General features: G+C 43.6%; 4 protein-coding genes across 4 annotated transcripts; 2 read left to right on the top strand and 2 right to left on the bottom strand.

The window, feature by feature from the left end:
* Window positions 1–7420: 7420 nt before the first annotated feature.
* On the top strand, window positions 7421–13605 carry nrsn1l (neurensin 1-like). Its single transcript, XM_068575953.1, has 4 exons — window positions 7421–7481; window positions 9928–10001; window positions 10183–10344; window positions 11817–13605. The coding sequence occupies exons 2-4, from the start codon at window positions 9942–9944 to the stop codon at window positions 12216–12218; spliced, it is 624 nt and encodes a 207-aa protein (XP_068432054.1). The 5' UTR covers window positions 7421–7481; window positions 9928–9941; the 3' UTR covers window positions 12219–13605.
* Window positions 13606–28099: 14494 nt separating this feature from the next.
* Window positions 28100–46508, bottom strand: lpcat1 (lysophosphatidylcholine acyltransferase 1). Its single transcript, XM_068575787.1, has 14 exons — window positions 46351–46508; window positions 39975–40114; window positions 38295–38509; window positions 36993–37105; window positions 36819–36879; window positions 34291–34349; window positions 32861–32895; window positions 32565–32619; window positions 32339–32421; window positions 32084–32209; window positions 30541–30694; window positions 29895–29993; window positions 29677–29818; window positions 28100–29218 (listed from the first exon to the last, which is right to left on the bottom strand). The coding sequence occupies exons 1-14, from the start codon at window positions 46435–46437 to the stop codon at window positions 29106–29108; spliced, it is 1482 nt and encodes a 493-aa protein (XP_068431888.1). The 5' UTR covers window positions 46438–46508; the 3' UTR covers window positions 28100–29105.
* Window positions 46509–50477: 3969 nt separating this feature from the next.
* ndufs6 (NADH:ubiquinone oxidoreductase subunit S6) lies at window positions 50478–51935 on the top strand. Its single transcript, XM_068576040.1, has 4 exons — window positions 50478–50637; window positions 50836–50889; window positions 51320–51442; window positions 51798–51935. Exons 1-4 carry the CDS (start codon window positions 50494–50496, stop codon window positions 51864–51866), a joined length of 390 nt encoding a protein of 129 aa, XP_068432141.1. The 5' UTR covers window positions 50478–50493; the 3' UTR covers window positions 51867–51935.
* A 5248-nt stretch (window positions 51936–57183) lies between these two features.
* irx4b (iroquois homeobox 4b) lies at window positions 57184–59854 on the bottom strand. The gene is made up of 6 exons (XM_068576208.1): window positions 59810–59854; window positions 59242–59430; window positions 58856–58962; window positions 58394–58550; window positions 58081–58234; window positions 57184–57971 (listed from the first exon to the last, which is right to left on the bottom strand). The coding sequence occupies exons 1-6, from the start codon at window positions 59852–59854 to the stop codon at window positions 57394–57396; spliced, it is 1230 nt and encodes a 409-aa protein (XP_068432309.1). The 3' UTR covers window positions 57184–57393.
* Between the last annotated feature and the right edge of the window lie 11348 nt (window positions 59855–71202).

Genomic DNA, 71202 nt, shown 5'->3' with positions numbered 1-71202 from the left:
ATGACTTCTTGGGGAGCGGGGAGAGGGCGGTGGAGGTGGGTGGGGGGGGTTATATGTGCCAGTTTGGAATGACATGCAGTCAGCTATCTAATTATTCCTATGATAAATGGTATTATTGATATGATAACGGTTCCTGGGACCAGCAACGTGGTGACGCTCTGCCTCCTCTGGAGCCGGTGAATCCATATTCTGAGACTTTGACGTCTCGCAATGTGACAGCAGACACTTTGAATGAAAGTTTTATATTGATGACACACTTAGCCTCGTGGAACCACTGGTGCGTTCAAGGTGTCTTTGAAGCGACCGTATGGAGGGGATTTAATGCATAAAGATGTTTTACCACTTTCAAATATTTATGGAGTTTTGTGCCGCCGCGGGAACACAAAGATGCTTCCAATCGACAAACACGACGCCTGAACTTTAATATGTTTTAGTGTGACTCGGGTTGGTGTGATTGTGGTCTTGTTGGTGCACATTTGTTGTTTTGGATATCGACCATAAATGGCCTTATGTGTCTGGATTAAATGAGTCGTATGTGTGTTCTTGTTCTATAAGAGAAACGAGTAAAAGAAACAAACTTGAGAATCTGACTGGTCTGAATTTCCTTTTCTTTTTCTAAAGGAATTCATCGGTGTCCTGGTGTTATACGCGAAGCAGCCGCCTGCGAGGCCTTTTAGCAGGTAAACACATTACAAGCTTCAAATATGAACGATATCTTCCTCCTGTGTGAAGACGAAAGAAACAAAGGACGAACAAAAAGCCCTGTGCTGCATTTCACTGACATCTAGTGTCAGATCTGGGAACTGAGATACACTGTGTCTGACCCTGTGCAGGTGTGTGTGTGTGTGTGCGTGCATGCGTGCGTGTGTGCGTGTCCCGTCCTCCTCCAGACACAGACACACACACGTTATCCACTTCCTCATACATCAGTGTAGTCGTATCGATCTGCTCGATATGACCTTGGACGATCAGACGAGTGGAAGTGCCGCGTTTGGAATGAAAGCCATCCATCCGCTCTGTCCGCTCGCCGCCGCTGTAATGACTTGAGGGAAGACGGGGGAGGCGAAGGGGGTCCGTGGAGACGGACCCCCTGAACCAGTCAGCTCTGCGGCGGCCGGCCTCCTGCCGCGGCCCCCCGACGCCCTCCAGGCGCAGTGTGTTTGCAGTGTGTTTGGGGGGAAAAGGAAGAGAAGTGGGTCAGTCCGTCTGAGACGTGCGCTGGGTGTATCCAGTCACACAGAGAGACGGACGGACAGAGCTCGAGTCCTTCGCAGGGATTACGTAAGTGGATCTGTTGCCTGGATGGCCTCGCATCTGAATATGTAATGTGGTGTATTAAAATGATAATCAGTCGAAGAGTGATGAAATAGTTCCTCTTGGGGCTGAAAGATGAAGAGAAGCCACGCTTCAGGGCGTGATGGAGGAGGGTTTTGCTTCATCCTCCAACACGTAGAATCTAACAGCATACGTAAAACACTCTTCCCTGCAGCTGGAACGCAGCTGGAACAGTTAATGACCATTTTATTCTAATTCCACATCACTTTGATGACAACGGAAATCAGTACGTAGTGTAAAAATGTCACAAATGATGTAAAGGATTGGAGGCCCGGGTCTGCTGACACTTTGGATTTGCTCTAGAATGTAGATTTAGACGTCAAAATACATGTACACGTACTCAAGGCCCGCATTCAAGTAGTTTTGCGGCACCTGAGGTACTTTATGTGAGCGCTTTATACCTCTGCTCCGTTTCAGTGGCAGAAATTGGGCCTTTAACTTAAACATACAAAATACATATGATCAGCTTCAGAAGCATTATGCAGTAAAGTAGTCGAAACTATCTCCATCTCATGTGATTTTCTGTATGATTTATGGTCAACAAATCCCATTACCCCAGACAACAATGAATACTACACGTACTCATATTGTATCTGTGGATAGTCTAGATCTTATTCTCTGTGCCTTAGCGCTCCATTCAGCCAATGTATCAGTTTACAAATCAAGAAAAAAACGTGGTATAAATTCCCTCCCATCAAAAGAAAAACATGTTTGGTATCAAATTAAACATAAAAATCAGGGCTACAATAATATATAATCTCCATGTACGACCTCTAAACACAACTCAAACAATAAATAGGATCAGCGGTGAGGGCTTAAAGAGCTTCGGCCACAGACACCAGTCTTTTTTTGCTGCCACAAAAACTCACATGAGAGCCAAATTGCTGAAAATTATCCCCAAGAAACGTTCACAGTGGCCAGCTGTTAAAAGTAATTACTGAGCCTTTTCTATCAAATTAGGCCCATTATTGCTATAAAGACCCTTAAATCGGGGCCACAAATATGTGCAATGAGTACCACAGAGAGTCAGAAGTAGAGGGAAATGAACTATTGCGTCGTTAGATTTGGTCTTCTAATTGAATTTGTTCACGATAATACAAATATAGAAAAGCCTTAGCCTTCAAAAAGAAATAAATCAGTCATAAATATATTTAGGAACATTTTGAACGTTTACTTATGCTGGGAAAGGGATATGTGCAAAATCTAAATAGGTATCCGAGAAAACAAATCAATCAGAGCGCCAGTGAAAACATTTTTCAATAGAAGTAACTGTCTCAGCATTGCGAAAGTATGGACATATTGTGACAGCTTTATTTGTGTTGCCTTATGTCTCCTCCAGACTCCCACTGTCTGGAAATCTAATTACAGCAAATACTGCACATGCACTCCGAGCAGTCTTTTCAAAAACAGATTTGTTTTTTCCTCTCCTGAAGAGCCCAAGTGAGCAGAAGCATGAAGCCCAAAATGAGAAAACATTTAAAAAGGTTTCTTTTTTTCATTTATTTCTTTCAGAAAAAAGGTCTTATAACCCATATTGAGCAATAACGAGCAGTATACGGTCACGCAGGCCCACGTCAACACACACACACACACACAGACACACACACACACACACACGTCTCTGCCTCTTCATCATAGCATGTGACACCTGACGGCCCATTAGTTCCCAAAGTGCTATTCTATTCTATGAATTCCTCTCCTTATAGAATATTTAGACTCTGTGTGTTCCCCTCCGCTTGTCAACATGGGATGCATTATTCACGTTAATGTGCCATTATCTGACGCTCTGCGTGATGTAACGCCGCCATTCCCCCGGCCCCGCACCCTCAAACGCATCCAGTGACCTTGTGAACTGTGCACCGCCATCACCCCGCCTGCAGCGCTGCAGCAGCTCCGCTTCGTATAATACACGACGCGGGAGGGGGGGGGTGAAAAATGTGCTTTACAGAAGCTTTATTGTGCAATTAAAATGTGAGCTTACTAAAAGCATAGAGACATTGAAGATAACAAAAGATAGGAGGGTTTTTTACCACATAGCCTGGATGCATCCATAACTGTGCGCCTCCAATACCTGCTTTTAAGAAAGAGATAGAGAGCCGCAGAGTGAATTTAACCAGCTTTTAATTACGCAATTATAAAGGTGTGCCTGTATTTCAGATAGGGCGATGGATCCTGACTGTGTGCTTGAGTTTCACGGAGATATGGCACAAGGGAGAAAAGACAGGGGAGTTTTTGATTTAACAAGCCTTTAGTGCAATTAAAAGATAAGTCAAAAAGCCTAACCGCATTCGAGATAGAAGGACAGAATTATGTTTGAGTTTTAATATTTCTTTTGTGAATCCATAAGGGAGGCCTCGGTTCGAGATACAGAGAAGAAAAAGGGAATTAGGTAGACTTTCAACAAGCTGGGCAAGTGTAAGCTTAAAAAATAAAATAAATGTGTTTGAGATGGCGAGAGAGAAACTGGCACCGAGTGAGTTAAATAAAAGTCGTTTTTCATTTAGGGAAATTTGTTTTCTTTGCGTTAAGAGTTAGACGAGAAGATCAGTACCACTCAGTCATATTAAGCTTAACAACAACTGGTTTTGTTACTGAAACCCAAGCAAGTGTTTTTTTCTTTGTATTCGTAATTTGACCACAAATGTGTTGCGACTGCGACGCGTTGCGTTAGAAAGTGAAGCCACGCGTCGGACAAAAGTGTCGATATGAGACGAGCCGGAACGAGAACGCGTCGCTCACACACCTGGATGGTTTATAAGTAGCTGCAGCTGCCGCTTAGCTTAGCATTGCTTAGCTTAGCATAGCTTAGCTTAGAGTAAACACTGTCAACAAAGGAAACAAAGGTGGCCCAATGTGAAAACAACAATTTGCAGACATTTACACTTCACAGTGTTTTGTTCCGATTGAACAACAACATATTGTTAATTCATGAGTTTTAAAAGTGCTGGTAGGCGTATTTGTGTTACCTTTGAACCGAGGCAGGCTGGCCGATTCCCTACGTCTGGAGCCTTTATGCTAAGCTAAGCTAACGCACAGCACGACTTTTTAAAAGTTGCTGTCACAAAGTCATTGTGGTTTTCACACTACACACATGACACACACAACACCCGCCTCACCCGCTAGGTGACCTTGATGGTGAGCGACCCCTGCCGCCCCTCACACGGTCTCTTCCGCCTCCTGCCCTCCGGTAGGAGATACCGGAGCCTCCAAGCTCGCACCACCAGGCTGTCCAACAGCTTCATCCAGCTGTCAGGAAGCTGAACTCTCTCCTCCGTCCGACGCCGTCCTCTTCAGACTCACATGTCTGAATGCTGAAAGGGAGTTACAGTCATTTATTTATCATTTATTTATAGTTTAGTCCTTCATAGTCTTAATAGTTCCTAATTTATATTTTTGTTGTCTATATGTTATACCTTGTCCTTTTAAAAAAAAAATGTTTAAACTGTTTTTTGCACTTTAGACCTCTCGCAACTCTCAGCAAGAAACTACATCAGCGTTTTTACCCCAAATAAAGGCAAACTGTTCCTTTCAGTAGCGAGAATAACAATGCTGTGCATTAAATTGTACGCCTGGGATTTTCTGTGTGAACGTCTCTATATCTCTATTAGCGCTCCACTGAACTGCCAGCTTGAAAGTGTCCTCCAGTGCATGCTGGGATAGCGGCCACTATCCCATATCCCCCCCCCCACCCCCCCCATGACAGGGATTAGACAGGTGCAGAAAATAAACAACTAAAACTGTCATCGCAGTCGTCAAACCTAAATATTGTGGCTTTGGGAGACGCTTTACCCTTTCTCTTTTTCACCAGCCAATAAATGAAAGGCTTTTCACAACTAATTAACATGATGGCTCGGATGTTCCCCCATATTGACAGTTGCTTTATAGGCTGGTGTGGGTTGATGCACAGGTTATTTTTAAGATACCAGACAAGCACAATGCATAATTTATCACACCAAAGGATAACCCTCTCCCCAGCTGGTGAATAAAGGAAGTAATAAGGGCAGCAGGCATGCCGCTGAAATGACTGATAGTGCTTTACAGCAGCTTCTAAATGGAGCGGATGAAAAAAATAATAATAATAATCTTGTTTGCGCATCATCTTGAAGGGAAGTGTAATTATCTAGCAGCCAATCAACACCTAGCACTCACTTCCTGTGTCTGACCTGGCTGGACTCGTAACCATGGAAATGCATTTTCTCTCTCTGGTAGAGCACAGCTCGGTCATTCAAAAACCTGCGTGTGTGTGTGTGTGTGTGTGTGTGTGTGTGTGTGTGTGTGTGTGTGTGTGTCTCAAGGTGAATGACAAACAAGACCAGTTTTCCATGTCTTTCTTTCAGAAGGGCACCTTGGAAACATTCTTCTTCTGCCTTTTAAGATTCACTACAGTGTGTCCAAACAAGAAGTGGCAGTGAATCACTACCCCCATGCACACACACACACACACACACACACACACACACACACATATATACATGTATGCTGCCCGGTGATGTTCTTTTCATACACGGCTCGGCTGCATATGTGAAAATGACAGTATTTGTTTTCTTTTCATTTGGGATCTGTTTTGACAGTCTGCATAAATAATGTATCTTCAGGAAACACTGAAATATTTACAGACCACATATTGGCACATACATGTTCATGTGCGAGTGCGTGCGAGTGTGCGTGCGTGAGGCTGTTGTTGTTTTTTTAAAACATCATTTTAGAGACGGACCGTACCTTGAAGTGAGCCTTTAATGAGAGGTGCCGCTTGCAGAGGCAGAGACGCCTCTTTGGTCGGCGTTCTCTCTCGGAGGCATTATCAGCCGCTGACAGCTGCTGAATGCAGCACTCAGTTGGAGTCGACTGTCCTGTCAGTCGGGCATTTGATGGACAGTTTAGAGACTCCACCGTTGCACTAAAACCACCTTACTTTACAGCGCGCGTCTCTTTGTTGGTGAGAGGTTGAAAGGACTCAACCATGAAATTCGAGCACTATTTACACATTGCTGAAATGCATTTGTGGTCATTGAGAACTTGAATAGACAGACGCAGACCTTCGAAGCGAGAAAGAAAATATAAATATATAATATGAATGATGGTGTTAATGTGATAGACATGGTGGAGGCCTCGCCACTGTTTAAATGACACACTTTCTCACCTGTGTGATGCGTTCTGTTGAAAATGTCTTTGTTTCATGCCAAGATAACCCCTGATGACATCATCTGGGTTATTATATCAGACATTTAAAAGCTCGCTCCCTTTCAGCAGAGGACATTTTCACAGGAGGAGCGTAGGAGGTGAAATCGGTGGAGTCGCCCCTTTAAACTGCCCCCCGTTCTCCTTGAAAGGCTTTCCGCAGGACTTCGCTCCCATCAAACCACGGCGAGGTCAGCCGCTGATGTCGGCCGATAAGGCTCGGCTCACGCTTGGCTTTTCCAGTTCATCCCAAAAGGTGTTGAGGTCCGTCCCAGTCAGTCAGGTTCTTTTCAAATCGAACCCAGAAAACCATTTCTTTCGAGGACATTAGGTGGGGGCTTTCTCGGGGTGAAGGTTTCAAACAGTGGGCAGTTTGGGCAGAAGACAAGGGTTCACCACGAGGTCACTGAAGAAAAGTTTGAACCAATTTAAAAGCACCTGCGGCCAAACTCCAAAAAGCCCTTTGGATTAAACAAACTTCAAAGGCGTAATATTTAGACAGGTGGAGAATGTGCCGAGGGGGGGACGTCTCAAACAGCTCAAGCAGCTAAACAGCAGAGCTCGACCTATATGTTATGAACATATAGGCTTAATCTGGCTTTCATATAGTACCGCTAAATATTCCTGTAGGCGGGTATAGTGACTCCATGGTGAGTTGGGTGGCTAATGCTTAAATCTCCTTCAGTGACAATTTATGTTTATTTTTCTTCCCGATAGTATTTAACGTTTTGCTGTGATTGTAAATGTGACACCAATCAATCTTAGAAGCCTCTAAAATAGACCATGCAGGTTGTGCTACCAGACATATGTCATATATCTGAGAGTTTCCTCAGCTTGTTTTGTTTTTTTTCTCCCTCATCCGCGCGCATGCGCAGTGTCTCCGTTCTGCTGATTCGCATCAGCGTCTGGAGACCCGCCGGTGCCGCCGGCTCATGGACGCGCAGTGAGAAGAGCGACCGGCCAACGGGGTAAGAGGACCGAGTCCGTCACCACTCGTATGAACTCGGTTTTGAGTTATATATTTTTAAAAAAAAAAGAGGGCTGTAGCTGCCTGAGAAAGAAGACCGAAATTATGAAAAAGAATTAGGAGAAAGAAGTGAGCCGCTGAGGATGAAGTGCGACGCAGAAAAGTGAGCCGTGGACCGAGGCTCCATGGCCGCGATGACTCACTGGCGATCACAGCTGGCGGTTCGTTTCTGCTCGTGCAGGTTGTTCAAATGACCACCGTCTTGATTAAGAAAAAAAAATAATACATGTTTTGTCTCGTAAGTAACCTAAACGGAAGTACATGTGAAATCTTTAGTGCGAGGCAGTGAAGAAACCTCTGTTGCATTGTCGCTTTGCTTTGCATCCCATAAGACTAATTAAATGCCAGGTTTTGCCTTTTTAAACCGGGGTCTGGATCTACATGACGTGAAGTGAACTTTGAGTCCAGCTGACGTGTTAGCAGCACCATGGACAGCGCTGTGGTTTAACACCTGGATCACTGAATCAGGAGAAGATACCTGATATAGACCTTTAGATAAGTGTGATCCTTTTGTTTTGTAATCAAGAAATATATGAATCCAACGTCTAATACAATACATAAATGGGTAGATCAAACTAATATCCAAGACCAATGAGCCTAATGCATCATAATGCATCATAAACTCAGCAGTCAGTGCTTCACATATGTATTTAAACACACTATTGCATATTCAAACAGATTTGGTGTTATACGTACTTAAATAGGTGTAATAGCACTCAACAGGTACAAGTACAAGTTCTGCTTTCAGCTGAAAGCTTATTGTTACATTATTCTATGTGATAATATTAGATTGTTAGTGCTGATGCATGTGGATAAGTCGACGTAACCTGTTATAAAGCTTGAGGTAGAGTTAGTATGTATTTTATAATTATTATATAATGTATTTTATATTAAGTTAGCTGGTTTAGTTTCATGGTTCCCAACCTGAGGGGTCGACCCGATCCAAAGGCTCTCCGAATTAATTAGAAGAATGAATCCTATAGAAAAACATGTTGTTTTTTTTGTTTTTTCTTATCTTACTTTTCTCAAATCTTTACTTTCTTTGTACAGGTTAGCATCTTTGGGTCTGTTATTTAAATAAAAGCCTCTAATAACTATTAGGGGAAATGTCTCTTTAGTGGATCTGCATGAAGACAGTTAGAAACCACAACAATGTGTTGTGTGTTACTGCAAAATCCTAATAATGAGTTTCTCTCCACCACTGGAGTCACTACGCAGAACTCAACACATTGACCTCAAAGCATAACTCAAAAATGAAGCCACATGAAGTTTTCCATTGCAATTGTGTTAGTTAAGGACTCTTCAACCTCATTTTCTTGTGAACTCACTTTAAATTGCGTTGATTTTCACCATAAATAAAAACAGAAAGGTCACGTTATTTCCTTGATTCAAACCAAATTGGTCAATACCATCAAAACATATGTTTTAATAGGTGATGGCGTCTGGCCACGAGCGTTATTCTCTTTAGAAGACATGTTGAATGCTGTTTCTAAAAGCACAAATAGCCACTACAGCGCTAATTCATGGATATTCAGTTTAATGAAAGCTTTCGTCCCTCAACCTTGGGCTATCACACACACACACACACACACACACACACACACACACACACACACACACACACACACACATATACACTGGTTCTTTTGTTAGCATAAGAAGTTCACTATCTCACATAATGTTTTCGTTTGTATCCTCACAGTTCACATTGCCGAGTAGCGCCGGCCTCGTGAACACAAATCACGCAGACTCACAAATAAGTGTGTTTAATTGGATGGAGTTTGGTAGCAGCCCGTCCTCTCTGGTTGGAGGAGGGTAAAGAAAAGCTAACATTACCTGCGCAGGATGTTCTCCTCTGGTGACCGCGGATTTCTTTTCAGAGGTTACGTTTGAAATTGCGGTCGGGTTAAACTCACTCCACGGCGCACCGGCTGAGATCAGCCATGTGGAGCCGCCAAGAGAAACCATTTGAAGGCAGAGAATGAAAGAAATCAATCAAACCGCCTCGGGAGAGCATAACAACAGAGAGGACACGTGTGCATATTTGTATGTGGAAGAACAGAGTGTGCACGCACTTGCGTCTGTGTGACTCATAGACGTGGGCGGTAATAGAGCCACCTCGGCTCCAGTGCAGCCGTCAATCGTTCACTCGCGGAGACAATAACTGGGGCGACCTCACGACACGGGCCGCGATTTATAACCAGCCTCTGAAGAGACCGAGGCTTTTATATATATATATATAGATATTTATATAGATATCAGGGGGAAATCCATATTCAGCAGATAAACAATGTTTGTGTTAGCCTATAGCTGACACCCACACATATCAAACTGCTCAGGACTCTGAATATATATGACTGAGAGCGTGTATCTGTATTTTTCACAAGGTGTTTGAGGTGCGATGGCGCTGTGCTCTGAGGCCTGTGTCTCCAGCTCAGGAGCAGAATCCTCCGGGAGCGAGGTGAGCTGAGATACCCTCCGGGGGTGATGATCTAGTTTCACTTGATTTTATTACAGCGAAATGATGATCGCCTGACGGGCAGGCGTGCAGAGGAGATCTAATATGCTTTCGCTGGCGCGCTTTATCTTGCTGCCATTTCATTTGGTCCCCCCCTCCTTTTTTGTGTGTGTGCACAAAACAGCCCTCGCAGGCGGGTTCCAGCTGTCTCCGGTTCGGGGTTCGCTCCTATCTGCACCACTTCTACGAGGAGTGCTCGTCCTCCGTGTGGGAGAGAGACCCGGAGGATCGGGGGTTCGTCCGCGGGCAGAGGTCGAGCCTGTGGTGGAACTCGGCTGTCTGGAAGGTCAGGAGCAACGAGACACGCTCCAAACAGATTGCATCACAGCATGTAAAACCCCCACAATGCACTTTCGGCTCTCAACCTCTCCGATGTCTCCCCCTTAATCAGTCCCACTTTGTTATGTCATACATAAATATAAATATCAGTTACTGATTGAGATTAAATCCGCCATTGGCGTCTGTTACATCCCATGAGAAATCATACGTGCACCCAGGAAGTGATGCATGTTCATTATCAGGTTTGTTTGAAACGTAAAACGTCCCTGGAGACCCTCGTTTAACTTAATTCCTCATTCATTGTCTTTAGTTTTGAGCTGTTCACTGATGTGGGATAGTCAGTGGGTGATGTTCTCCGTTACCCTTACACACGCTTTCAATCAAGCATACTCTTCATCTGTTTTGTGTTTTTGTAAATAATCGTCTTTTTTTTTGGCCAGCCTGCCTGTACGCCGTGCTGTGACTTTAATGAAGCTACGCTTGCTGACTGACTTGAACTCAATCCGTCGTTAGTCCCTTTCTTTGTAACTGCAGCAATCAATTACATTGATTTCATGCTGTTTGAGGCTCACCTTGATTGTAAAGGCCTTTTAGTGCACGCCCCTTTTCAACAATACGTGAAGATCCAGTTGGAGGTAGACTACCATGAACTGCTGCCCTCGTCTCTGTCGGCCTCCCTGTTGGTCGGGGGAGGGCTGCAGACAGAGACATGGAGCTTCACCAATGAAGTAACTCCAAAATAATGTCTCTGATTTACTCGTGAATATTGTGCAAACGACGCATCGTCTCTGTCTGCATGATGAAGTGCGAGCAGTGGCGTGCTGCTATTTCTAAATGTGAGGGATTGCATCTAAACCCCGAAACCATTCATGGTTTTGGATGAATAAGATTCAATTTGGATTCATCACACGCAACAAAAAACATTTTCTAACAAGAAGGGAAGAGCGCTGAGCAAATAGGGCCAAGTATTAAAAAGACAAAATACATTTTTATGGTTGGTTTTTAATTTTAGTATTTTTTTATTGTTATTATTTGTATATCTTTTCTTTATTTTAATATTTTCTTATATTTTTTTTGATTCTTTTATATTTTTGTATATATTTTTTCATAATATTTGTATTTTTTTATATTTTTTGTATTTTATATTTTGTATATATTTTTATATTATTTGTGTTTTTTGTATTTTGTCCTTCCCTCTTCATCCTTTTCTTTTCTATTGTATCCTTAAAGTGCTGGAGTTCTGTCTTGTTGAATTGTAAAATCTAAACATATCTATACCATCACTATATATATATATATATATATATATATATATATATATATATATATATATATATATATATATATATATATGGCGCCATGGAGTCACAGTTTTCACTATATATATATATATATATATATATATATATATATATATATATATATAGGCATAACAGCAGCATGCACATATCTCTACTTTTGCTCGACCCCTCCCTTCAGGTGTACCTCGCTCTGGGTCTGCTGATCCTGACTGCGGGCGTCGCCGTCCTGTCGGCCGGTTCCTCCACTCCTCACAGGATCGAGTCGTTCGGGGAGGGCGACCTGTTCTTCGTGGACGCCCAGGCCGTGAGCTTCAACCGGGGGCTGCGCCTCGGCACCGCGGCGGGGATCGGGCTCTGCTGTCTCGGGTCGGCCCTGGCGGCGATGGGGATCCTGGTTCTGATCCTCGCCAGGGTTAATTTGAAAGAGAGGCTTTTCGGAGAGAATCGGAGAGGAGGGTCTGGGTCAAAATGGAGGGGATTTAGGGATCCCGGGGATGTGGTCACTAAGCCTCCAGGTAGAGGAGAGGGGAAGAAACCCGTAACTCTGGAGAAAGTGGAAAACGTGCGGTCCTCTTCTTAAAGCAGATCCCCGCGGAGCTCCAGGGTGTAGCGGCTTTTGTTCTAAACCCGGGGCCTCCTTTACCGTGTCTTATTATCGCTGTCGAAGGAACCAATCGTCATGTTAGCATGCGAGTTGTGCAAATGGAGGTTTGTCTTGTGACCTGGATATTACAGTTAGACATAAAGATCTGGACACCAGGATTTTAAAAAAATGGGAAAATCAATTTGTTCCCATGGAATTGCCGCGTTTGCTGACCGTTAGCTGGCTCGCTAGCCTGGAGAGCTCTAGTTCCCTGTTCAATACCTTTATACGTATGTACTGTATGTGCACAACATCCCAGGGAGAGCCAACAGAACAGTCGAGAGTCTACTTTCAACACAGATATGGTTTTAAAAGCACAACTTGATCTGAATAGATCTTTTAATACATCCCAATTTAAATGTATAAATGAGCCTCCGAGACTCAAGCAGAGACCGTGTACCTCTTTGTATCACCTTGTATTACAGGACCGCCATGGAGTCGCTGTCCGTGGACTGTTTACCTCACTACAGCGAGGCGTGGCCACCTCAGCACTCAAAGAGAGCGCCATCTCTCACCTCTGGCGGCACAAAACAACCTTTTTACTTCCCACTTTGGGATTTGTCATATCGTTTTACTGCAAAACAAAGCAGGTTTTTATTTTTAAATCGTGGTATCAGCTTTCCAAATAGACAACGTGGTGAAATTGAACACACATGTGTAACGTACACACACGTTATAGGAGATTCAGAACGCTGCTCACATGCAGAAGAAGAAGGAAAACATGAATAATTCCTTTTACACAGTTTTCACATAGCTCCACTAATGCTCAACCTGTTATATTCAGTGACATGCACTCACTCACACACACACACACACACGCACACACACACACACATTCATGCTCCATTGACAATATCACCTATTTTCTCCCACTGTAATCTTGCTCTGTAATTGCCTGCAATGTGTCTCTAGGCAACAGTTGGGCTCCAAGTGCTCCATTTTCCACGACGAACAAAGCCTCTTTTCTGATTGGCCGAGCGCATTTCCCTCTCTTCATTTTTTCACACCAATCAGAGTTTTTGTTTACGGGCAGACACACACACACACACACACACACAGGAGCTGAGTGGTGAAGCGTGAGGTGAGAGGTCACCTGCTGGGCTGGGTCCAAACAGCTCCAGTAATAAACCGTTCAGAGAGTTTCAAAACCTGAAAATAGAAAAAACTAGAATAATCATGATGTCCTCTTTGGTTAACTGCACTGATTCCACTTGGATGTTATTACGATGTGTCATTGTTCTGTTGTGTTATTGGTTTTGATGACGATAATTGAATGAAACGAGGATCATGTGTTGCTATTGCAAAATAAAATGGCCTAAATAAACGTGTGATCAGCAAACCAAAATGTGTAATAGTGTTTAGTTTAATTTAATCCAAATGTTTTCACCATGGAAAGAATACAAAGCCACATATTATTCTATTTTTTTCCTTTTTATGCTCATTTTAAGGATTTCTTTTTAAATTTGTATAGACATTTGCGACCATCTATAAAAAAACACCCGTAAAAAAATCACAATCAACATGAATAACAGTGATACAGTAATAGATACAGGAAGTGGCTCCTCCCCCTTTTGTCTCTGCAATACATGGTGGAAGAACTGAATAAAGAAATTAATTAAATATGGAATAAACTTAACAGAAACAAACCATCACTAAATGTAACACTGAACTAGAACGCTGATACGATAGCTAACACAAACCTGGGCTAGTGTGTATCTTCTTACAGCTCCATGAAGGAACGATGGAGGAACAAACAATGAGCAAGGATGGAGAAAGAAGTATGAAATATAGCCGTGAAACATGCGGACAAAGAGTGTGTCCTCACTCACTTTGTCACACTGGCATTCATGGCTCACTGTATACGATGACCTTTTGTATCAAAAGACTTTCTTCTGTCATATTTTACTTTTCATTTTTTGAAGCATCCCATAATATCACTATTTATGTCCCTGAGGTCTATCCTATATGATGACTTTATGTGGCATTCACTACTTTTAATGACGTGCGGCATAATATAACTTGTTAAAAGACTTTTTAAGACATATCTCTTTTGTTCCATACTACCTTTTTATTGTTTTTTATGTCCTACTATAGTGTGACCTTTTATGACTATGCTATAACTTTTATCTGCACACGCTATCAGGACGTTTTAGGACACTTGTTTTGCCTTTTTATTGTCATATATAAATAGAGAGTATGGATATTTTTCTATGATTATTTTTGAGTGAATGCTGAACACAAATGACCGAGACCAGGTTGCCTCTTATAGCCACATGGCGGTGTTCATCATGCTAATCTCATGTAAAGAGATTAGCATAATCTCACTCGTGTGCGCTTCTTTATGAACAAGATGTCTTTTATTAAGTCAACACATGTGTGAGCAAAGACCTGAGGGAGGGAAGAAAAGGACGAGGAAAAGAGAAACACAAATCTGAGAGCTGAAACAACATTTATTGAGGTAAAAACAAAGTTTTAAAGGGAATATTAGACAAATGAGGTGGCACCGATGTTTCAGACATGATGATCTGCTGCATGTGCACTATTCTGAAGAGTTTTCATCTCTTCTGCTAATCAAAAATCTTATAGCTTTAAAGACTATAGTCCACAGGATTCATTGTCTTTATGAACGTCTGGTTTCAAATCCTGTGCCAACCCATTCAGTAGATATTGATATCATATTAATATATGTTATTACATACAACAATAATGCGCTATCCCCATGACAACTGAGCAACTTCGTCCACTGATGCACACGCAGATGATAAAGGTCAAAGGTTCCTGGGAAGAAAGGAAAAAAAAGCTTGAAAACGTTGAGTTTGAAGTGAAATGTTTGTTCAATCTGCAGTACAACTTTTTGTTCTTTCCTCAGTCAGCGCAACAAAATGTTTTCTTTTTTTTTTAAAGGAAAAAAATCTTACCTGCAAGATGTTAAGCTGGAAAATAATTATGAGGAAATGTTTTTAATCATTAACGTATTTTGCCCATTTAGCCTCACTGGAAGAGAGAATTACATGTACGGTACAAAATGTGTGTGTGTGTGTGTGTGTGTGTGTGTGTGTGTGTGTGTGTGTGTGTGTGTGTGTGTGTGTGCGAGCTGTATTCATGTCTGAATGAGAACACGGCATTACTTCGGGGAGATGAGTCGCAGCTGTGAGGGTGACTCACCTCCTCTCGTCTCCCAAGTTGCGCACCAACAGGAGGGACAGCTAACGCTCGCTAATGGAGACGCCGCGCACGTACGTGCACTGACTCCAGGTCACAACTTGTCCTCAGCATCCTATTTGTTTGGCACCGAATGTGCTGTGTTTACTGGTCCTCTGATGTTCCCTCAGCTTTAATAAAATAATGCTGTGTTCTGTCTCAGACTGACACTCAACAAGATGATGATGATGATGAAATATTGATATTTTGTTGTGTTTTTAATGGCGTTTCCTGTGACCTTTGACATGCATAATTACTTTGTATTGTAAGTTATAATAATTTACTGTATATATATATATACATGTGTAAGTAATGCCGGATGTGTTTGTCTGCATGATGCTTGGAGTCTATTTTTCTTCCTGTGGCCAAACCATCAACACATCAGTGACATCACAGGGACTATACTTTCTGTCCTTGCACACTTTGAGCGCATGTTTTGCGCGGATGATTTGAGCACGTCGGGTTTATTAGCAACTGCATGTAAGTGCATAATGAGCTAGAAGAGTGGAAGAAGCGGTGGCAGCGTCTCCTGTGAAGATGGAGGCTGATACGCTCCGCTGGCTGCAGAGCTCCGAGTGTGAGTCACTCTGTTGTGGGAGAGAAGCGCACAGCCGAGGATCGAGCTGCAGTCTGCTGGGCTGATTGGCAGACCCATCCATCCCAGTGTGTGTGTGTGAGTGTGTGTGTGTGTGTGTGTGTGTGTGTGTGTGGGTGCTGTATCTCTGTGTGCCTAGGAGTCTGCTGCACTGATATGATACTGTAACATCTCGTTCGTCTGCTGTGCAAAATAGATAGGAAGCTGGAATGTCTCTCCGCCAGTGTGTCGGGTTGGAAACTCTTTGGACAGAAAAAAAACAACACAGGTCTGTTGGCAGTCACTTGAAAAAGCAAAAAATAAATAACAAATAAGCCCATATTGACTGAGATACGAGATCCTTATTAAAGTGGACAGAAAATGATGCAATATTAAACATAAAAACATAAATAAACATCATATTAGGAGCTACCAAAGCGTCTCCGTATGTAATTTCTGAATACTCTGATGAAGGTCATAGAGCCAAAATGTGTTGCCAATAGATATTTAAAGAAAACAAAAGCTTAAACGCTGTGTAAATAACAGCTGTGTTGGCTTAATTTGTTGTTTGGTGTAGCATTTCATTTCTCCTCTTCCCACAGATGGCAATGCAGATGATGTGACACCGTGACATATTTACAGCAAAGCCTCAATGAGAGTGGATGTCAGAATCAAAAAGCTACTTCTTTTTTTTTACATATAGATTTTTACAGCATTAACGAACACAATAAAATACAGTGACGTCACAGCGCATGCTGTTTCCACTAGGTGGGCTTATGATTGAAGACTTAAAATAAATTAGGCCACATTTATGACAAACAATTGTAAATGTTATCCATATTTTGCTTCCAGAGCTAACATGTGTTTTTCAGTTGCACACAGAGAAATATAACACAAAAAATAAGAGTCTGCAGCCAAGCTAGCTGAGCAAGGTGAATAAAAAACGCTTTTCTTGACTAGCAGGGATGTGAAGGTGGATGAGTGAAACACACACGGGTCCTACGCCCAGAAGACACCCGTTTGAGGGTCCCGAAGTGGTTTTATTTATTTATTAAACCCGAGAACACTAACGACGGGTGATTTTCACTGGAGAAATTGTGGTTACGTTATTTTCATTGTGTTGCTTTTGTCGTAGTTGCGTTGGTCCTCACTGACATGATCGAAGTAGGGCATTTCTTATTAGAAATGGGCGTGTGTTATCAATGGTAGGCGTGTCATATTGAAGGTGGGCGTGTATTATTGAAAGTAGGCGTGTCTTATCGAAGGTAGATGTGTCTTATTGAAGGTAGGCGTGTCTTATTGAAGGTGGGCGTGTCATATTGAAGGTAGGCGTGTCATATTGAAGGTAGGCGTGTCATATTGAAGGTAGGCGTGTCATATTGAAGGTAGGCGTGTCATATTGAAGGTAGGCGTGTCATATTGAAGGTAGGCGTGTCATATTGAAGGTAGGCGTGTCATATTGAAGGTAGGCGTGTCATATTGAAGGTAGATGTGTCTTATTGAAGGTAGGCGTGTCTTATTGAATGTGGGCGTGTCATATTGAAGGTAGGTGTGTCTTATTGAAGGTAGGTGTGTCTTATTGAAGGTGGGCGTGTCATATTGAAGGTAGGCGTGTCATATTGAAGGTAGGCGTGTCTTATTGAAGGTAGGCGTGTATTATTGAAAGTAGGCGTGTCTTATTGAAGGTAGACGTGTATTATTGAAAGTAGGCATGTCATATTGAAGGTAGGCGTGTCATATTGAAGGTAGGCTTGTCATATTAACGGTGGGCGTGTATTATTGAAAGTAGGCGTGTCTTATTGAAGGTAGACGTGTATTATTGAAAGTAGGCATGTCATATTGACGGTAGGCGTGTCATATTGACGGTAGGCGTGTCATATTGACGGTAGGCGTGTCATATTGATGGTAGGCGTGTCATATTGACGGTAGGCATGTCATATTGACAGTGGGCATGTCTTATTGAAGATGGGTCGGTCATTATTTTTTATCAGGTACAATATATCAGGTAATAAAATATAGCCGACCTTAGTGATGGTGTTCGTGTTTTAGGATTAAAGTTGAATGAAGGATGTTTTTTGTTTTTTACATACTTACGTCAAGCTCTTTGCACACGTTGATCAATCACAACTCTCCACGCTCGACACGCGACTGCAGAAATCACACGTGAAATTGTATTTCGGAAGTTCCCTGTAGCCGTGCAAGACAAATGAAGCGCAGAGTCGACTCCGCAATCACATTCTCACAAGTCAATGAGGTGGCGTTTATCACCTTTCATCACCTTTCACAATCATTCATGCTGCTGTTTCTGTTTACGCCGCCTGCGCCTCGCTGCCGTTACCTGCTCGTTTCTTATTACCATTCTTACAATGACATCTGTTGCCTTGTGAGTTTGTGCGTCTCTGGTATCGCACTGATGTGTATCTACTCACGTGTGCAACTCTCGGGGGATAATCACGTCTTCCCTCCAAATCTTGTGCATTTTCAACAATTATTTTGGGGAAGAGCCGAAGTCTAAACATTCGCATTTGTTGCAAATTAAAAGGTCTAAAAAAAAAATTAACATCAGGTGACAAACCCAAAAGAATAATTACAATTCATTGAATTTGATAAATCAAGATTTTACTTGTTTTTTATGACTTGGAAAGACATTTTTAGACAGATGTGACTATTGTGGATAACGCAAGAGCCGGACAGGGAACATAAGTCATTTGCCAGAGAGAAAAATGCCACGAGAGAAGAGACGCACAGCAGTCTCACTATCACTCTCATTTGTCATTACATGCCTCCAGGCGGAAATTAGCATTTTTCCTTTGAAAAAAAGCTAAACATGCACATCGCTCCATTACCAGTGAAGCAACAGCAGGCAATCACATTGCCAATGAACTCATCAAAATTCTGGAAAATGGTTCTGGTTGACCAATGCTGATGTCTCACACACCACGACATGAAGAGAAGTTATTTTCCTCCGCGAGCACAACTCAATCTAAGCATTTGCGACGGCCACTCGCTTTATCCGAGCAGCGCAATATACGGTCGGGCCATCACCATGAAATACTCGACTGCAGGCCGCATGTGCAGGAAGTTGGCACCGTGATGCGGTGGAAGTCACATCGGTTCGTCAATGTTTGTATCCAGCAACATTTTCCAGTTCTGCACTTGAACATTTCTGCACAACGTGTGTTATTTCATATGTATTATTGCCATATCAGCCCTCAGATGCACTCGCTGTGTATTCAAGATGACTTTCTCTACATCCAACAAACCAATCAATCTTTTCCTCAGTTGAGGCTCTGGAGAAGAAGCCAGATCTGGTGGGCAGTCGGCCTGTTTGATCAGCCTTAAAGTCTCATTGCACGAGCACATGCTCTCACAGCAGGAAATAAAATCTGCTAAGATATTTACAGCTGATGTGTCGTCCAATCAGAGCGTTTACTTGCAAATGAAGAGTGGAAGATGTCAACTATAAATGACTTAGTAAATTAACATTAAAGCTGCTTCTCGTTAGGAAACCTGACCAACGCAATGAAACCAATGTTAACTTAATTTAGAGTAAACTAATGTTGATTACTCATTAGCTTCTGTTCTGTAGCTGAAGACCGAATCATCATTGTGGTTATTTTTAAGTGGCGTTGCTACATTTGAAAGGAAATAATGTTAAATTAGATGAACATTAAATCGAATGTTTAATGAATTAGATTCTTAGGAATGAAGATGTCAGTCTACTGCTTCAGTCAGGACTTAAACATCTTTACACTTATTGGATAGATTGAAGAAAAGTTCAATTTGGATATCCATGACGGTAAGAGGTGGAATCCTTATGATTTTTAACTGATGATTGGTTGGTTCGCTTAGAAGTACTCAAAAACAACAGTTAAACAAATTGACAAATTAAATGCATACATTTTTTTTTAAATTAGGTGATTTAGTAACCTCATTAAATACACACAAAACAAATGTTTAAAATATTGTAAGAACATGTGTTTTTTTTTATTTTCAGTGAGTCGTGTTTTTTTAAATACAAATTCAGTCAATCCATTACCGTAAAAGTCGGGTTACGAGCCGCTACTACCTTGGTGGGTGTCCCTGCTAGCTCCCCGTCGTAGCCAGCTGGCGCTGCTGCTGGCTCTTCGCTAGTACTGCTGCTAGTCCTACCGCTAGCTCCCTGCTAGCTCTCCGATAGCTCCCCGACAACCACCGGAGGTAGCGGGACCAGCTCGACGCCCGACTCGGGCAGCGGGGTCGCGGACAGCAGCAGCAGCGGGGAGCTAGCGGCAGCACTAGCAGCATTGCTAGCAGCAGCGCTAGCAGCATTGCTAGCAGCAGTGCTACCTTGCTACAGCGGGGACACCCACCGAATGTAGGAGCGGATTGTAACCCGACTTTTACGGTACTTACTCTTATATGTTTGTTTCGTACAAATAGTATATTCTGTCAGCAACAAAGCTGTGAATATGTGAATGGCTTCCAGTTGTTTACCGTCGCTCTTTTTATTGTATGAGCCATCAAACACTAACGACACGCAGGACAGTTTAGGGTACTGAAAATTAAAAATTCAAAGATCTCCAATGAAAGCTTATAATTCAGTGCTATAATCTTAATATATCGTCCGTGAGTGAAGCAACAGCTCTCTGCTTCTCTGGTGGTTGTCAAAAGTCATTGATTAAAATGCAGGAAATCACTAACTGAGTGGAGAGGAAGTTGATGCGATGTACAAAAAAAAAAATTAAAACACTTTGTCACAAAATATATCGAGGAATGCATTAAACATTAGATATTAATGATATATAACAATGTCAGATGATCTGAGGTGGACTTTAATTTCAATTTTAATGACTTAATTTTAATAACCTGCAAAATTCTTCCATTTTTTATTCAACAATCTCCCTTACTGTGTTGATCTATCCTGGTTAAGTATTTATGAGCGGAAGGTGATAATAAGGCAGCTAAATTCAAGGCTGCAGGAATGCGAAGGAGAAAATTAATAAAGCGATATTGCTGGTTAGTCGCATTTTTAGACGATTATTGCGAGGGCTTAATAAGTGGAGATCTCCAGTAAATGTCGAGTTCTGTTACTCTAAACCAATTTCCGTCTTTTTTTATTAATAACATAATGTCGATAAGCAGAATTTGCGCACCACTAATTTTCCGGCTGCGAAATGTAAATCTGTGTGATGTTAAAGTAGGTAATATGTAAGATTGCTCCACTTAGTGTGACAACTGAAGGCAGCGCTGTCATCCCTGATAAGAATGATGAATGTAAAATAAGTATATTTTTTATGTGTTTATTGGGTATAACAGTTTGACAGTGTTGCTCTCTCTCCTTACAGTACATATAAAGATTATCTCTCTTCTCACAATGTCAATTTAAAGTCAGCTGACAGGAGAGCCCAAACACGGCACTCGCCTAATCAAAAGTTTGCATTGTGTAAAAGTTATTTTCCCCCTTCTCCTTTGTCTGAAACCCATCAGGAGATTTGGCACCGTCAAACAACCTCTGCATATTTGCAGTCACCATTGGTTTGTAAAGCATTAAAAATGTTAATTGGAATTTTTAAAAAGGAAAGAAAGTATCGCATTACCGTCCCACCTCCTCCAGTCACAGGCTGTCAAAATGCAATATTCCAAATTAGATTGTATTTGGATAATCTTTTGAACTGTAATAGGTTTCCAGCCAGCAGGCATATTACTATTGGCACATCATTATTAAACAAAAGTGACACAGAACCATCACTTTGCAGGCGGCGCCAGATAAACGTTCGACACCGTGCAAATAATATTAGTTCTGCTTCCAGAGTCACTGGCTTATCTCTGGGATGCTATATTGGGTTCATATCCCTGTCGGCTGGCGAGGGCCTTCTGACGGAAGTGTCTAAATTTATGAGTAGCCCATATGTGTGTGAGGCGCATGTATGAATGGGCTGCTGTGTGTGTGTACTATGTAACGTGTGTGTCGCATATTAACGCTTTTATATGTAAATGCTGTGTTTTTTTTAATGTGTGTGTGGGTGGGTAGATGAGTGTCTGCCTGCTTGTGGGTGTGTGTGCAAAACTGGATGCATTCATATGTAAATAGGCAGTGTATGCGCGCCTGTATATGCAGACGCGACCCATATCATGGCATAATGAGATCCGCCACTGTTGGTTACCCTCAGACAGTGGTAATTACGGCTGCAGTGAAAGGGACTGATGCTGAAGGCGGGATGGACACTCGCACACTAACATATTCAAACCGCACACGGCCCTCAGTCCCGCTGACAGCCCGCTGCAGGCAAAATGACGACCTGTCCATTTTGGCACCGGGATGGGAATAGGATGGCGCTAACTGGATATGATAAATTAGTAGCGCATCCAATTTCTAATCAGCTTTACAAAAAACAAAAAAAAAACCTTCATACCTGTTATGATATTCAACACCAGAGAGATACATTCACAGTTATGTCGATACAAAAAAAAAGAATTATAAAGAACCCTTAATTTAAGACAGCATGATGTAAAGCTACCAATAAAATCAATAAAAGCGTTTCTTTATTCAGCCGTGTCGCTTTACTCACTCATGTTGACGCTGCTCCCAGGAAACGCCAGATTAAACATGGCATCTTCTCAACAGCCAGTAGAGCGCCCGATAGGCGGGGTTAAATGGACCAAAGAACATTGTCTTTTACTCGGATAAAGAGAGGGGCTGGTTTGTAAAACAACGTGTGATGGTAATGTCCCCGAAAACACCAGAAAAACACAATGAAACGATTCCAATTCATTGTGGATTGTGAACTCTGTGGCGTAGATCTGAACGCAACAAACAAACAAAATATCTTAAAAACACATCAGTGAGCCACGCTGCCGGTGACATGTTTCCTTATTACCACTAAACATAAGCACTGTTGTTTATTTGGAGAAAAATCCTCCAAACACGTGGTCTGACATCGCCAGACCAAAATGCAAATAGCTAATTAGTCTGGAACCTCTCAGTTAATTCTTTGTTTTTAAGATGGGAGGAGGGGCATGGAGGGATGAACCTCCTGGACCCAAAAGGCCTCTGGACCTGATTGGATAAACCAACAACCAATTACAGCAATGAACCATGCAGTGGCGGCCGCGCCCGGCTGTGGAGCGGCTGATGGACTCAGACTGAAGCACAGGTAGAACATCCACGGCCTGCCACTGGAAACATGTCATATAAGGCTGAGCTTCCCATCCCAACTCGTCCCGTACTGACGTTCGGGCCGGACCATCGCCATCACTTCCTAACTCGCTCGTTTAGCCCAGCGCGTCGAGTCACACATGGTCAACGTCGTAAATTCAAGCAAAAGGTTAAGGCAACAACATCACTTGTTTAGATGAGGAAACACATCAACGTAGGGCTTAAAATAAGAATGTAAACTATGTATGATTTTAAACAACCTTTCATTGGCACGGAGAGCACAAACTGTGTCTTGAACTCAAAACATGTTATTTGGGACATAAACATCGGTCTTGAACACCAGTCTCCTGATGCGTCGGTGTTTGACACCCTGGGATTGACGGGCTAAGTGACCAGGTACGTGCGCTCTAGAAGGACAATCACAGCACTTATATATACTTATATACTTATATATATATATATATATATATATATATATATATATATATATATATATATATATATATATATATATATATATATATATATATATACACACCAGCCAATCAGAACGCCAAGTGGCTGGAGAAAAATCAATATTGCCTGTGCCGTGGTAACATGGGGTAATATTAATTCCATCACACACAGCAGGGGGTGATGCAGAAACACCTGGCGGAGGTCTGCTCCTCTCTGAGTGCACCGTTGCAGTTTAAGTGCACAAGTCTTCCATTAAAAGGTATTATTTGTATTATTTTTTACTTTACTTTGTTTGCTTGCTGATTATAAATACATTTAAAAAAATAATTAAATGACTCGTTCTCATATTGTGCATACTCATCAATATAATATGTGCAAAAAAAACATTGATATGAAGCATTATGCAATACAATACTTTATAAACACGTACATTCCTGAAAATTAATGAATGTAAAAAAAAAAGAATGGTCTAGACTCAATGTAAAATGGGATGGATTCCACAACTAAAGCACATTTCATGGTGTGTGTCGTGTAGAAATGAAAGGAAGCCGCAGGCCTGCCAACGTAGCTAAGAAATATTAACTCTAAAATATCGATCCCGAGAACATGGTTTGAAAAAAAGGCGGCAGTAGTGCAAAAATATTTATGAGTTGAAGGAAATGGTTAAAAACATGAAGAAAAAAACCATAAAGCTCCTTAACCAGCCACACTCAAAGTGATTGTATCCAGCCTGCAGTGCTCCATTCATAACATTCATCATGGCGGTAATTGTCCTCGTCCCGGTGTTTCTGGTGTACGGATCGACCGCGCTGCTCTCTGATGCTGCTGACAGCCTCTTCTCTACCTGATGGGCTCTACATCCTGTTTGCACACTGACAATCGCATCAGCCCAGTTCTGATTTATTTTCTTGGTACTCGCCTTGAACCTTTAAACCACAATTTTGCTCTCTTTGCATCTCTACATCTTTTAGTACAAGTGTTGCCTTCCGACGGCTAATGGATCGCACACAAGCACAGGATGTCTTTTAGTGCACGCTTCAATGCCACGTATAGTAGAGGAAAAACATAAAAGGATGAATTATACTTATATGACAGTATTCTATGGGTTCATCCCATTGACCATCAATATGCAGCACTCAGACTTGCATGATTTCCATTTCCAACAGCTTTTTCCTTGTCTTGGATGTAGCGTGAAAGAGGTTACAGCTTCAAACCATGAAGAGAACATGTTGAATTATCGTGGTTGATGGAAATGGGAATAAAAACAATAAGCTAAAGTTCTCTTAAAAAACAACCTGTTCCTTTTACTGTTAAATTCTGTTGTTTTTTCGGTCTTTTGCTTTGGGTAGTAAATCAAAATCATAATAATAATAATGGAAAAAAACATGTTTGGATAGCCTATAACTTTGAGGACGGGTTACAAGAGTGAGAACGTTGCACCATCAAAACATGAATAGTGATTCAGAAGAATTTCAACACCTTCATGACTGTTTTTGGAAAGCAGGCGAAGGGGAAGAAAAAAGCGTAGTCTGTGATGAGAGGCCCAAACTAAAACATTGTAAGAGTGTGAAACCTCCACAGATGTCGTGCTGCTCTTCACACCCAACCAGATGAAAGTGAGTTGAGCCAACAGCCAATTACATAAAAGCAGAGTATTTTTTTATTAAATAGAAAGTATATCATTGAAAAAGAGGATCGTCATCCTAATTTCTTGAGTCAGCAGGCTGCACTTCTACTGGGTGAAAGGTGGTTTGTAACTGATATTCACGGTCCCCAGAAGATGAACCCTAATTACTTTTGGGATCCCCTGACTTCTCCTCGTGCCACCATGAGATCATGAGAAGTTTTCACCGAGGAAACAAAAAGTCTTCGACACATCTGGACAGACGTTCATGTTCCCCACAGAAAGAAATCGTTGGTGCTGGTCATCCTTTTCATTTTTCAGACTAAATTGGATGCGTTGTGTGTCTGTTTGATGAGCAAGCGTTAACGCGCTGCACGAGGACGGTGAACATGGCAAACATCAGCAGGCTAGCATTGTTATTGTGAGCTCGTTAGCATGCTGACGTTAGCATTTAGCTCAAAGCACCGCTGTGTACACTTGCCAACGAGTGTCCGTTTACTGTAATGGTGTTAACATCTGAAAGGGAGATGAAAACAACTTTACAGACATGAACTCATTTTTTGTTGTGATCAACAGCTCACATGTGCGTTCTACCAATGCCAGATGTTGTTTGGTACACACATTGAACCACTTTGGGGTAATTTGATTTAGATTGTAAAAGGCAGATGTTTACACTGGACCTCGTCAGTTGGGACGAAATTAACAACAACGATATAAAGTTGAATTGTTCAATCGTTCTTGAGTTCATTGAGGATGTTTGACAATGTCCTTGTTAACCTAATTTAAAAAACACTGTATGAAAAACCCCACTGTAGCAGTGATTCAGATTCAAGGTGGTTTTACATGTCAGAAAGATAATAAATACATGTTATACTTTGTGAAATATGTTTCTTTCCTGACTGACTTATGTTCATTAAAGGGAAGCGAGATGTAATGCCGCCTTCGCAAACGCGGAGTTTCCTCTGTGATAATGTCATGTCTTATATTCGTCAGCGCGCTCCGTGGGCTGATGAGCGTGATGATACCACAACGTAGCAGAGTAGCAGGAGACTTGTCATCAATCACGCCGCCCTGAACACATGCCACGCGAGCAGGGAATAGCTTAGCGAGATCAGGTCACCGCTAACACCCACTGACATGCAGTTTTATTGAACAGCTAAGCAGGAATTGAAGGAGTGAAAGCATCGCTTCAAATACTGGGTCAATTAAAGGGGAGACTTATCCTTATTTAAGACAATGATACCAGGTGTACTTCAATCCGATGAACTCAAGTATCCATGTATTTTCCGCTTTTACCAATCGATTAGCATCTTAGCTAATTAAACTGTTAGCTAACCATTTCAACTGTTTGAATCAGTTATTTTTTAGCTATTTCAACTCTAAAGACCTGTATCCATTACATTTCTATTTGAACAATCTAACTATCCATTTCAAATATTTCCACTACTTGTAGCTAACTTAAACTATTTACTCTGCTTGCTAACTAGCTGTCATGCCCTCATACAGCACTTTGATATATTTTTCAAAGTAATTGAGTGACTGAGCTAATCTTTCCACACACGGGCTTTGGCTTTAGAGAATAACTCCATGTGGTCTTTCTTACCACAGGTCACGTTTGATAAAAAGCTTTTCTTTTACATTAACCTGCAGAAACACTCGATTCAAACATATATGACCGCCAGTGTTGTCCTCCACAACCTGGCTCGGATAGAAAGCAAACCGGCCTATAATTTCCAGGCAGGCTATCAAGCGGCTCGCCCACTTGGACCTGGACAACAAAAAACAAATAAGACAACTGTTCCACGTCTCTGGATCGCTGACCCTGCAAAGTGCACAGTAACCGCGAGGGATCTCAAGTGGATGTGATGTTTCCTCAACTACAGTCACTGGGATTAGATCCAGGTTTGTTAGTGTTTTTTTTACTGTAGGGGGGTTTGCTTGGCCGGGATGACGACTGGAGATGGATCCCCTAAATACTGTGAACAGATTCCAGCCCTGCTATGTGCTGGGCTGCGGGCGGTGGCTGCCGTCTTTTATGACAGATTCCTTTGAGGCAGGAGTATCTGAGGGACTGCAGAGAGGCACTGCTCAATGAGCAATTTATATGTTTTCAACAAAGCTTCTTCTTTAGGCCCTGAAGGCAGGTCTTAATTGTTAGACGTGATATCTCCACTCCCCCTCTGCCGCTCCTCTTTCTTTGACTGTTTTCTTCTCCCTCCTCCCACCCACCCTCCCTCCAGCTATTAGGAATTGGATTTGGAGCAGAACGATCCATTTAGTCCCTCTCCTCCATCTCCTTCCCTCTCTCCCTGCTTCCACACCTCCTCTGTAGGTTTCTGTCATCAAAGCCGAGGCTTAATCTGTCTATTTTTACCTGAAGGAAGGAAGGGGAAGGGATGAGGTAATGCTTTTGCTGTCCATCAGGTGAGCAGTGGTGCGTGGGGCATTTTGCTGTGTACAGTTTAGGGAGCTAGCGCCACCATGTGGACTCCATGTGGAAAAGATTTATAAAATAACAACAGCGGGGAGGGGCAGTGTGAAAAAATGTACTGGATGATGACCAGAAATGATCAAAACAAAACAATTGTAATAGAGTCCACAGCTGAGTAAGTAAATCAAAGATTAATAAATAATATAATGCATTATAAAATTACAATGAGGGCTTTATGGCATTTGAGAATAACTGACTTCATTTAGCGAGTTCATAAGTCAAACCACCTCGATGTGAATGTGTGAAAGCAGAGCTCCACCTAGTGGAAGGAGACAGTCGGTGACAACACTTCTTTTTTTATTAAAATAAAGGCAAGGAGCTTTGATATCTGCATTTTTAAGTCTCCAATTGAGAAATTACACTTTTACAGTAATATAAACATACATAAAGTACAAAATGTGTGAGTCCAGGGTAAACCAGCTGAGATCAATATCTAGACCTGATATTTTAAGACAGAAATATTAAGAAGCAGTATGTGTAACATCTACCTGTCAAGAGGGTCAAAGAAAGTATTCATAGCTCGAAAACCATCCTCTTAAATGTTTTTCTCAGAAAAAAACCCTTGAAGTTGGAGAAAAAAAAAAATCATTTGGACATTTCCAAAAAAAATATTACCAAATAAAATAATTTAAAAAAACACATAGCTAGGTGATTTGATTCTTCTTCATTTCAAAATATAATAAACCACTTGTTAAATGTCAAAGGCCCTTTGTTCACAAGTCGTACATCTATGGCAGTGACACAGCTGCTGAAGAATGATTTCATTGTGCCAGATCTTTCTGCTATTTCTTCCCGAGTTTGGAGATTTAGTTCTCATACAACGGCAGCGTGATGTGTGTCCTGATCCTGAAGTTAGGTTTCTGTGTTTCTACACAGGACTACACTGCGTCTATGAAGAGCAGCAGGACATGTGCTCGTGTCCATTTGCATAAACTCAACCCCCAAAAAAACATACCCGTCCTTTTTAATCGATAGATTTCCTACATATCTGTACATCAAATCTAAGAAAATAAACTTCTAAATAAATAAAAACACCAAAAGAGGGGGGGGGAGAAAAAAACAGTTTCTTTCAATCACAATGGAGATAAAGATGCAAAAGAAGGAGAAACAAAGACTCCCGAAGAGAAGTGAGACGTGTTTCCATCATCTGTGCAGCACTGGATCCATCCTCTCCGATCCTTTACAGCCTTGTTACTCTGTCAGTACCCTTGTCTTCCAGCGCTTGAAGGCACAGAGGTGGTCGGGGGAGCGAGGAGGGGGAGGGCGGGGCTGCAGCATCCGGGGACGCCGTTACGTCAGATAGAGAAGGTCCGTAGAGGGTCGCGTCACGGCCCGTTTCCTCAGTCGTCTTTGTTGTGGCCGTTGCTCTTCGGTTGGCTGCGCGGATGGTTTTCAAAATCGAGGTAATCCTGGACGAAGAACGGGTGCTGCTCTATGAAGTGATGAAGTTCATCTGGGGAAAAACACAGAGAGGATGGTGTTGAATGTCATTACTGATGTCAGTGAATGTTAAACACGACGGATATCTTTATAGTTGGTAAAGAGGGGAGTGGAATACATCTTTTATTTTAATTTAAGGAGCATTTATACCATTTTAACTTCAGTATATTAATAGTTACTTCTTTAAAAGCATTAGTAGAATCACGAAGAAGATACCAGTCACACGTTTTACATTATGTGCAGATGGGGGAATCAGTTTTTTTCATATTAAATAAAGAAAATGGCTTTATTGTACAAAAAAAAAAGTGTTCAGAGAAGCTTTGGCAGTTTCTAGAAGCAGATGGTGGATGTAAAGGACTACGGAAAATCAACGACAGACGGTACTTGTACTCATCAGTAAAGCCAAGAAGAAATCAAATGCGGTGCTGACAGCCCCGAGGAAGACGCTGTCAATCATCTCCTGAGTCCTACCGTATGTGATCCTCGTCGCGTCGGATCCGTCGAGCGACTTAAAAAGAGCCGAAAGTTCCACCTTTTTCACTCCCAACATTATCTCAAAGATGGCGGCGAGGTCTTCTCGCCGGACGTACCCGTTCTCCTCGTTCTCATACATCTGCACAACAACACGTGCACTTAGGGAAAGGACATGAAAGCGAGAGCAAGCGCTGTTCAACGGGACATCCGCTCACCTTGAAGGCCAACCTGAGCGTCTCCATCGACTTCAGCGGTCGGTGAACGGTCGACAGAGCGATGACGTAGAGTCTGACGTCGATCTGTCCGTCTCCGTGCTGGGAACAAAACTATCTTAGTGAGCAGAACCAGCAAAGGAATAACACATATGATGCTGTATGTTTTTTGAAACGCTGCAAACTTGTCATCATCTGTTGCTTAAAATCCTGTAAATTCAACTGGACAAAGAACTTCTTACATGTCAAAACACCTTTCCATGCAAAAGAATTAAGCAAAGTTCCAATAATGCATATTTAAATGTGTTGGCATTTAGCAGACTTCATATTGTCCACAAGGGGGAGCTGATCAGAAACCAGTACAACACTCCTGAGTCGTACAGTTATGACCTATGACAGCAACAGTTTGATCCTTTGGGTGCTTTGAATAAGTCACACGGAGCTAAATGACCACACAAGAGACCGAAGGTCGGACGGTCAAACACCGACTCAGAAAGTACTTTACACTTTAAATGATAAAATGTTAAGACGTCCTGAACCGCTCCAGGGTGCAAATGCAGCAAACCTCTCAGATCTAACTGGGATTTTGAATTAAAAAAAACTCCCAAACTGTGTCAGGAAGCCATTGATGCAGTTGCTCCGTGTCTACCTGGTCGAAGAGGCTGTGGATCTGTGTGAGTGTGTCTGTAACTGGCAGGTTGAGGAACTGGGCGAAGGCGTCCAGACTCAGCCCGTCGCCCTGCAGCTTCCGGGCTCTTCTGGCCTGCTCCTCCAGCAGCTCGCTGGTCCTCCCTGCTGTCAGCCTGTTCATTCACAGAATGATTCACAAACAAAGGAATCACATCATGCAACAATGCATTAGTCGTGCTGTTAACCACACACATGGAAACACTGGATATTGCAGTGAATTCTTAAAGAGTTTGACACAAAACTGCAAAAGTCGACTCATCTAATACTAACTAGCGTCAATGAAAGTAACATTAATGTGAAAAAAATAAAATTTTCAGTATTGGGAAAACATTTTTCCTGAAGAATACCAAAACAATTAATTTGTATAAGGGCTGGGCAAGTTAACGCGTTAATATTGCATGAACTTTTCAATCAATTAACGGCGTTCATTATTTTGATCATGCGTGAACTGCATTTTTTTTCTTTTTGGGGGGGCTTTTACTTTGAAGTCGATTAATTTAGGTGCACTTACGTAGCATCGCCAGACAATTTGCCGACTTGAGCCTGACGTGAAAGCTGGTATTGTTCTGTAGTTTCTGTTCTCAGCGCTGCGAGTCGCTGAGTCGCCTCACAGGCGCTCAGTCTACCGGCAGCTCGCGCTGCAGGCTCAGCGTCCGGAGTGAACATTTATCACGCATGTGCAAAGCCACCGCTGATACCCGTCAGCTGTCCTTCACGTCTCCACCTCATTCAACCAGACGTCAGTGCTCTTGTTCAAGTCAACACAGGCTGGACTTTCCTCACTGAGGAAGAAAAACTGAACTGAAAACATGAAAAGCACTTATTGCTTTTGTTTAAAGTGAATCAATTTCTGATCTTTAACATCTTTAAAAAAGGTAAGCAACAGACTGAACATGGACCAAAGAAGGAGTGGTTTGTCCCTCACAGGGACCCTTACTACTGAACAGTACCTGTTCATAAAAAAAGAAAACAGATATATAAACTATATATGTATGTATGTTAACTTGTTGTTGCTCCAGAGTGCTGTTATATTGTTCTGATAACATAACTTTAAAAGAAAAGCTGCAATACACTAGTTTTTACTTTATTATTGAATTTGGCACATCATGTGATTAATCAGTTCATTTTTTTCATCTTTTCCCAGCCCTAGTTTTGATCCTAAGTAACCAGATTAAAAGCCAAATGCCGTGATGAAACTATGTTACTCTACACGTACACTGGGTGGCGCTGCTCTGTGGACCCCGAAAGGGCTTAATTGTTGGCATCAAGGGGTTGATGTGATACCACGTCTGAAGACAGAAACCTATATTCTCCATCACAGCACGTCCATGGATCTTTTATCCGATCAAAGTGAAGGACATTGAGTCACAGCAAGAGCGCGTCAGCCAGATGGATCCCGAGGGAGATAAACCCTTCAGTATCAGGACCGGGCTCCTTTAACACAAAGTCCTGGATCGCGACCACCCTTTTCCGACCGGCCCGGCCAGTCGATCCGGTCTCACCTCAAGCGGCAGACGCGCTGGTGGAAGTCCAGCAGGCTGCTGCAGTCGCGTATGCGCAGCGGGCCCTGCGACAGGCTGATCTCTCGGTCGTCAAAGGACAGGTCCACGAGGGGAAGCTCCAGCGCCCTGCAGGACGCAGGGAACAGGGCGCATGAGGACAGCCACACGTGTGTGTGTGTGTGTGAGTGTGTGTAATGGACAACCCAAAAACAAGCGCAAAAAGAAAATCAAAGATATTCATGCGGTCACACTGACTTGGCCATGATCTTTCGGACATTGCTGGCAAACAGCGCAGGGTTGTCCTTCTCCTCGGGGGATGGCGTGTAAATGGGCAGGTACTGAGGATATGTAACATAACAAAAAATTACACATTATTGCATATTTTAAGACAGTACTTCTCACAGTTTGGGAAGAAGATTGAAGCGTGACAACAGGTTGTAAACGTTCTACTGGCTGCCTTTGGGCTCACTAAACCACTCACCTCTATCTCCATGGGATTATGAAGTTGGCACAGAGTGAGCCACAGGATCTTGAACCTGCAACACAGAAGAGTTTGCTTTGTCGACCCATGACGAGATAATATCAGGGAGAGAAATATAATATGATGGACGGAGGCGGAGATAATGGAGGTTTCCCCGCGGCCTCTCAGCGTGTTCATTCCTAATGGAAAACAGGTCACTGGTGTTTTAACTACATACTTAGCTGAGGGCAGTAAAAGCTGTGTGTGTGTGTGTGTGTGTGTGTGTGTAAAGGTGTGTGTGTGAGACAAACACTTACGCTCCGGGACCTTGCCAGGTCCATGAAATGGTATCCTGTGGAGAAGAAGGAGGAAGAGGAAATGGCTCAGGTCAAACACACAAATGGGAGGTCAATTTACAACAACTTCTTGGAACTTCTGTTTCTTTTTGTCCCGGCAGCAGTTTGATTTTTTTTTAATGAACACCTTTAGTTGTAGTTTTTAGATTTAAATTTAGCATCGTTTTAAGTTGGTTATGTGTCTTGTTGTCTGTTTCATGTGGCATGTTCTGGTGTTTGTTTCGTCTGTTGTGGACTGTGAACCTTGTCTGTTGTTGTCTGTATGAGTATGTTGTTGTCTATGGTGACAAATGAGTTTCCCTACCCTGGATTAATAAAGTTATCCCTCCATCCCTCCATCCCTCACTCCCTCCATCTCTCCCTCTCTCCCTCCTTCCCTCCCTCCTTCCCTCAGTCTTGCGTGTCAATGCGTTCTGAGGATGAAGACCAACACACTTTATGCATAATATACATAATTGTTGCTGCTAGTTAATCCTTTTTGGGGGGTTTGAAGTCACGTACAAATCCGTATGAGTCGACAAAATGCGATATGTTGAAAAAAAAAAGTAGTTTCTCTCCAAAGAGGTGCAGAAAAGCAACACTTTAAATATTGGGGGGAAAAAAGGCATTCATAAATTACTAATCAGAAGGAGAAAAAAATCTCCTTGGTGGTCAAGAAGACATATCTCTGGTCAGGCTGCATAGATTTGACTTTCCACCATGAGTCGTCACTATCACACGATGCTGTTTGATTGGGCTCGCTGACCATCAGCATGTTTCATGTGATTTGTTGTTTCAACGTTGGTGGCCGGCCGTACTGGCTGCATTGGTCACAGGTGTTTCCTTTTTCCAGTTTGCGACGTTTCCTCCGCCGCCGCTAACTGAACGGTTGGAAACAGATGCAATGGAAACACTTCTGGCGGTGCAGAAACACAGAAGTCCCATTCAGGGTTGCTGTGCCTCGTACTGCCACGTTGTCCCTGAAGGCAGCACAGTGACTAAACTCAGCACAAAGGCAAGAAGTTGTTTTTTTTAAACTAGCTAATAACAACTGCATAATTCACGAGACAGTGAGGAGAGGTGCTGAGGGAGAGACATGACACGTGTGTGTGTGTGTGTGTGTGTGTGTGTGTGTGTGTGTGTGTGTGTGTGTGTGTGTGTGTGTCAGTGTAAATGAGAGAGAGGGGGGCGGGGTGGAATTTCATCCTACTGGAACATGAGGTCATTCAACACAAGAGGAGCACATGCTCGCGTGCAGGGATGAAGCCGTGACATCACAGGCGTGTCGGGACGTGTAGGTTTGCGTACGTGTACGGCCGGAGTCGTCTAAAGCTCAGACTACGTCCAAGTAGTTCAGGTTTTAGAGCCTCCCTGTACGTGTAGGTGTGTGTCAGGAGACAAAGTGTGTTTACCAGCTTGTTCGGGTAGCGCAGCACCACAGGCTGCACTGGCAGTCCTGGGATGAAAGCACCTGCAGAAAGACAAGAGAGGAGAACAATAAAATGTTTAAACACGCTCCATGCATATATTAGTAAAAATGAAAGTACCAAAGTACTGCATTGTTTTAAGAAACATTTCAGGTGAGACAGAACAGTGTGCCGGGCTTACTGGTTACGACGAGGTCTCTATTGAGACTCTATAATGATGATAGAAGCTCCATGCAGTATTTATTACTGGAGAAAGTCCCATTCAAGCTACTGTGGGAGCTTTGAATGCCTGACAATATCTCATTGGCCACTTGGGGGCAGCGCAACAAGCTGTAAAGGTGTTATGAGTACACAGCATGTTTATAAAAGTTAATTAGAAATTTCTAATTAAATCCTCAGTAATGCAAATTATAATTTTACAGCCAGAGAAGTGCAGTCAAATATATTGCAACACATAGCTTAAATATGTGTTAATATGTGCGTGATTAGTGGGCCCTTAGGGCAGGGTGAGGCGAGTTAACACAACACCTATGAAGAAAAGAAACACATGGAGAACGAACAATAATTCTGAGCAGATGATCAAGAAGGAACCTCCAGACACGGACGACCGGCGACAACTTGTTTGAAACGCCACGCTTAAGGACCTCGCGTGACGGCCGCACATGGAACTGTAATGTCATCTCGAGGGACAGGACGTACTTGCGCAGTACGCCGTGCACAGGTGGCACTGGATACTACACACACACACACACACACACACACACGGACGGACGGACAGACACATACCCACATTGACACTGTTGTGCTGGGAGCAAGTGAGGAGACATAACCAGAGGAGACACATCAGAGATAGACAAACACACAGTGCACACAGACCCAAACCCACACACACACCCACACACACACACACACACACACAGCAGGGCAGAGCGAGACCAACAGGGCTTACTGGGAATGATAGATGTACAGACTGGAAGAAAGGGGATTAGACAGAGCAGGGTCGGACCAGCGGCGGACGGCATAACGCACGCGGGGATGCGAGCAGAAAAACAACAACCCCCTCCCACACACACATAAAAAAAAGATGGGAACAATCACATGACGAGCGTGTCCTGCTGAACTGACCCTCAAGCAAGACACTGAACCCAAAACCTGCCGGGCCAGAATTAAATGAACTTGCCCGGACAGCTACACGGATGTTGGCAGCTCAGCAGTCGACTCCGGGCGCACAGAGTTAAATGAAAAGTGAACAAAGTGATCTCGCAGTATCTCCTCAATACAACGGCACACCCTTGGCTGGATATTTTACCACAAGAAACACAATCAACATTTCAGTTTTAAACTGCATGAGTTTAATAAGCTGTTCCTACGCTGAAGAAAAAGCAACCCTCATTTTGACTTTGGATGCTCACAATTGTTGTTAAACAGCAACGACGTCACAATGTTGCAACAATGTTTTGCCTCTGGACAAGAAGAAAGTCAGGCGCCTACTTGTGTGATGTATTATAATAACTATAAGCGTGTAGGAGTTTACTAAAGGTCGCTCTGACAAGCTTTGATTTACAAGGACATCCCTTCTCACGTGAAGCCCCGCCCCCCTCCTTGAACAACTAAGAATAAGTGCATGAATTTAATTTAAACACCTCTGCATTCATAGCATTGACGACCCATTTCACTCTGAAAACTTACAAATATAACATTTCTTGTGTTGCAATTTCAAAAAAGGTGAATATATTTATTTTTGTTCTCAAAGTCAGATCAAGTAAGTCCAGATTGAAAAATGGGGATTTGGAGCGAGGAACAGGTCGAACCAGGAATGCCCCTCAAAGGGACTCTGGTGCTTTTGGAAACACTCACACTTTTGGCCACTATCAACACAAAAGAAACGTTCCTCGTCGTAGTTTCACGCACTGGCCTGCTAAGTTTCCTCTGCTGGGCGAAACAGAATCACAAAGTTATCGCTATTTTATAATTTAAGCTGTTAAACGGCTGATCGAGACTACGACTCAGGGCACTAAAGGCACAGGTAGAAAATCCACCGCCCGTCACTGGTTTCACGTATTCAGTGGCTGTTAAAATGTGATACTAGAAGGATCCAGCATAAAGTATTTTGATTGACGGGTCGCAGCTGATTAGCATCCGTCCTCAAACAAGCCCGAAAGGTGCACCGCGTTCCACAACCGGACTGGTGCGGTGTGCAAAAAGACCGCGGTGAAGTGAGGGGATGCACTTAGCTCAGAAAACTGCTTTGAAGTGGTTTTAGGAGAAGTGTGGAGTGCGGTGGTAATTCTTTACGACGTGGGAAACATTTACCTGCTGTCCTTTAGTCCTCAGAGTCCACGAGGGGTAACTCTGGCTCTACAAAGCTATTTGATTTAAAGTTAAATCTCCATGGAATAATCACACACACACACACACACACACACACGCACACACACACACACACACACTCACACACACACGGCTACCTTACGCCTCACGCTGCCAGAAAGGGGACTGAACTGAACACATACCAGCCTTGAACAAGATGATCCCCGACCTGTTGGTGCACGTCCCCTCTGGGAATATCATGATCTGGAAGAAATAAATACACATTAACACAAACCTCCGGCTCGTACTCGTCACGTTGAACGGCTCGTGATCCGCTTGAGCTTAAGTTCAGTGCACGTGTGGCGTCGTGTGGCTACCTGAGGCCACTCCCCCCCGGACTGGGCCCTCCGCTTGATCTCCTCCACCGTTTTCCTTCTGGAGTCCTGGTCCGACCGAAACACGAACACGGGCCGGATGTAGCTGATCAGAGCTGCGAGGACGGCGGGCGGAGAAAGATTTTTGAGTGAACGCCAGAACGGGAGACAAACGGTGTAAAGATCCAGCCTCAGGGACGCAGCTTCAGGACAGGGTTCATACACATTGTGACCGATAGAGCTCCATGACTTTAAACCACGTGTCCATGAGCAAACACTCAATGGAATCTGGGTGTAAACAGTAAAAAGTGATCAAATGTAGTATTTAAACTAACAATGAGGAGTTAAAGCATACAGTAAACCTTAAATGATTCAAAATTTCCATGACTTTAAACCCAATTTCCATGACTTTTCACCATATTTTCATGAGCAAACATGTAGTGGCATGTCTGTAAACATAAAAAAGTGATGAAATGTAGTATTTAGACTAACAATGAGGATTCAAAGCATACAGTAAACCATAAATGACTCAAATGAATGAGAGACAATAGTTTCATTAAAAGAATAAACATTTATATAGATGCCTGGATCTATGCTGCTGATATTTTGAGCCTCTTTCTTTTAAAAGCATAATAATTATTTTAAACTCAGCTCAACTTGAGCGCATTAAAGGATTCTTCTTTCCAACAGGATTTTCGTTGCAGTTTGGTTTACACACAGTTTGCCTCCATGTTTTGTCTCCATGCTTCAACACGTTGACGCGTCTTGCTGCAGGAAGACAAAGTTCAACGTAGTTTACTGTGAAGGAAGCGATGCTGAGGAGAGGACGGCTCAGACCTCACTTCCAGTGAGGGAATAAACACATGGGAACAAGTGCCAGAATAATATTAAATCATATAAATCTGCTGCAAAAAATAGCTTCAAATTTGATATATAATTAGAATTGTTCTATTGCAGTTCATTTAAAAAAAACAAAATTTGATTTTCTACCTTTTTTAACATTTAAATCTGTGTGTATTATTTAATTTAGACTAATCATTTCATTAATCATCGTTCTTTATTTCGAACGAACACATTGATTTTAATTTAATACAAATCACAAAATATGTGAAGACATGCAATCTGACTTTTGTCCTGGTAAATAAATAAACGGTAAAGTCAGAAGTTTAACAGATTATCTGGATTAAAACTCGTCTGGATTACAGTCTGGTAACTTCCACGGCACACTTTGCATTAAATGGAGAATATGTTTATTGTCATTATGGCTCATAAATGTTTGGCTACATCTAAAAGTGCGTTACTCACTGCCCCAGACGGGAATGCTCCGACTCTCCAGCTTGGTGACGATGGAGCACATGGTCATGGTGACCGGGATGGCGTCGAAGTAGGAGGAGTGCGGCGCCGCGGTGAGGATGGGGACCTCGGTGGGCGTCGCCCGTTCTCCCTTCACTTTGATCCAGTGGAAACCTCCGCAAAACCACATGGCACGCATGATCACCCGCAGACACACGTCTATGAACCTGAGACGGGACACGCAGAGCGGAAATGCACATCAAGCGTCTCCGTTAACCATCGACGGAGCGGATTCCAGCACGAAAACTACGCCTTGAAGATCAACTTCTCAAAAAGTGGTAATCCAGTTGCTTTAATCTGATCAGCCTCACTTCAAGTATATAAACTACCGTTCAAAAGTTCGGGGTCACTTCGAAATGTCCTTATTTTTCAAAGAAAAGCACTGTTGTTTTCAATGAAGATAACAATAAATGAATCAGAAATGCACTCTGTACATTGTGAATGTGCTAAAAGACTATTCTAGGTGGAAACATCTGGTTTTTAATAAAATATCGACAGAGGTGCATAGAGGCCTGTTTCCAGCAGCAGCACTCCAGCGTTCTGATGGTACCTTGAGTTTGATCATCGCCTCATGCTGCGTTCACACCGAACGTGGCGCCAATTTCACGCGCGACCAGATTTTATGTGAAGTTAGTGCAAAGACGCGATTGACGCGTTTGAGGCGCCGCGAACAGCCCGTTTGACGCGGGGCGAATTCGCGCGAGTTCAAATATCCCACCTCCGACAAAAAAAATCGCGTGACTCATAGCCGCGTCAGCCAATCAGCGTTGAGAAGCCCCGCCCCATCGGCCCCCTGAAGGAGCTGAAAGCGGCCGTCATTCAGACGCTGTTGTGGCACTACGGATGATATTATGAACCCAGACAACACGGAGTCTGATGTTCTGACGTCACAACAAGTTTACACAACAAGTATGAAGCAGAGCTCATGGTTATTTATATGGTGGATGACGGAAACGTTAACGCAACACCAGACGCAGTTCCTGTAGTCGGTGCGATTCGCCGAGCTGTGTGCGGCTACGGACGCTGTTATGAACCCAAACAGGGGGGCGTTTGATGTTCCTACGTTTTTGTGACTTCCACAACGAGTATAAAGCAGAACGAGTGTTTTTTATTCTATAGTCGATAGCTAAAGAGATTGGTGTGAACGCAGCATTAGAAGACTGATGGATGAGTAGAAAACACTTGAAAACACTTGTGCAGTGATGTCACAGCTGAAAACAGGTCTGCTGGTGAGAGGAGCTATAAAACTGCTCTTCCTTCGAGCTGGTTGAGGATCTGCAGCTTCACATTCGTGGGTTCCATTTTAATCTCAAAATGTCCAGAAAAAGAGAACTTTCATGTGAAACTCTCCAGTCTGTTGTTGTTCTTAGAAATGAAGGATATTGCATGACTGAACCTGCTAAGAAACCTTTGAATGGTCTATATATTTATTTTATTCTTTTTCTCCGTGAAATTGAATAAGCAGACAAAAGAGTTTCAGCAGACACCAATAAACACGACTGTGGTTATCAGAGGTCTTGTTTGTTTGGATGCTATTTACAGGATGCTGCCATTTCCACACGTCTACGTAATCCCCTATATTTTAGTAGCCTTTACACACTTTCATCAAGAATATTACACACACACACACACCTCATCCACCAGGACTGCGGCTCTATGGCGTAGTCAGACCGCGCCAGAGAGGCTGCGAAGGCGAAGGGCCACCCCAGCAGCATGAAGAAGGACACCAGCAGCAGCCGCACCGGGAAGACTGTAACGGACATCAGTCCTATCTGCAGAGAGAGAGAGAGAGAGAGAGAGAGAGAGAGAGAGAGAGAGAGAGAGAGAGAGAGAGAGAGAGAGAGAGAGAGAGAGAGAGAGAGAGAGAGAGAGAGAGAGAGAGAGAGAGAGAGAGAGAGAGACAAGCCACCGTATTGTTATCATTCCACTTTGCTTTCACCAGCTCTTAGTCACCGTTCCCCCGGTTGACATTCCTGTTGCTTTACAGACAACTGTCATTTCACACACTGCACATTCCTGCTCGGCAGCAGAATATCTACACACGTGTCTTCGTGTGGAGGAGGCGGGAAAGCAAGCGCCGCCGGCGTCTTCAGAAGGTCTGGCTCTAATAACACCTCGCGGGCGCTCACAGGCTTTATATGTGCAGCGTCTGTACGCAGGAAGACACCGCGCTCCTGCTGCGAACCGACGCTCCTGGGGGAGGAGTTTGAGGTGACCCCGGACCGGAGAGGTGATGCTGCACGAGGACTCGAAGCGACACGGCGGTGGAAGCAGAGGGAGGAGGGGGGGGGGGGGCGTCTCGAGATATGTGGCAATGAAATAAGTGGATGAAAAGAACAATTCTAAAAACATTTCTGAGACCGGACAGTGTGGAGAGAGCACCAGAAACGCTTTAACATTGTCGACCCAAACATGTGAATAACCAATTTAATTCATATTTATTTAGTTCTAAAATGTCGGTTTAATGCCCACCATCATGCACGGTCATTATAATGCTCTTAATTGCCTCACTTTGCATGCCATAAGGAGCCTAATTAGGTTAATTTACACTTTGAAATGCATTTATTAAATTAAATGACAAAATAACATACATATTAACCATATTGAGCCGTAAACCTTCACAGTTGCTGAATTGTAAGCGGACAGTGCATCTCCAGAAGCCTCTCCCTCAAACAATGCAAGTACACATGAGGAAACGATGCGGCTGTGCTGACCGTTTGGCACCATCAGACAAGGGCCTTGGCTTTTGCATAAAACACCATGTGAGGTTTCACTGGATGAATAAATAAAGGAGGGAAGAAAGGAAGAAAAAAAAGATACGGCGACTTCGCAAACCGTGCACGAGGCCGAGCTCGACCGTCAGTCAGACGGGTTTAGTCTCGTCACCGAAAACTAGTGCCACAGTGGAGATGAGCGGTCAGCTGACCGACCCGTCATGCATGCCTTTTCTCTGGGGTGTGTGAGTGTGTGTGTGTGTGTGTGCTCTAAGTGGGTCACAAAGTCACGGCTTCCAGTGTAAATTCAGAGTGTGTGACATTCTCAGCCTCTTCCTTCTCCCTCCCCTCCTTGTCCGACTCCTGCTCGCTCTCTGTCTCCCGTCGCTCTCCCTCGTCTCCCCCCCTCTTATCAACCTCCCGACCTGCTTTACAGTAATCACCAATCCCGGAGGGATTCCTCTCCTCCTCCACTCATCCACCCATCAATCTTTCACTCCCCGTGTCTATTTGCTCAGCTGCACCTTCATTCATCATGCTGCTCTCCCTTCAAATGTTTTCCTCCTACTGGGCTTTTTCTGGCCACTCTGGGGAATCATACTGCCCCCCCCCCCCCCCCCCGCTTGTCTTTCCTGTGTGTTGCTCTCTCCAGAGGAGGGGGGCACAGGTGCACACACTGCAGGGCTGTATTAATAAATAAATAGTATGGGAGAGATTTATGATGCTCTAACGCCTCTCCTCGCCTCCCCCCCCCCTCCTCATGCCTGACGCGCAGTGCACTCATCATCGGAGCCTAACGAATCCATCGAGGATCTGCTGACATTTCCTCAGGAGGTGGCATGAGAATGAGCCGGGGCGTGGTGGAGGGGAGTGTTTTTATGTGAGCACCGGACCCATCCTCCACCGAGGATGTGAAATTTGCTGTAAAAAAGCGTCTGCAGTGCTGCGCTCTCCTGGAACACACTGCCGCACTCTAATACAAAGGTATCTTCAAAGTCTTATCCTCTGAGTGCAACCATTGGTGACTGAGCTCTGGATATTATTAGCCCTCAAAGGCCTCCTCTTATGTGCAGGTTTGAATACAACGCAGTGTGTTAAAATAACCCATTGATGACAACATTACTCAGCTGTAAGAAAGCTCGCTCACGAGCCGTAGAGGAAGATATCAGATGTATAACATACAGTTTCCACACACGACGGATTCACAGAGCAAACAGCTGCAAATGTCTTTTTAACCCGAGGGTGAAGTTCAGTGATTGGACTTGGCCACTCTGTCGGGTGTTAAATATTCAGGAGACTCTGGGAAGATGGCCCCATTGTCTCCTGGAGCACCTCCTCACACCGGCCATGTGTATGTAGGCCAACACTGAAGCTGAGGGACAGCGTCGCTCCATCCATCCTGCGGCAGGGCGCTGCCACTTTCCAAAACACACAAGAGACGTAATTCTACAGGATCTAATTATTTCCTGAAGCGTATTAGAAACGAGATTGTCTTCAGCTTCTGTACTGTGACGTTTTCCCCGTCCAAAAACTGAACACTCGAGCGCCGCACAAAGGGATTGAAATCAAATCCTCTCAGTGCAGTTGCAGATATATTGATGCGTTTTATGATATTATTGGTTATTTGTCATATTTTCACTACCATATTTATTTATTGTGATATATGTGTGTGCGTTAAATAGGTTCACGGTATTTCTGGGGATGTCAGCGAAAGGCATTTTTTATTTAATATTGATGTAATTTGAAGCTCAGCATTGCTTCGGGCTTCACATCAACCCTCTAACATGCTCACAATATAATGCTAACAACTTTAGCATGTTTGCCATGCTAACAGCAGTAAACACAGTTCAGCCGAGGTCCATGGTTAATGTTACTAGTTTTGCATGTGTATGGTCATAACGCACATGGCGCTATAGATGAAACGCTAGGACAAAAAGGGTTTTTTTTTTAAATACTGCATATCTTATTCCACAGTTTTTATGTCTCACATGTACCTGCACTGACTGACTGACTCTAACGTACTTTTCCACAGCCGTGATGGAGGACACCATGCTCCCCTGTGCGCTGTGGCCCAGCTCGCTGTGAAGAGCTCTCTGAGCTGCACTGGAGGATAATTGGCCTCAATGGTTAATTGTTTTCAATTATCCGAGGGAAGTGAGCTCTGATTCCGCTCGGGGGCCCAGGAAGCACTCAACCTCCCGTTTGTCATGTTGTTGGTGGACAGATTGTTTTGTTTTTTTCGTCACACACACACACACACACACACACACACACACACACACACACACACACACACACACACACACACACACACACACACACACACACACACACACACCCTGACATAAATATTTTGCTGGGAGAAAAATGGGTGCTGGTGAACTTAATAAATATCTCTATACTTTACTCTTCATTTTAACACTATAGATGTTTAATTGTTTTTGTAGATAAATATTGTCTCAAACAACTTGTAGGTTAGGTTTTAATACTGAAAATTGTCCAAAATATCTAGAACTATTGCAGATATTTCCTGCGGTTTGAGCAGTAATCCAGTCTGTGGACACTGCAGCTGTCGGATGTCACAGGTATATTGTCAGCAGACTGGAGAGTTGGCAGCCTCGTCTGTGTGATGTTCACTGTTCAGCAATGTCTGACTCAGCAGAAATGCGCGTGTACCATCTGGCTGTCGGTTTCACTTGCTGACCCAGTCGGCCTCCGGTGCAGCACATCGTGTTGGCTGCAAGTTAGAAAAACTACAAAAGTAGCAGCGGGGAAAGAAGCGCTTTTAAGGCATCAAGTAGCACATGTTGACTCAATATGAGCGACCCGCACACGCGGCATCCTGTCATGCAGGCCTCGAGGACATCTACGCAGGATAACAAGTTTTTGTGTTTGAATAGCCGCACACGTGTGTGTGTGAAGTGGAAAAACACACCTCGCTGCGACGTTAAAAGCAGCCAGCTGGAGGTGTGAAATAGACACAGACACGCAACTGTTTACAATCATGTGCAAGCTCCGAGAGAAGAAGAAGAAGAAGAAAAAGACGCGTGCTAATGAGGACTTTATCCCTCGATGAGCCAAAGTGGTTCGAAAGGGTCTTCGCAAGGCCGAGCTCATTGCAGTGGAAGCATGGAAAACCCAAAAAGGCAACACAATAAAGGGGTTTAAGCACTTTTCTCAGCGGAGCGTAATTGTTGGGAGTCGAGTGCTTTGTGTGTTTTGCTCTGAATGAAAGCAGGCATCTCTGCGGCCTGCAGCTATGGGGGAACAGATAAACCTGATGGGCGTGCACTTCCTCCTTTTGTCTGTATTGTGTGAGTGCAAACAAATACAGAGAAACACATGTTGGATACTTGTGTTTCCAGTGGAACTCGTTTCATGAGTTTCCTCGCCACGGACCCTTCGCTTAGCCCCGCCCCCCCTTCGCTGAGCCCCGCCCCCTCTCCGCTGCTACTCTGTCAAAGTTACTGTGGAGCCCACACTGTCACTAACTGCACTTAGTGAATAGATATGATCGAATTCAAGGGAAAAAGAAAAGTTATTTCAGAGAGAAGCCGACATGAAGGGTCTACAAAATGCGCCTGGAGGATTTTTCCAGGATGTGAAACTGATTCAGAGGAGAAAAACAGGTTAGAAAGTTAAAGATAGAAGATGAAGCTAAAGACAACAGCATGAAGTGAAACACCACATCACCTGGAGACCAGAGACAAATTGAGGAACAACCCTGTTCCTGTCGAGCCGTGTCGGTCTTAGTTCACTGATGCGATCAATAACAAGCTGAAGCAGAATGTGTATGCGTTCAGTTTACCTTCAGGAGCTACTTAGTCACCATGTTTTTATATTAACCTTTTGTAAACCTGTAGGTTTGTTTCCTTCCAGCCTCTCAGAGTAACGAGTATCAGCATCACACAGCGTTTCACCACGACTCCAAAAAAATTTAAAAAAAACAGCCTGAAAATACAGAAAATCTGAAACACTTGTGTTAGCGTCTATGAGCTATTACAATATGGACGCTACAATACAATTGGCCTGTTTGCATTGGAGGGGCGGGATTTAGTCAACCGAAAACGCTTGAGAATGAATCTCATCTCAATATCATGTGAAAGCAATCAGCACTTCACCTAACGAGATGAAAATACTGATTTAGTCGGACGACATTAGCAGTCAACCTGTCAGCGAGCCTGAGAAGCCATCGATCCATCGCTGATTGATGATGAAGGTCCTCCTCCAGCGGTGAGAATCAATCGATCGCAATAGTTGATTTAGGATTTAGCCACAGCTCGTCCGTCTGTATCAAAGCAAGACGAGTAGCTCACGTTCGGCCCGGAGCTCATAACTCTGGTTAACAAGGTGTGTGTGTGTGTGTGTGTGTGTGTGCTCTGCTTCCTATCTTTGATAGTTGTGTGGATTAAAAAACAACAACAATGCAAATGTTTAACTGTCGTTTGCCAGATCCATCCCAGGAAAAGGCAGAGAAGTGGCCCTGACACCATATCGTCTCAGATGACACTGATAATGGAGAATATGGAAGCAGCATGGCAGGTATGCAACCGATGACCAGAAAATCCGACCTGTGAAACCTGTTCACGACTCGTTTCTTTCCCAAATCAGAGCTGAATACAATGTCGCAAGCGTTACTCGTATGTTTCTGGATACGGCCAACCCTCCAGAGGGCTAGTTATTAGTTCAAAACTACAACAAGAAACAGTAAAGATTCCTTCTGACAATAATATATAACATGAGTGCACGACTGTGGATTTACATGATTGTTTTCAGCTCAATATAAGCCCAGAAAACTCCTGTAAATCCTAATGAGCATGCGTTACAGCGAGCTATCGGATGCAGTAAGGTATGTGGGAGGATTTTTAAGAAGTGCATGAATAAAAGTGTGTTTTTGTTGCTGTTTATTGTTCGTTGTCATCCTTTAAGGACCACTTTAAGCACAAATAAAACAACCAGGGAAGCATTGTGTGGCTGCATTTTTTATTGTCACAAGGTTGCTTCACTGCTCCTGGGTTTGAAGAACTTGTTTTTTTGTGCGTGTGTGTGAGCGTGTGTGTGAGCGTGAGTGTGTGTGTGTGTCTGTCTGTGCATGTACTCGCCTACAAAACAGGAAGTAATGAAAGTGTCTGACAGCAACAAGAAGACATGTGAAGTTTAGGTGCAAGTTGGGGAATAAACAGTTTAAACAAGGCACCGCCTGACAGTCGCTCACCACGACGCAGGAAGATGCTCTTTAAGAAAGTTACATTTGATGAAACATGTGTATCTTTGAAGCATCATTACTGCCTTACCTGTATTGTCTCTGCCATGGTGAGTTTCAGCTCGTGGACGAAGGGGTTCCTGCCCACTGTGGAGGGGCAACTGTTTGACGTCTGCATTGCTGAGGACCGAGACTTTCTTCTTATTTAAAATAAACAAAAATAAAAGTCGAGTGCACAATGTTCCGCAAAACGCCAGTCGAGCTCCGTCGCCGTCGGACGCCTCCGGAGAGCGCTTTCTCCTGGTTTGAGTCTGCCTCCTCCTCCGCCCGAGAGACTGGATGATGGACGAGGCGAGGTCAAGCTAGACGGAGGAAACGACACGACTTCCGGTTGTACGTTTCAAAACAAAGGCGGCATGTCGTACGACAATGTTGCCTTTTTGTAATGACAAAAATAAAGTGAATAAACTGAGTACTGAATACTAAATACTGAATTAGATTTTACTTACTATATGACTTGTTCAGATTCTTTGCCATGTCTCTTGTGTGCTCTTGACCCTGTTTGCTGATGTAATCCTGAAATGTCCTCACTGCGGGACTAATGAAGGAATATCTAATCTAATATAATCTAATATGTATCACCGTGCGCTGAAACAAAACAAAAAAGGCAGAAACAATAAATAGACAAATGTGCATTGCAAGTTTAAGAGTGCCTCGAGACCCATTACAGTCCATAATGCTCAAAATATATCAATAAACATGTTTAGAAATCCAGAATGTGCTTATTCTGAAATAATAAATAATAAAATGTGGATTTGAAACATATGTGTTATGCCCTGAAATATACATGAAAGTGTGCTGGCGCTTAGTACAAGCTTTTATTTTGAAGGCAACAACCAAACCTGAAATCCTGGCGCCACATGAACGCGCACACGCCCACGTCCTTATCACATAAAGTTCCCTCGTGAAAGCAAGGGGCTCAATGTAAGATTTTAACTCATTGCAAATACAACTGTTAAGGTTTAAGACGTTAAGCACGGAAGGTGCCGCTGTAAACTCAGAATAGGGTGTTATGAACATGAAAGCCCTCGTGTTGTCAGAATCAGAAGCATGTATTCATCTATGTTTTCAAAGTAGCATAGTTTAACAATGTTAACTATGTTATCATGTGAATGTTCTACCAGCCTCTTTTCAGAACAACATGAACCTTTTGATCAGAGATAGACATTTGAAATATTTAAGTCACTCATCTATGTGACAAACACACACACACAGATACAAAAATAAGATGTGGATAACAACCCTCTGAATGTCTGGGGGATGTGTTTGAGATGGTTGAGATGATTTGCCTTCAGTGAGAGTCAGTGAGCATTTGAAGTGGAGTTTCATTTGATCCGCCCATCACGTTCTGCACAGTGTCTTTTATTTTTAGATAACAGCAACTGCCCATTTATACACACTTTAATGTTTCTTAAAGATGCCAGATAGCCAACCTTCATCACTCAAAATCTAGTGCTTATTTCAGCAGTGTGCTCCTCTATTGACACACACGCACACACTTTATTGAAGTATTTCACTATGTCTGCTGCATGTGTAAACTCTCTGGAGCCAGGAGGCGTGTGTTTGTCCGTGTAGTTCAGGGAACAACACGTTCATCATCTTGATGTGCTCTCTGGGAATTGATTAGACAAACAATCAGGTGCGGTAACATTACGAGTGCACGTAGGCATAAGTTTTGTTGTTCTTTGGCTCCTCTATCAGTAAACATTAACCTTTAGCATAACTTTTCAAGCGGGATGGCCTTCGGAGCCTCTTTGTTTGTTGCCAAACAACCTTCAACCCAGTAAGCCTGCACAGTGTGAATGGTACAACCTTTCAACACCGTTCTGTGCATTGTGTGCACAATACAATGACAGAAAACATTGGTCAGAGAGGTTAGGATTAAAAGATAGTCTTTTTGTGAGTCACTGATTTGTAGGTTGCTATGGAAAACATACAAAAAGGTAATGGTGGTTAGAAAAAGGGGTTCAACTTGAACAAGTGTATTATTGCGCCGCAGGATGGATCCTGTATTCATGTAGCAGATGCTTTGGCTCCCTCGTGTGGAAGAGCGATGGAAAGGAATCTTACGGAAAAAAAGGAGAATAAGCGTGTGATAGTGTTTAATCCAAGTTATTTATATTTGTGCCACCCCAAAAGAAAAAATACTCTCATGATTTTAGATAACCAAGGGCCACATTGGCTGAATGTTTTTGGCTGTTATCAGTTGATGTGTATGAAAAGTAAGATAATGAGAAGAAAAAAAATCCAAAATGACTAATAATTTACCTTGATGAAACTCATGCATGCTTTGTATTTGATTTGGCTGACTCCTATTTATTAGCACATGGACCTGTAATTTCAAAGCATGATTGATGATGGCTTTATTTATTTACTAGGGGAAAGATTCCACAATAAGTTTAAAAGCTTAATTCAATTAAACTTAAATGTAGAATGATGGTTCTGAGGATGTATCCTTGAGAAAGCATTTTGGGCTGTTGCTGACAGAAACAGAGGAAGAGTGAAAAAAAAAAACTACAGAAATTCTTCAGCCAAACACTTTATTTTCAAAATCACAGTTCTTCTCAATTTCCACAAGCTTAAAGCAATCTTCTGAATAATCTTCTCAACACTCATCGGTAATTTCAGCCCTGCCTCTGCTTGTGTCTCGGGTTTGTCTTGCAGAACACAAACAAGCGGCCCCGCCGTCGGACAATGAAACAGTCTTTGCAGCGCCTCTTCAGGGCAGACTTGGTTTTCATCCCCGCAGAGGGCTGGATGCAGGGAAGATGCCGACACTGTCCCAACAGAGACGGTCCGCGCTGGGCGGAGGAGCCGGGCTGGAGGGAGCCGACGCCGGTCGATGACAGGAGTGGTGAGCGGGGAGCTGTGGAGAGGCTGCAGAGACACCGGTAGGCACCAGCTGCTGGTGAGGAACAGGTCACATTTAACCTGCTCATCTGGGCCACTTGGCGGGTCAGGGAGGTAGCCAGGCGCTTCAAGAGGAGGGACGCCATGCTGTCAAAGGAGAGAACATTCATATGCTATGCATATTCACACACTTTTTTTGTCTTGGGTTTTACTGTCAGCTTGTGAAGGGGCTTGTTTTTCTTCTTTACTCTCAAATAACTCTTTTATTTAGTTGAAAAAAAACAATGAATGACCTGCTTTCCAATCACATTCAAACTCGAGCTGAAATGATCATTCGTCTAATCCACTAGTCCACTAGGATTTAATTGTTTGTTTTATTTTCACAATTGATTAATCATTAAAGTAAATGCTAAATAGAACATGTTGTTTTTAGCCTCTAAAATTGAGAGATTTCTGCAGTTCACCATTATTTATTAACACATTAAGCTAAATAGCTTTGGGTTTCATCATCTTGGACTTTGAGAAACGGGGATGGACATGTTTCACTATGTTTTGGACATTTTACAAACGAAACGACAGATCAAACTCCAGCTGCAGCTTTAATTGTTATGTGTTTGGTGCTCGGGCATCATCATATAATTCACCACAAGCGAGTCAATATACTGTCGCGTGCGAAACTATTCTATAAATCTTGAAAATCGACCTCATATATAACTGTATGCAACCAGATCCCACAATAACTGGCCCACTGTATGTAGATCCAAGCTCTCGTCACTGTGGCACAGCGTTGGCTAGCTATGCGACATGCCAAGGAGACGCGCGTGTCAGAGTTGACGTGCTCGCGCCATAGCCTGACATTAAAAAAACGGTCCGTATATAAATATGCAAATATACAAATTCAAAGAAAGTTGACAAACCTTTCAGGAAACCCAAGGAGATTGAAAACAGGGGACGTGTCCCTGAATGTTTCGTTTTAATCGCCCCTTCTTCGACCGTGTTGCTGTTCTTGCTTGTGAGGATACAACTGCTTCCGGTTTGGGATCGCTAGAGTGTATTCCTGTGCCCTCAGTTTTGTCTCTCAGTCCGTTACCCGCTCTGGCTTTGGTACAATATTGCCTTCTTCGACCTTTACAGAGCCAAAAAATCCAAAAGCAGACGATTTTGTTTCATGCTACCTTCGTACAACACGTACGGAAATATAAGGACTTGACTGAAAAACTCATTGGAGGTAGTCGTGCGTTGAACCTGACAGACAAAACGTAGGGAGTTTTACCCAACCCAATGTTCTTTGCAAAGCAGCTTGGGAAAAGAGGCTGTTGTAAACATGGCCGCCTCGGTGTGCAGAGCTCTGTCCTTCAGTAGAAATGCAAAGGTGCTCGTTTCGCCCTTGAGGCTGACAGCTGTACCTGTGTCTCGCTACAGCGTGGAAGTATCCAGCACCGGCGAGGCCATTACTCACACCGGCCAGGTGAGCTTAAAAGGGAATATATCGTGTTGTGTTTTTACTGGACGCCCTCACGTTAGCTCAGCCTTGCGTCAATGTAGCTACTCTACCGCTTTGTGATGTATTTGCTTCCTGTCTCAGCTAAATGTTGAGCCAGCTCCCCCCCCGAAAAAAACTGAGCTAAAAATGTTAAATTGACATTTGTAACTGTTTTCCTTTCAGGTGTTTGATGAGAAGGATCCCAGGAGAGCCAGATTCGTTGGCAGACAGAAAGAGGTGAGAAGTAGCTTTCACACGAGCTCAATGAAGCCCAGACAGCAGCTAACTGAAATGTAAATAGCTTCGTTAACTTTGAGTAAATCTAAGGTTTGTTGTTAGAAATAAAGTTTCAAATATGGAACAACAAGGCTGCTGCTGTGCCTCGCTGGTGGATCAGTTTGTGCTCTTCGTGTGGCTAAATGTGCAGACTAGTTATTATTCCCACAAACATTGAATAAAACCAAATTCAGCACACATAAAAAAGAAAATACATCCACTTTACAAACGAAAACTTTCCATGCTCACTATTCAACCCCTTTTTTAAGAACTGTATACACATCAGAACAGCAGCACCTTAATCAATACGTGCAAAACCATTGTGCACACACCATATGGACCAAGTTTTAGTTCACCGCCAATGACAAATAAATCTCATCGTTGTGTCAAGGTGAATAAGAACTTTGCCATCAAGTTGGTGGCAGAGGAGCCGGTGACTTACGTCGAGGCCGGCGTGGTGTCCTGTGATGGAGGCGGAGGCGCCCTGGGTCACCCCAAAGTCTACATCAACCTGGTAAGAGCCTGCACCTACTCATAATAATTTGTAGAGGTCCAACCCTTATCAGTGACTCGTGACTATATGTATCATGTGTTTACCAGCAGCCAATGCTTTCGCCTGTAAATCGCATGTCAGTCTTGCTGTGAGGCACGTGTTCCTTTTTGGTCTACTTGTGTTTATTTAATTGGAATACTTGAGATCCAGTCATCTTACTCTCAGAGAGGATAAGGAAGCAATTCATTAATTTTAACTATAATATTTTCACATGAGAATTTCTTTAGTTTTAGTATCCCTATAATCTCCATACGACACTTTTTGCAAAATGTAATCATGAATACTGACTGTCATTGGTGTGTCTCTCTCTCTCCAGGACAAAGCCACTAAAGTGGGCACTTGCGGCTATTGTGGATTACAATTCAAGCAGAAGCATCATCACTAAATCATTTCCTCTGTCTTTGCTTCTCTGTATAAATTGCCATATTGGTCAATAAATTATATGTTGTCTTGAGGCTGCGTTCTTCTTTTAACGAAGCCGGTTGAAGTCTGTGTTTCAACACCTCAGTGGCTGCATAGCTCTGTATGCGCACCATGCATCTGCAATGGCGGGGTTATTTCCAAAAGATTCCCCCAGTACCCATTTCTCTGGGACTGGTTGTGTAGTAGTAATAACTCTGGGATGCTGGGTCGTTCAGTTTGAATTGCTGGATGCAGTTCCCTCTGTGACAGGCAGAGGTCAGCAGTGTCCTGCAGAAGGGACTGGCGCTACAACGCTAGAGAGAGGCTGTTCTGCAGAGACATAAAAGCCAACTTTACAACATTACCTTCTATTGCAGAAACCAAAGCTATTTGTTTGTGAAAGGTTCACATGCAACACAATTATTTTTGCGTTGAAGAATAATAAGAGCTGATAAAACTTGCACACCCCTTCAAAATCTGCTCCACTGTCATCTGCACGAGTGGGATTTATTTAATTGTGTTTCCTATTAACTTGCCTTTATCAATAAGCAGGAGAGACTCATCTCTCCTGTTTACTGTAAGGAGCTCTGAGAGAGCCTTAGCATTCCTTGTGCATCGGTCCCACACAATCTCCGATGTAGAGTCTCGCTCTGCCAAGCCTGGAGGACATCAGGAGGGAGCCAGCCTGATAAGACACAGTAGCGCGGAACAATACATGTTTGAAGAAGATCATATATATATTTCATCGGGCTTATTCTCCATAGACCTCTGCATGCCAAATTGGCCCGCGCCCGGCTCAGGCTCCAGACAGCACTAGCCTGTTCAGTCCCCAGTGATGCAGCCAGTGGAACTGCATTTTCCACACCGTGGAGCGCAGGTTGGGAAGAGTAGTCAGGCTGATATAATTGGCCCTGGTGACTCCTGGAAGTGAGGCTTATGCTGTAGTTAACCTCATCTATAGTCAGACCACTTTGGATGATTGAAGGGAGAGAGGTGCATTGTTAAAAACGAGGCAGGCGATCCGGGTCAGTGTCAGAGAGCTGACTGGTTGGTCTTGCGGTCGGTGAGTCTGAACGGTTCAGAGGCGGCGGTTGGCGGAGTTGGAGGCATTGCCCGGGGCGAAATCTTCAGATGAAACTGAGCATATGAATTGCGCTGAATTAAACAGCGCTGTGTTTTTGTGCTGGATTTAACCGCACTGTTTAATTATTCACTGCTCTTAAATGCATCAGCCGGCGTAATAGAATATTCTTTAACATCACATATGTCAAGTAGCTCCAGATTATGAAGTTGGATTGAGCCAATTTGCGCACGGACTGCTTCATGGGTCCAACCTTAAACTGTCAAATCACCACAGGGGGTGTACGGCTACATCCCGTTCTCCACTTTCTTTCAGCATAATATTAGATAATAATTGCAAATGCATCTCTTACGCATAATGGGACCTGCGCTGTTGGGTCAGACCACGCAGACAAAGATAGGATGAAATAAGCCTGTAATCGTATCGAGGATCTCCTCACTGCTGAGCCACAATAGATAATGGAGTTAAATGCCATTGAATTCCTTAACACAGTGCCTCTCCACAACAATCACTCACTCCACGCAAAACATCCTCTTCGTTGCCGTAATTGCCCTATTAAAATATTCCTCCTTGAAGATGTGTCATAATACAGACCCTCAGGCTCATTATGGAGCTCCCTGCAGCCAATTATCTGAACCTCCATGTCTGGAAGCCGCTGCGACCAGAAGAGGCTCATGGGCAGATCTGGGAGCAGCCCCGTCCTCCTCAAATCTACACCGACGGTACGAGAGGCAAAACAGAAAACTGACCTTTGGTCATTGTCTCGGGGCGACTCCACTCAGCTCCACTTTAGAGTCAGGTGACAGAGCTTCTGACCTTTACCATGGAAATAATGACTTGTACTTGTGCCAGGAGCTCCGAGGGTTACCGCAGGGAGCGAGACACCTCTGGCGACATGTGACAGTTTTTGGAGGAGAGAGTTTGCACTCACCACTTTGATAGCCCCGGGAAACCAAAGTGTGTGTGACAAGACGCAAGAGACTTAGAACTGTGTGTATATATGCATGCCACGGCGTGCGTGTGTGTGTGTGTGTGTGTGTGTGTGAGAAAGAAGAGAGAGAGTATGAGGCACTGACAGTGTTGAAAGGAAATAGGTGTCAGACTGAAGGTGCAGAGAGGAGTAATTTGAAGTTGTCAATACTTCCTGTGCAGACGTTCCATCTGAAATTTTAAAAGAAGAGGCGATTCAGAAAAGGTCCCCACAGAGTATAGGCTGAGTAGCATGAACAATTAATTTAAGAAAACATTACTTTTCTGAGGGCGGAGGGGGAGGAGGGGGGTCTCTTGTCCATCACCCCCGGTGTCAATTCTCTCATAAGACACCAAAGGCCAAATAACTGCCGGTGGTATGAGCCGGACAAGTAAACAGTGGCTCTAACATCCCCCCCGACCCGTACGGCAGCACACTGAGGCTTAATCACATTATATGGCCCAGGGAGCAGGCCTTCGTGTCAGACTGCTGTTGAGTGGCTCGCGTGTGTGTCGAGAGCAGACAGACGTGAGGTGAGACGAGTGGAGGGAGAGAGGAGAGGGGTGTGGAGGACGGGGAAGGAGATGTGGGGATAGGGAAGGGAAGGAGGAAGGAGAGGAGATAGGTGATGGCTGGTGGAGAAAGGGGGGGCGCAGGGGTGTGTGTGAAAGGTTAATGCCAAAAGAAATATTCAATATTCATATTCTTTTGACAGTATTATTGCTCCAGAATTGTACTTTTCAAATAGCTTCACTAATTTAAAAAATTCACACCAACGAGCAAACAACTAAAGCAAAACACACCTTAAAGGAGAGCGGACGGTGGACTTAAATTTGTGGCTCTAATTTAATGATAATGATGCTTTATGTCTGCGGGATGTGTACGGAAACTGACACATACACACACACACACACACACATATATATATATATATATCTTAAAATATGTTGGTGTTGATGTCACAGCTTGTTCCAGCGGCCTCTGAGGGGCCAACCATCTGTTATAGAAGTTAATAAAGTGAATTGTTTTGCATGTGTAGCTTTTGAAATTTGATTTGAAGCTTAAAGCTGTGAAATGTTCACATGATAACATGAGGAATTCTCAAAAAAGAAAACAGGAAAGTAATTTAAAATTGTTTTTTGTTAACAGAAAATAAAAATGTTGAACTTAAAAAAAAATACTTTTTCAATTACAGAAAGATGAGTTTTATGCTCTACTGTAAAGTCCAGTCTATGTACATATGTGTATGCACTTTTGCAGTTTTCCCAATGCTCCGCGCCCAAGAGACCAGTACCGTCTCTACCAGATCGAGGTGAGAACATATGACCGTATGTCTCTTAACCCCACTCAGCACGGGGTCACCCTCATCCTCTTATCTGACTGACACGCTACATCCTCCACGACACCACCGCCTCCTCCTCGGAAGTCAAATCCACCGCAAGATTTGTAAAAAAAGCAAATACAATCATGTTATTCCTCATATATTACTTTACTTATTATATATTTGCAGCCGACCGGAATGAGATCCTGTCGGACAGCGAGTGGAAGAAAGAAAACTTTATGAGAATAAGAAGTCAGATGTCATTATTTATCATCCTAAATCTTACTTATTTATGAAGCAGAAACAGAATGAAATTCTCGGTTGAATTCTTCCTGAATAATTTAATCTGAAATGGTTAATTCCATACAAAGCCCAGGAAGATCCCTCCTCTGTTCTGATAAATACTTTATCACTGTTCCTAAATCGAAAACAGGAGGAGGAGAAAGGTGGGGGTGGAGGAGAAAAAAGTCCAACTTCTCACTGTTTCCTGTTATGCTTTGTTTCAGAATGTGTTGTGTGAAATGTTTTTCAGTGCTCAATTTGTGAACTTTACTTTAATAATTGAAGTTGATGGAACTACGTTCTTTAGAAAACGTTTAGGCCTCGTGACGCCCGCCTCATTTCTCCGTTTATTCAAATGACGTTTCTTATTATTGGTTATATGAAATACTCACCGAAGTGAATAAAGATGTGACACTTACTTAAAATTACTTAAAGTTTTTTTTTTTTTTTATCAAGCATTTTGCGCGTGGTGGATTTTCTTGCAGTCCCAGGTTGACAAAGTCAAAAGCCGCCTAATGAAAAGGGACGCATCGCTGATTGCGGCTATATCTGGAGCCGAGGTGGAAGTGGCATCGATTTAACAATTTAACAGCACCCTCCTCTGTGTGTTTCCATTAGTCACGGCTGAATACCACCCACTTCCCCCCTTCCACTCCCTCACAACACACACACACACACACACACACACACACACACACACACACTCAAAGCTGCAGAGGTATATTCCACTATTCCTGAACAGGATTTACATCCTCTAAACTGATACCACTAGTGGTTCCAACCAAGGGGCACACTCAAGAGACCTTGGCCGTTCTACAGAATACACCTTTTTATTTTTGTGACTTAGTGCATATGTGCAGGCTATAGTGCAAGTGTACAATATTGTATATTTTTCACGTGTGAACCGTACAACCTTGCTGCAGGAACGTGTCTGGTGAAACTTGCTTGCTCGAAGACATCTGACCGTTGAAGGAGGCCCAGCTGAGAGAGGGCAAGGGCCCGGCGTCAAAATACCATCACATTGTTCATCGGCCGTTCGCTAAACCCTGAGACCCGGAACGGCAATTGTACAATTATAGCTTAGCGACTGTTTGGCACACCAGGTCTGTCAAACTTTGGATTTCTCCACATGTACACTGGGCCGCAGTAAGAGCAAATATCTGCCTTTTACAATCAAACAATGTTTGGCTGCTCTAAAGTTAGAAGTTATTCAAATACCCGGCTTTACTAGTAACCAAGCATTACTTCCAAGGAGCACATACTGTATATCAACTTGCGTTAACATCATTATTTATGGGGTTACAGTGTTTCGTCAATCCATTTTGGCAAACGTTAGCGACTCTTTACCGTTACCCGAAATACAATTTCATTTTCCAGATGCATTTGAAGTCTTTTTGCGCAATATCACGTATGCCTGTCAAAGAGTATGTGTTTAAGATACAGCGCGACACGGTATGAAGTCAGCCGGAGTCGTATTTCCTAACATAATCACGTAGCTTGCGTTTGGCAGCTAGCTATGCGTTTGGGAACTAGCTAGCTAACAAAATCTGCGGCCGACAGTTGACATTTTTTGACGGCAAAAATGGACGGCTCTCCAATTGAGAAGCCTGCTTTTGTCTCCCGCTGTCTGAAATCAGGGATTTTCTTTTTTACAATTACAAAAAAAACAATTGCAAACATTTTTCAGTGCCACTGTCATCAGCGTAAACTGCACACGTGAGAGCTTGACAGACGTAGCGACAGTTACGGGGGTAGAGCTTAGTGAACAGCCAATTGGTCAAGTCACAACAACAAAATATAGACTTTTTCTTTCAAGTCCAGCAGTCCTTTTTTTTTAAATATTCCGTTGACAAAGTCTACAACGATGACGCTGACCTAACGAGTTCAAATGGCTGTCCGGGTGTTCTGCCGTCCATCACGGCGTCAGTTAAGCCTTTCCACAGCTCGACCGGTTTGGGCTGTTGGAAAGGAGGACCGTGGAAAACTCCGTCCACCCATTCTCGGAGCGTGGCGACCGGTGACTCCTGTTCCCGGTCTGCCTTGGTCAGCGCCATATTTGATGGATACCCGGGGGAGGGAGAGCCCGTCGACGACAGCATGCAGGGAGGGTATTCTGGCTGCAGGCCGCCGTCCAAAGACGCCGCAGTGTGAGCGATGGACCAAATCTTGGGCTTGGCGTCTGTACCGCGAGGGTCTGGATTGGGATAGAAGCTGTTGTTCTGCTGTTTGACCGGTGTGAGTTTGGGGCAGTCTGGAGACAACCTCTCTTTCCCGTGCAGCGGGTCTGGGTTGTGTGCCAGATGCCCGTGCGGGAGGTCTGCGTTTGCGTCACTGTCCCCAGGTAGAAACCGTCGCTTCGGTTCACAGTCGGAACCGTCCGAATCCAGCAGGTCAAAGTCCTCGAGGTCACTCTGCAGGTCTGCACACTGTTGATCTGCAAGAGGAAACACACAGGTAACACAGCGTCCGTGCATGCTCACTACATTTGAGGCGGCTCCTGAAAACAAACCCTCAACGTGCTCATTGATTACGGCACCGCTTACCGGGAAGGTCTTTGTCGTTTTTAAGGGGCTTCTCAGCTTCGTCACTGTCATCATCGCAGCCCCGATCGTCGGAGCTTTTACAAGCCCGCGGCGACCACGTCACCTTGTTCTCCTTCTTTAGCCTCCTGCGTGCATTAGCGAACCATGTAGACACCTGATGGAGGGAGGGAACGCAGGTCAGAGTCAGAGAAAGTGTGAGAAGGAAAAGTAAAGCAAACGCAAAGAGGATCGAATCCTTTAACGCTACCAGAAATGGACTCAGGGTAAACTCTGGAATGCCCTTATATCTATGACGTTTGACTAAAAGCTATACCTGTGTGAGGGTCATCCTGGTGATGATGGCCAGCATGATCTTCTCTCCCTTGGTGGGGTAGGGGTTCTTCTGGTGCTCCTGCAGCCAAGCCTTCAGGGTGCTGGTGGTCTCCCTGGTGGCATTTTTACGACGGGAAGCGCCGTCAGAGCAGGAATACCTGCGCCAAACGATGACAACCCAAATCATATTTAGCTATTTCATACCAAACATGAGTGACTTGCTTGTGCTATAATGAAATCTCACCCAACAACTGTCTTTAAATCATATATTAATGATGTCTTGAGAGGGACCATGAAGCACAATTACAACCCTGTACGAGTGTAATATTTGTAATGATGCCAAGACAAAAACATATGATTTTACTGCAAATGAGCTTCAGATACCACCTGAAGTAGTTTCGCAGTTCTGAAAATGTGGTTTCATTTAAGTGGAATAAAAGGCACTCAGCCAACTCTGACTTACCCATATCTGTCATATGGATATTGTCCAAATGTGTAGTCGTAGGGGTAGTAGGCGGGAGTCTGAGATGTCCCAACAGATGCAGCTCCGTCTTTGGGATCTAGTGGCCCCTGCAAATATTTAAAAAAATAACTGATGAGAATCCATAAAACATTACAAAACATTTTCAAAAGAATTAATTCTGATACTAATGACTTAGTATTATTTACGTTGCCTTTGATTCTTCTCTATCTCATATAAGGATACGATTTGCATATCATTCTAGACAATATGCATTCTGGAAAGATGTTTAAAAAGTCACTTGTTTTTTCAACCTCTCTTTTTTTCTCGTGTCTCCCAAAATTCGCGACGGTGTGAAACATCAACTTTAAGTGCAAAGTGTGACTCACTCTGGGGTAGAGAGCGGTGGCGTCGCTGCCGCAGGTGTTGTAGTAACCTTGGCTCTTCGGATAAGTTCCGCTGTAGACTCCGATGCCGGAGGCGGAGGAGAGCTGGTGACCCGGGGAGCGCAGCACCGGGTGTGACGGAGGCGTCCCCGGCTCCAGACAACCGGCCAGGGAGCCGGAGGTCATCAGAAACTTTGGCAAAAACAACAACCATTCACCTTATTTGCCCCGTTACATTATCAATGATGACGTTATTGAAAGGTATTCTCTCACACGAAAAATATAAACATGTTTATTAAGATTAATCTGCAACAAAACAGTCTAAAAGTGTAGTTCTTCAAGTTTTTTGTTGTATGTTTACTTGTTTAGTGCAATTGTTTCCCATTTAAACTAAAACCGTTGGGTAAAAAAAAACAACGTTGAGTTTCGATTTCAGTCATTTTTAGAAAACAAAAGTAGAAAATGCGCAGAGAATAAATACTGTTGTGCTCCTGACCAGTCACATTTTGTGATGAAAACAAGTGCCTTGATTTGACAGTGTCGTGGTATGAATTCTAGCAGCTGACTGTACCTGCGGGGCGGTGGAGTACGAGTATCCCAGCTGAGAGTAAGCCATCGCTCAAATGAGACCAAAGAGACAGAAAGCAGGACTCGGGGCGACGTCCAACAGCATCCGTGCCAAGAGCAGACTTTTCGCCTCTGTTGCTTTATACTTCACAGCTGCTTTTCCATTCAACTTCTCTAGTTTTTCAAAGGCGTGGATATCATCTACCGCGAAGACATTTACGCGCCAGGCGCATTTTACGCACCGCGATAAAAAAAAAGTCTTTCAAAGTAACTTCTCGGCTTCCTTCCCCGCTCCGCCTCTGTCACCAGGCTGCTGCTGCTGCTGCTGCTGCTGCTGCTGCTACTGCTGCTGCTGCTGCTCCTACAGCATCCCCGCTGTTTTACAATCCAGAGACAGTGTGTGTTGCGTGTGTGTGATCAAACCATGCATCTTCCTGTGATGCGCTCTTTGGTTTTAAGGCGCGTCTCTCTGACGTCACTCAGCCCCGGACTCTGAGCGCGCGCGCGTGTGTGTGTGCGCGCGCGCGCGCGCGCGTGTGTGTGTGTGTGTAGTGTTCATATCAAGATGAAGGAACTCACCTAATTAATTCCTTCCCAGGTTTCCTTCAGCTCTGATCCAAGAGAACAGCTTCACGCAAGCGCAAGAGCAACCCCACCAACAATCCCCAGGCGTAATGAGAATGTGATCAATTCTCCTTTCCAAATAAGCACACACACCCACGCACACACATACACACACATGCACACACACGCACACACACACACACACACACACAGTGCTATGGCCAGAGGGGGGATCAGGAACGTGATGCCTTGACACCACATTGACACAAGATGATTGATGACTACAACCTGATATTAGCATAATCGTTTTGCCCTGTAGTTTAGATAAGTTGTCACCACGGAGAAATCTCCCTGTCATCCACATATTCATGAGTGGGGAAGTTTTCAGGTCTCCTTCCAGCAAATTAATCAAAGAATAAACACTCTCAGCATTCCCTCGAGTAAGCACCTTTAGCAACTGAATGGCTTGTCATGTTTTTAATAACAAAGTCTTAAGTCGTCCGAGTGGAGTGGAAACATTTCTCTCATTTCTTTTGCAATCCGCCTTAAGATAGTTATTCATTTTTCATAGGTAGGTAGGGGAGGATGACGAGTATAGGGCAAGTGCAACAGGGATGGAGGGAAGTAGTGGAGGAGTTTGTGGTGTTAGAAATAATTGGATACTTTTGTGCAAAAGGAGCAGAAGTGAATATTTTTAGAGCTTTATTGATAGTCAGAGAGGAAATATGTGAGGGGCTGAAGGTTATTGGAGGGGAGAGGGTCAAAGAAGGAAGAGGCTTTCTTTCTGGTGGAGAGAGGTAAGCTTTTATTTATTTATGTTTTCCCCACATTGTTGAGATTTACTGTATTTATTGAACACAGCACAGCGTTCACAGCCAGTACCTGACTGTGTGGTTTGGAAGTTGTTGGGAAGAAACGTCTCCAACACTCCGGCCGGGCGACTCAAACGTGATGCCGTTGATTTGACCGACAGTCAGACGTCTGATCTCGTGCTAAACCGTTTTCCCCAGCAGCATTGCGAAGGTGGTCGTAAACCGTTGGCCGGATCATTTTCATGAACATTTAAGCAAAGGACGTTGCCGCCGTCTCTGCGGAGGAGCATCCACACTTCCCCACGTGGCTCGGTTAAGTCCGCTGCTGCAGATTTTGCCAGATGAAGGGAAACCACTTTGTGTAAGTTAGACAGTCCTACTCGTCCTGCTACACACCTGTCTCATGAGATGTGTCTGCATTTGAGCATAATGCATTCACGTTACAGGGAGAGGTTGTGGTTTCTGGTCATTGGTAATAAACACAATGTGTCTTGTGACATTGAGTTTGAATAAAGACTTTTTCTTAATTCACCAAAACACAATCATATCTTAACCTTCTATACCTTAACTTTGTTCATCCACCTGCTACCCTTTCCCCATGTATTGTGTGTCTAAGTGACCAACATTTCTTTGCGTTGGTCCAATATTGAGGAGGAGCGCTTGCTGTAAACTATAAATGTAATTTACCAGCTCATCGTTGTGTGGTTGAATGACTACGAGCCACCGTTGGCTAACCCCACCTTCCAGACTCCAATGGGCCGTAAGGCGTCATGAAACACACGCCTTTCAAACTCAAAAACAAGCGGAGACGTTTGCAGCCAATCAGCTCCAAGTTGTCAAATACGACACGTCACACGTTCTGGCGAAAGAGAAACTCACCGAGCTGTCCGCCTGCGCAGCGGTGTTTGAGTGGGAATGGAGGAAATACATTATATTTCTCTGTAGGGTTCCTTCCATTATGTTGTCAGACACTTATGATAACAATCTGAGCCTGTCGGTGGCTGCAAACGAGCACTTTTAGTGCACGTAAATTGACAGTGAAGAGTTGTCAGGAGCAATTACATTGCAGCTCATTTAGTGGCTGCCGTCTGCAGCGAACTCCCTAAATACTGGACCAATTTCAAGAATTAGGATCCCTGTTCGTCACTTAGGCACAAGAACGCGGGGAAACAGATCCGGGTTGAAAAATACTGCCGTTACCTTTTAACCCTCCTGTCACCTTTGGGGTTTTATTTCAGCCCATTGAATGTTTAACGTCTCTAAGATCGACATCATTTGTTTTGCTTCGTATTTTAGGACTTTTCCTCATTTAATGGGGACAACTAAACATTGAATAAACATGATGATATGTTTTCTATGACCTGTACACATCTTTTACCCATCAGTGTTCTTCAGGGTCTTTATTTCAGTGTAAAACATATAAGAAATATCAACATTTTACACACATGGGTTGTGGTTGTTTGGGATGATATTGAGGTCCCTTCAACACACAATTGTATGATGTTCAGAAAGTTTTAGGGCTCTAACTTTGTAAGCAAGCGCTGTGAGCGCTGCGTCATGACAAGTGAAATAATGCTTCAGTCACTAAACGTATACATTTTGTTTGTAATAGTTACTTTTGCAGAGAACAAATGAAACACCCTCGCAGTGAACGTTTGACTTCTACATTATTCTTTGTCTTCCCTGATTAATTATGTTAATAGAAGATGAAATCCTCCTGTTTGGGGAAGACCTGCTGCTTGTTCCCAGTTCACTCAGCAGCTCTTTGTAAATATGTTATTTTAAGACCTTTGAGGGGGAGAATATTATGTGTTGTTTTTTTCTAGGTCAAGGGGAGGTTCCAAAACAATTGTTGATAATGTTAATGCTTTCTTTTCAATAAAAATGACATATAAGAATCCTCCCATCTCCCTGAGCTAATGCTATTTGTGCGGTCCCTTTTCGATGGCTGAACTGCATGCAGGGGAGAGTCAAAATGGGAAGTTATGGGTGGGGGGAGGGGTGATGAGGACAGGGGGATAAAAAAAAAACTTTACGTGTGAGAAACCCAACAAGAGGACATGAATGTGGAGAAGACGGCGAGCCTGGAAAAGGCAAACTTGGGGAGCAGAAAGAAATCGCAAATTGTCAAGGGGCTCTGAAATGGAGCGATGGGATGCGGAGGGGTAAAAGGACAAAATATTCCCAGTGCACCCAGAGTACTGCTGGAACAACAGAGCTGCATCACCAGAAAGCACCGCGGCCGCCACAGGGGAGACGGCATCTGTGTACCGGCGCTTGATTGACATTCCATTTGTCCCGTGAAAAGGTGCTCATAAAGCGAACACGGGCTAACCGTCGCTCCCTCATCTGTGCTCAAAGATTGGAAATGAAGTTATCTCCGCCGCGCCGGCGTTGCGCGGCTTCCCACGAAAACACATGTCACTCACACCGAATGGCAATTTGTTTAGCCGCTGACAACGAACACGACTGTGTTTAATCTCGGTTTCCTCGTTCACGTTGGGAAGAAAAGGACTCGTGAGCTCGAGGAGGCCCGGGGTTTTGGTACCTTCTTCCTGGGTGCATGCATTGCATACGCAGCCACGCTTTTGTTACCTTCTTGCATGCATTGCATACAGAGGGTGCATATATTATGTTATTTCCCCCCCATTTGAATATTCAATGCACTACTTCTATATTAATATATGGCGTGTTTATAAATTTATGACATTCCTCCAGTATATATTTCTTAAGGCTCTGCGTTCGTTAGACCGTGATTATATCTTTCTGATCTGGCTCCCCGAACATCAATCATTCATTTCAAAAAATGCTCCTCGAGAAAAGAAAAGGAAAAAACAAAAAGGGGAAAGAGAACACATTCTCCTCCTCTCCTTCCCGCGTCGGGCCACGGCTCTGATGCGGTGCGTGGGGGTTAATGATAGAAGCATGTTAATGTGAGAGGAGGAGGAGGGCCGGGCGCCACACAGAGTGTTTGGAAGAGGGAGCCAAACAACTCCAATCACAAGTTCCTTCAATCACACTGCGCCGCATTTGAATATTTTCCACCTTAAAGTCTGAAATCTATGCAATTTTAATCGCTGTTTAACATGTAGATGCTTTTTGAGCCTTTCGTCCCGGTTTGAGCTATTTCACCTTGAAACGTGGCTCGGTGGTGAGTGCTGACGGGGGACACGTTGAAGTGAGAGCGCTTCTATCCGCCGCAGAGAAAACATGACTTTTGTTTGTTCAGTTGATCTTAATCAGAGCGGAGAGGAAACGGTTTCATGCGTCGTCGACTGGTCGCGAAGAAATTCATGGGTTGGAGGAAATAAGCTCGGCCTATGCACTTTCTCCTTCACTGTCGTATCTGGCAGCGGTCGGTTAGCTTAGCTTAGCATACAGGGTAGAAACAGGGGACCAGCCTGTTTGGAGCAGTGGGTCAAAATGTGTAAACGTCCTTTTGAATGAGCTGAAGTCGTTGCATTATTGTCAATATTAGTTATTATTTAGATGTCACTGCTAGCGATTGGTATTTTCGCGGCCATTTTGCCTTCAGTTTGCTGGCACACCTGTAATTTTCCCACCAAGTGGAATATATCAAAATGAAGGATAGCTCCAAGGGGTATTTCTTGGTTCTCAGTGACTTCCTGGCAAACCTCAGAGCTTCCTGTTAAAGTTTCAGTGTCCTCCAGTCTTTGTGCTCATAGCCTGATATGAACTAGGACAAGTCCGGCACCAATCTTCTCACTTTACTCTTGACCCCAAAAAAAGCCATTAAAAGTATTTCTTAAAATGTCAAAAATTTTCTTTAACATTATCTTTTAAAATCGACAACAGAAAAGACAATAAAGTTATTGAGGTCTTACAGATGCTATGGGATCTTCCTTCTGACACTTTATTACTTTTAGCTATCTTAGAGCTACTTCGAGGACGTTCATTTTGAGTTGAGTTTGGCGGTCCCTGTGGGCGAAGGTGGTAGTGTCTCTGAGCGCCAGACTCCCTGTAGAAAACTCCTTATTCAACGGCAGCAGGCTCTGACAGTCCAGCCTGGTTCTGGTTCTCCCGTTACCTCCAGTGGGCCCAGTCGGTCTGGGTTTCCAGCTTTGTGGTGCCGGGTTCCCAACAAGGCCAGAGCTCTCCGCCTCATACTGGAGCTCCATCTCCCATCACCAAAAACAAACATGGCCGCCCACTCGGTGGGCGGCACAAAGACCTGCCACGGTGCAGCACAAGCTATTTGAAATAATGTGTTTCAGAGTGTGTGTGTGTGTGTGTGTGTGTGTGTGTGTGTGTGTGTGTGTGTGTGTGTGCGAGGGGGGGTTGCATTGTGGCGTTCTGTCTGAAAGGGCTTTTAAGGTGTTCTGAAGTGAAGTCACACAATGTGGGGAGGGAAGCCGTTCCCATGCGAGCGTTCCTCAACCATCAGACGCAAGAACGCAGGGGTAACACGAGGCAACTGCTTTTTCACCACCTTTTTTTTTTCTTTCAAGCCTCTGCTGAGAAAGAGGAGGAATATTCAGAGAGGAAGAAGACAACAGGCGATGAATGGATCATGAGGAAAGAAAAAAGACCTTTTTTCCCCCTTCTCTTCACCACATGACACGGCCTACAGAGGCGGCCGCCTCTTGTTCAGCACGATAGCACCAACCCGGAGTACAAGTGCAAACCTGGGGCTCGATCCGATACACAAACAAGGCCGACAACACACACACACACACACACACACCGAGTGACCGCCGAGCAGCAGCCATGCCGTCCGCTGGAGCCTCGGTTCCTCGTCTGAAGCGAGGATCCGGAGCCGCTGAACTCTGAATGGGACACTATAAATGTCCCGGTCTTCCTCATCAAAGATGTAGGATACGGGAACAGAGACAAGCTAACCCTCTTAGCCGCTGTGCAGCGCCGCACGCTCGCGCACACACACACATGCGTGTGTGAGAGTGTGTGTGCGTTGGGGAAGGAGTGGACGGAGGCAAACAGAGGCAGAGGAGGAGAAAGGTTTAGGCTACAGGCAGCTCTTAAGAGTGTGTACAGTTTGTGTTGAGCCCTGGGAGGCCAGCCGTATTCCTCCCTGTTACTTCCACTTCATTACTCCGGGAGCGGACATACATTATTCAGCTCTTCAAGCCTCAGTCCGCGGGGACCGATAGAGCCTTCGACAAACACTTTTAACCTATCTTAACTCTCCCACTGATCTTCTGCCCGATAACTGATATCTGTTAGTTTGTCTTCATATTCTCTTCGTCTGCCTTGATTTCTGTGCAATTATTTTTCTTATATTCCTTCCTCCTCCTATATTTCTGCTCCTGAAACTCACTTATCTGTTGTTTGTGTTTCTGTGTCATTTTGGTTTGGGTTCTTACAAACCCCACTGCCATGCAGTAAAATAATGAGAACTGCAAAGTCATTTTTTAGTTTTTTATTTTAAAACCTGCAATAACTGGCCACTTGGGGGCAGTGTAAACAAGTTATGAACACATACGTTGACATATCATCACTTTTAAACTTGTTTTGAGCTTCTTACTTCTTTTGTAATCTCCTAATACAGACGTGTGAAAAAGAGGAGAAAAAATGAGTGATCTACGCTTTGTACTAATAATATTATTATTAAAACCCAAAATCTCAAAACAAGAGTAGACCATTACGATAAAATGAGCTTTAGCAAAAATGTAGAGCAGGCATTTAAAGGGTGACCCTTTAAAATACGCTTGCACATTGAAAAAGGGCAACAAAATAAATTAACCACATTAACCACAAAGAATTGTTCATATTTCTGATTTGATGTCCATTTTGGTCTATGCATAAACACATTGTTCACGTACAAATTGTTCACTATGTCATCTTATTTAGTGACATGTGTGATGTTGGGCTCAATTAGCTTCTACAAAACACGGTTCGGTCTTTAGTTGTGTTTTAATGAGGGGAACAAATCACAGATACGGAGCAAATTAATTTGCATTATCTCTAACATGTTCTAGCTGTGTTTATGAAACTCAGACAAAAGAAATGTGTTTAATTTTCTGACCGTTATGATTCTCTAAGTGTATGTTGATGTACTTTTACATGTAGAATTCTGGAGGCTTGACTTTAGCCTGAAACAAAGTATTGTTGTTGTTTTTTTTGACTAAAGCAAAAGAGCATTTTTACACAGTTTGGAATCTGGTGTCAATAAGATTACGATGAGGAAATGTACTTGAGGTAAAGTTATAGAGTATCAAGGTGATAAAGTGAACAAAGTGAAGTATGTAAAGGGCCCAAAAGAACATACAGATTGAGTCATACAAGACCAAAGATAACCAAGAATCATTTTTATTTTGTCAATAAATAATTTAAATGAGTAAACACTACAAAGTCAATATTTTAAAAAAAGCCTAGAAAACTGGTGTCCACCTTTACCCTCATATCCTTACACAGGGTCCCCCTTCAGCTGGTTAGACGGGGAAGACCCTCATCCGTGTGTTTCACATGACCACTCCGGCGCCACTGCTTAGACCTCAGCTGCCATCCTCTGGTGGTTCAGGGAACTGCACCCTCATTGCTGCCGGTGTTCGCCTGAGGGCGCGGTGGGCTCCACTTGCAGCGGGGTGAAAAGGTCGCACCGCGGTTTTGTGAGCGACCGGAGACGGTGCAGCAGGCCGGCTTGTCTTGCTCGCAGACGCTGGAGTGTGATTGTCATGTTACATCTCCGAGTGGGACCTCCCAGGACTGTCGGCCACCAGCAGCGTCCGTCCCACCGTCCCACCTTGTGTTTCAATGTTGTCTACTGGCGTCAGCATATATGTCACATTCCTGCAGCAGACAGCCTAGATTAAGCGCTTCAACGCTCTTTATGGATCACAAAAGCATTGTCTCCCTGAACCACGCATAAAAACATACCGAGGCTCTTCCCTATTGTATCAATCTTCATCCTCCAGTGATCATCTTCTCTGTCACGTCGCCAGCCGAGTGTTCTGATCTCCTGATTCCACATCTAGTGCCTCTCGCTGTGTGCCGTGACTGATCACATATCATCACACGCTTTATTTCACAAAAAGTGTTAATCCACGGCAAACGCTCGGAAACTCAGAGTCGCATGTGATAGCAGTCGACTAAGTGCTTCTCGCCGCAGCGCTGACATTCCCCGGAGAGGAGCGGGGGGGCAATAATTTCCTCAGATTGCCCCGGTGGGAACGAAGCTGCTGGTTTTCTATGTCCACTCCAATCACATCACTAATGGAGAGGCGGGTAAGCATCTGTGACAGTGGGAAACCAGATCTCTGCTGCCCCAGTGTGTGTGTGTGTGTGTGCGTGTGAGTGTGTGTGTGCGTGTGTGTGTGTGTGTCTTGGTGTGTGTATGAGCGAGAGATTGTGTGTGTGTCCCTTACAGATAAACAGTTGGCAGGTTTCTCCTTTTCCCTGTGCACTTGCATGAACACACACACACACACACACACACACACACACACACACACACACATTATAGAGGGGGGTGTATGGGGGGCGCAAGCTGGACAGGGTTAATATACTCCATTAAGCTCTATTACCCTAAACGACTTGGGCAGATGAATGAGGACTCACATTACTCTGCAACTGTGTGCGCAGAATGATAGTTTGTAGTTTGTGTGTGTGTGTGTGTGTGTGTGTGTGTGTGTGTGTGTGTGTGCGTGCTTGCGACTCATGTGTAATTACACTGTGAAGATATGTGACCCGTGAGTCATCTATCATTATCAGCTGAGTGAAAGACAGCAGAGGGAGGCTCCTGGGTTACTGTACACCGACAAAGCTCCTCTCATCTCGTCATGCGCATCCTTATCTCTCAGTAAGGAAACGTCATTTGTCTTTTTTTTAATTATACAGTATATTTTTTGTATTATCCGGTACGGTGAGATCATTTCTAACCGCCTCTAATATAAAAATCAATTTGCATCCAGAACTTTCTGCAATCAATCAGCCGATTATTTTCATGATTTTATAATGTGGCATTAAAAAAAAGGAAAAAAAGGGAACAGGTTGCTAATATTTACTAGTTTTATTTAACCAACTGCAACCCCACTAACCCCAGAGGTAAACTTGTACTCATATCTCAAAGGCCCTTTATGCTAACATTTACATTTTTCATGAATCTGTCAATCAAATGCCGCTAATATCCTCATATCATTGTTGTCTGTTTTGTTCTTCTTTCAGTAATAGTTTTAAATACCAATGTATTGAAGGTCCTGGGGGACGCGAGTCAAAAGCCTCCGCAGGTTTAATAGATGAAATAGAATATAGATCAAATGTTTTCCATGGGTCCTAATTTAAATCATCACACACTATCAGGGGGGGAGGGGCCTCTGTCAGTCATCGCGAACGAGACCGACGCAGACGCACGTTTCCTCATGTGTTCTGTCTATTAATAATGTACGCAATGTATGCAAATGAACTGCAACTTTCCTGAAGCAGTAATAATCTGTTAGCTGCAGATAAAACTAACTACAAAACGTATACTGGTTATGATCATTTAGAAATAGTTCACCAAAAATAAATCGCGCGTCTTTTCCAGCGATGCCATGGGGTTAAGTGAGGCTGTGAGCGTTATGATGTTCTGCTGTTACTGATCTGAGATCAGGAAACAATGTTGTCTTGAACATGCGGGGAAAGTATTTCATGTGAATGTATACACGAATGACCTATTTTGTCACATAATTTGGAGGACTTGTAGCGCAATGCTAACATGCTGATGTTCAGCAGGTGAGGTGTTTTCCATGTTATTACTATTAAGCGTGCTAACATTTGCTAATTAGCCGCTACCATGAATTTCCGTACATAGATTTCTTTTATACGAGCAGTGATGTTTCAAGGTTGGATCCCGTCAAATAAGTGAATAAAACAATTCAACCTTTTTCAGTACAATATGATCAATTAATTTCAAGAGCTTTCTGGAGTCAGTCGACTTGTTTCATGATTGTAGTGTTTCTGTCTTTTGTCTTCTTTAAACGTGCAAAAACTGATATATTTTCTTGGCCACTTGGGGGCAGCGCAAACAAGTTGAGAACACAACACTGACATATCACGGCTTTAAGTAGTTGATATGTGGAACTAGTTTGCATCAAGTTGTTTAGTAATCCAGCAGCTAAGGAGCAACAATCTCCTCGTGTCCTCAGTTGTTGTTTTTAGCTTGTTCATTGAAAACAACTGCCCGCTGCTGTGGAAGAGAGCGAAAACAAAGAAGTTGTGAAACTCTGTTCAGCCGAAGGGAGCTCACATGGTCACACATTGTCATTTGATACATGATTAGCGAAGACACATTTCGTTATGGACACATTTTTATAAAGATTGATAAAAAATCTCCCTGCGCTGGTTAAATAATAAACAAAAAAACATTGATAGAAACAGAGGTTATCTGCAGTCCAAACGGCACAAAGTCAATATTCTTGTGAATAAAGTCGAGCCGAGGGCAGGTTCTCGTGCTCTCGTGCAGACGTCGGCCGTATGAAACCCGCAGGACGAGCACATTCCCCGCAACATTTCCCAGGTATTTCCCAAACGGGGAGGCACAAATTACGGAAAATCGCTGAGATCACATATGAATTAATTTTGTGCAGCTTCTCCGCCCCGCTCTAATACGCCAGCGTGTCTCAATGGATGCTGAACAAAGACGCAGCGTAGTCCTCGGCCCCCTCAGGACTCTCGCTAAGCTAAGTTGCTCCGGTATAACAAACCAGTGGATAAACATTGTTTCAAAATGGCTGAAAGGAGCCAGCGATGCGAACGGTCGGACCGCCAACCCTCCTCCCTCTGTCCTAATCTGCTTCTTCCCTCAGATTATTGCCATGAATAGGGCAGGCAACAAGAGAGGAGACTTATCACTCCCACCCTTTCATAGCATGTGTTGTGTGTATTTTCCCTGTATATTAAATTTGTCTCCTTTTTAAAAGCGCTGACGGTGTTTGCTGTTTGTCTGTAACGATATACCCGCAGCTGCAGCGCCACAATAAACGCAGGCTAAGAAGCAGCACCGGGTAAACTCGGGAATTGTGGCGCTTGTTGAATTACTCATGAGTTTTGATACTTTGCTTTTGTG

The sequence above is a fragment of the Clinocottus analis genome, unplaced genomic scaffold (genome assembly GCF_023055335.1).
Source record: "Clinocottus analis isolate CAN_PGR_092001 unplaced genomic scaffold, fCliAna1.0.p SCAF_14, whole genome shotgun sequence".
NCBI classification, from domain to species: domain Eukaryota; kingdom Metazoa; phylum Chordata; class Actinopteri; order Perciformes; family Cottidae; genus Clinocottus; species Clinocottus analis.
This window is presented reverse-complemented; position numbering and strand designations above follow the sequence as displayed.

What these genes read in the sequence shown, in the direction of transcription:
- nrsn1l (XM_068575953.1), top strand. Translation starts at nt 9,942, where the DNA reads ATGGCGCTGTGCTCTGAGGCCTGTGTCTCCAGCTCAGGAGCAGAATCC. An exon ending in CAGAATCCTCCGGGAGCGAG is followed by an intron (nt 10,002 to 10,182) that starts GTGAGCTGAGAT and finishes TGCACAAAACAG; the next exon opens with CCCTCGCAGGCGGGTTCCAG. An exon ending in GGAACTCGGCTGTCTGGAAG is followed by an intron (nt 10,345 to 11,816) that starts GTCAGGAGCAAC and finishes CCCTCCCTTCAG; the next exon opens with GTGTACCTCGCTCTGGGTCT.
- lpcat1 (XM_068575787.1), bottom strand. Translation starts at nt 46,437, where the DNA reads ATGCAGACGTCAAACAGTTGCCCCTCCACAGTGGGCAGGAACCCCTTC. An exon ending in GATCATCTTGTTCAAGGCTG is followed by an intron (nt 34,350 to 36,818) that starts GTATGTGTTCAG and finishes GTCTTTCTGCAG; the next exon opens with GTGCTTTCATCCCAGGACTG. An exon ending in CGCTCAGGTTGGCCTTCAAG is followed by an intron (nt 29,819 to 29,894) that starts GTGAGCGGATGT and finishes GTTGTTGTGCAG; the next exon opens with ATGTATGAGAACGAGGAGAA.
- ndufs6 (XM_068576040.1), top strand. Translation starts at nt 50,494, where the DNA reads ATGGCCGCCTCGGTGTGCAGAGCTCTGTCCTTCAGTAGAAATGCAAAG. An exon ending in CCATTACTCACACCGGCCAG is followed by an intron (nt 50,638 to 50,835) that starts GTGAGCTTAAAA and finishes TTTTCCTTTCAG; the next exon opens with GTGTTTGATGAGAAGGATCC. An exon ending in TCGTTGGCAGACAGAAAGAG is followed by an intron (nt 50,890 to 51,319) that starts GTGAGAAGTAGC and finishes CGTTGTGTCAAG; the next exon opens with GTGAATAAGAACTTTGCCAT.
- irx4b (XM_068576208.1), bottom strand. Translation starts at nt 59,854, where the DNA reads ATGGCTTACTCTCAGCTGGGATACTCGTACTCCACCGCCCCGCAG. An exon ending in CCACCGCTCTCTACCCCAGA is followed by an intron (nt 58,963 to 59,241) that starts GTGAGTCACACT and finishes AAATATTTGCAG; the next exon opens with GGGCCACTAGATCCCAAAGA. An exon ending in TATCCATATGACAGATATGG is followed by an intron (nt 58,551 to 58,855) that starts GTAAGTCAGAGT and finishes CGTTTGGCGCAG; the next exon opens with GTATTCCTGCTCTGACGGCG.